General features: G+C 52.5%; 4 protein-coding genes across 4 annotated transcripts in view; 3 read left to right on the forward strand and 1 right to left on the reverse strand.

The window, feature by feature from the left end:
* The first annotated feature begins 1,825 nt into the window (after window positions 1–1,825).
* On the forward strand, window positions 1,826–2,760 carry LOC108864251 (EH domain-binding protein 1-like). The gene is made up of 4 exons (XM_018639493.1): window positions 1,826–1,844; window positions 2,083–2,290; window positions 2,459–2,596; window positions 2,736–2,760. The coding sequence occupies exons 1-4, from the start codon at window positions 1,826–1,828 to the stop codon at window positions 2,758–2,760; spliced, it is 390 nt and encodes a 129-aa protein (XP_018495009.1).
* A 1-nt stretch (window position 2,761) lies between these two features.
* Window positions 2,762–34,053, forward strand: LOC100906766 (EH domain-binding protein 1). Its single transcript, XM_003737563.2, has 14 exons — window positions 2,762–2,890; window positions 2,984–3,216; window positions 12,157–12,196; window positions 29,243–29,346; window positions 29,449–29,591; window positions 30,159–30,349; window positions 30,465–30,663; window positions 30,800–31,024; window positions 31,170–31,292; window positions 31,984–32,152; window positions 32,543–32,616; window positions 32,750–32,967; window positions 33,112–33,300; window positions 33,415–34,053. Exons 2-14 carry the CDS (start codon window positions 2,994–2,996, stop codon window positions 33,491–33,493), a joined length of 1,977 nt encoding a protein of 658 aa, XP_003737611.2. The 5' UTR covers window positions 2,762–2,890; window positions 2,984–2,993; the 3' UTR covers window positions 33,494–34,053.
* Window positions 34,054–39,801: 5,748 nt separating this feature from the next.
* LOC100898237 (uncharacterized) lies at window positions 39,802–44,355 on the reverse strand. Its single transcript, XM_029111428.1, is given in 11 exon segments — window positions 39,802–39,871; window positions 40,320–40,677; window positions 40,797–40,960; window positions 41,191–41,303; window positions 41,306–41,344; window positions 41,347–41,473; window positions 41,905–42,188; window positions 42,304–42,470; window positions 42,960–43,282; window positions 43,666–43,728; window positions 44,104–44,355. Coding segments are annotated over 10 exon segments (1,857 nt in total). The 3' UTR covers window positions 39,802–39,871; window positions 40,320–40,352.
* Window positions 44,356–61,804: 17,449 nt separating this feature from the next.
* Window positions 61,805–70,278, forward strand: part of LOC100898386 (sodium/potassium-transporting ATPase subunit beta-2) — a 14,544-nt gene continuing 6,070 nt past the window's right edge. Inside the window, exon 1 of the mRNA XM_029111507.1 lies at window positions 61,805–61,898. Within this exon, the coding sequence (XP_028967340.1) occupies window positions 61,805–61,898 (94 nt within the window). The remainder of the gene's footprint in view (window positions 61,899–70,278) is intronic.

The following is a 70,278-nucleotide window of genomic DNA, read 5'->3' on the forward strand; positions in this document are numbered from 1 at the left end:
ATCGACGAAGAATTCGATCGGAGAGACATTCATAAGAATCAGCTACTTTTTTCGCCGGAGACCGCGAGGCGAGAGTGTTTTCGCGGCGGTGAAGCGGCATCTCGGTGTCATGTTACCGGTAATCGTATATTCGAACAACCGCATTCGATGCATTTTTCCACGTTGAGGACCAGTAGCCACGTTTCGGAGCGTCAGCCGGCAGAGAAAAATGTCCCTAAATGCGAATCGATATCATTCGGAGGAAGTCTGTTGCTTGTGTCTGTAAGCACCGTTCGCTGAAGCTTTCGGAAGCCTAACCTTGGACACGCAGTCTCTATGTGGCGCGCCTCTCAGAACGAGGTGGGAACACCCCGATACTCTGACTGCTCTCGGGAAAAATTCGGCTGTGTATAGGCGCGTCAGAGCAAGAATGCCGACATCGAAGACCCCTAATCTGTGAACTCGCGAAGTTCGACCGAGAGCTGCAAAGCGGGAAAAGAAAAAATAGGGAACGAAACCGTACCGTATTGGTATGAGCAAGTGTCGCGCAGTTTCCCTCCGATGTCGTATGCTACCAGCGATAGCGCAGACGTACGAGCCCACGCGGCTGTCACCAAGGCTTAGGTGCTCTCGAGTCTTATTTTTCTCGCGACGATCGCAGGCTGTGGAAGACAAGCTTCAGTTGTCGTCTTAGCAGTTGTCGTTGCCACTGCCGTCAACGCCGTTGATTTTGTCCTATTAGCTGGTGCCACAAGTTCCGTTGAAGTTGGCCAATTAGTGAGTCGCAAGCAATGGAGTTGCCCACTCGTAGAGAAGTTGTTTGGAGAACCAAACAGATGAGTACGTCGTGCTAAGAATGCTCTCTCAAAGGAGGGTGATATTCGTGTTTTTTTAGTATCGGAATTTCCTTCTCAGTTTTCACATCTTTGGAATTGGAATTATTGGTTCTCGGTGAGATCTCGGGGAATCCCCGCCTCGAATCACCCCGCTTCTCCATTCTAAGTTGGCTCGCTGGGTATTGGAACGCCAGAGGCGACTGAGCTACCCGAGAGTCACTACGCTGAGCAACGGTCTCAAATCGAATTTTATTTCGGCCAATCAGAATGCATCAGCGTATCCAAGTGTCGGTCTTTCACTTCTTCAGCAGATACGCAGAGTAATAAGGGTATCCGCCATAGTATCCGTACGAGTATGGATGGCCGTAAGCATACGCATAGGCCGGATGGGCGCCGTAAGCGATGTATTGAGAGCTCACCACTGATATGAGAGCGACGAGGACGAGAAGAAGAGCGAATAGCTAGAAAAATATTCGCCATGACTTTCTGTTATGGTCTGCGTCGGGTTCGCACCTACTAAGGGTCCTGTCAATTCATCCGAATCACCCACCTGGGACGCGGAAGCTTTCATGGCAGACATGATGATTCCGTTCTCGGTCGCACTTCGGAAGCGATGATCGGAAAATATTTCTCGTTGCAATTTATACGGCACTTCTGAGGGAAGCAGATGGATCGGTTTGATTCAGGGCGCGGCGGTTCAGCGCCGAACTTCAGGATGGTTTTTCTGGCCGCTGAGAAAGAATCCGGTATACGGGATCCCAGATCGACGGATACGAATCCGGTATACGGATCCCAGTAGAGTCGAGCAGGGAGAGCTCGAAGGACTCCTCGATAGTCATGTGATTATCAGAAGGTTCAAACATGATCCTGTTCAGGTCAAGTCTGTCTGGAACTCGGACTCTGCGATCCCTACCGGTGAGAGACGGCCTTCGCTCCACGCCTCCGATGCGCTGTCGCTGCGTGGCTTCTTCAGCAGAATGCCACTAGGTGCATGCGAGATTGACTGCATAATGAACTTGCAAATTTTCGGTACTTCATCGGTGGTTTCCTTTTCTGATCAAAGACTCCCGAGAAAAATTTCCAGAAAAATCTCATGGTGGTCGCTGAGCATTCAACTGTTTAGAATTTGGTGACGAGGGCTAACCTGTCCTCTGCTTGGAGGCATCAGAGGAGCCCATCCTTTGACCTAAGGGTACTCGGAGCTCTCGGAGAAGTCTGTCCCCCGGTTTCTCAGGAAGTTTCTGAATGCCTAACTCTGAAATTTCAGGCGGGAATATGAGCTCCGTTTGGAAACGACTGCAGCGCGTCAACAAACGCGCTGCCAAATTCCAATTCATCTGCGTCTATCGAGAAATGGAAGTTGTGGCGACGAAGAAATGGAATCCTACGAAACTAAGCGTCGTCTTCACTCGACGCAACCGACGATACGCATCTACCCCGCTGCAATGGGTCAACTCCATAAGAGAGCCCTATCGGTGAGAACCTACGTGTGCGCCCAGTAGCGAGAAGATCTTCAGCGCCGACATCGTGATCCGAAGGCTCGATCGACTGGGAATGCTTGATTTCCCTCTGTTTGCTGACTCTCTCCGATCTCCCCGATTGGGTACCGTCGACTCTTAACATTCGACGGTGGATCCTTACAGGGGCTCAGTGCTTTGGGACGTCCCGGAAAACATCGAGACGAGAGTGACGTTGTTCAAGGATTCACGGAACAACGAGTATGAAGACAAAGAATGGCACTTCGTCATAGAAGACGTCAGCGAAAAGAGCGGGAAACGAAAGCAGGTACATACTAACCGAGAAGAGCAAGGATCTCTTATAATTCAAGCTTCGCAAGTAGCTCCAGGGAACACGGAGCCCTGTGTGGGGACTACAACAGTGGGAGCTTCGGAATCTCTGACATCTGTTCAATGTTCTCAGGTTGCAACTTGCGCCATCAATATGAAGGAGTACGCTAGAGCACAGCCATCTCAGTTCGACCTCCGGTTGAAGTTCAAGCCTCTGTCGGTCAAGTGCGGCGGGGCGGAACTGGTTCTCACAATTCACTCTAACTTTCTCTGCGAAGGAAAAGCCACGTGAGTTGGATATCCTATCGGATGACTCCTTCAAATAAGCTCGACCGGTCTCGATGATTCACCTAGTCATAATATCTAGACGATTATCTCCAGGGATGAAGACATGCAATCGGTGGCATCATTGATGTCCTTGCCTGGCCCGGTCGACGTAGCGAATTTGGACGACTTCGATGAAGTTCCTTCCCCCAACAACTCGCGAGTATCGTCACAGGGCTTGCAAGAAGTACAAATGAAGATCTCAGAATTGACCGGGAAGCTTAGCGAGTTGGCGGAAAAAGTCAATGATCCTCAATGCTCCCGTGACGTTACCGAGCCTCTCCGAGAAGGTAAGTGCAGTCAAGCATTCCCCAGCAATTTTCGGCCAGTAGTGAACTTAGACTTGCGGACTTGGCCGCTTCTGAACCAAGAGAGCGCGTCGTGCAGTCCCTCTCGCTCAAGCTGTTCCATCGCCGAATCAAAATCGCAGCGAGTTTCTGAGTCAAGCAAGATATCAGCTCGACAGAGCAGTCCCTGTGAGCACGAAAGAGATCTACTCGATTCCCAAAGCAACTTTCGGCGCAGCATGTATATTGTCTGCTGTCGGCTTACCCTAATACTCCGTGAAGCTCTGGGAGAGGGACTTCTTCGTCAAAGGGCTTGGATTGCTCGCAACATGAGGAATTGAGATTAGTTCTCTCTGGGGGAGTTGTTTTGGTAGCCTTTCAAAAAAGCTTTTGCCTAATACAATTCGACGTCAGAGTTCGAATATTAGGCTCGCTCCGCAACCCCTCCCAGCTCAGCTTCGTTCTCGAAGCCCGAGCTCCAAACTGATGCTGCGCCGCTCAGCTCACAGCCCGACTCGAATCAGAGTCGCCGTATCATGTAAAAACAGAGATCCGAGCCCCTTACGGAGTGGAAAGCCGTTGGTCAAGATATGACAGAAGTCGCTTGAGGATCCGGAATAAAGTTGAGCGCTATTAATGACCGGCCGAGGAATGCTTGCAAATGGCTGCTCGACTAGACAGTCGGGGAAACCGGGTTTCTGTTCGCTGCAGTGTGAGCTGGTCGAGGGCTATTTAACACGCGGGGCATCGGTCCCCCATACGAGGGAGGGGGGGAGGAGTGGTAACCTGTTGTTCGTCTCCGTGGGATTGAGGATTCGTATCTGTTCGTCTGTCGAGCCAATGCCTTCCCCACGAGTCTATCCTCAGTGCTCGCTGGAAATGAATAAACAGCTTGGCGGAGCACCGAGAGTGAGAGGCAGAGATGATATCCCGGGCGAGTAATCATTATTCAATTAGGAGCTCGATGTAAGCAGGTGAGGCTTGCTTCGATGCGTGGGGAACTTCCCACGGAGCCGCTGTTCGGGAATACAATCCTCGGGCCTGCGGAGGGAATCGTTGGGCATTGCCTGATAACAATCCTGCGTGTATCTACGTTATCCTTAGTAATTGCTCTCTGAACTCCTGAGAGGCTTCTATCCAATGCCGAGATTTCCTCGGGGACGCGTCCATCTTAGCCCGATACGGACGAACGAACGACTCTGATCCGCTGCTCCGACGGCTGTATCATATCGATACGAGTAGAAAGAAGTCTATTTATACTGTGCGCGTAAACCCGTGCTGAAACTCGCTGCTGTCGTTTTTACTCACATCGAAAGTTGTGGCGGTGAGTTAATAAACTGGAGACCGTGTTCACCCGATAGGCTGAACGGGTCGGGCTCGCGGTGTGTTGACTGATTAGCAGGACGCCTCGCGTTATATAAGCATAGGTTCCGCTGGGCTGGTGAGAGATTGCTCCTTTGCAGCCTGCGGAGCGCTTCGAAGTTTGAGCATATTCCGTTCCCTCGAGCATTCTCGCGGATGATGCGCGGGCTAATAATTGACGGAAACGAATGGATGACTTGCTCGGTGTGAATACATGACGGCCTCGCTTCGGGATCAAGTTCCGTCTCCTGGCACGACGATCGTCGTGGATGTTTCGATGCTCGCTCTCCTCACCGAGATTTCTAGGAGGCTTGAATACATTTGTAAGTACTCGGAGCGGCAGCGAATGACATCCCAAAAGCCCTATCTTCTTTGAATTGAGAGGACTTGATTTTCCTCGGAAAAAAAGCTCTCGAAATTCGATTATAAGCGCCTAAATGTGAGCTTTCCCCCGGGAAGGAGCGATCCCGATCAAGCACGGAGGAGGGGCGGGGAGAGAATCCGCCGAATTGAGCTGGTCGGATGATAGTCCGCGTGTCTGACTGAAGTTCGCAAAACTATTATCTTGCTACGTGAGGCATACAGGGCTCGGTAGCTTCCGCGGCTCCGTGTTCGTTGAGGGCGGCCCTCGCCTGAGCCACCCTCTCCTTTGAGGATCGTGGGGGTTGCCCACCAAAACATTCAGAGCACTTCGTGCGGCTACAGAGTAAGGGCGCACGACGTGCTTCTATGTGCGCGTTTTGTGGTGTGCTCCCCGATCCGACGCAGGAAACCTAGAGATAACACTTGTGTCCAGGGAAATCATTCCCCTTTGCATTAGAAGAGTTCAGCGCAGATTGTCGGGCCCTGACAGTGAGTTTAAACTTGGATCCCTAATTAGACAAAATCATCTGTTGCGTTTATCCATCATTTTGGCTTGGGTCGCTCGATTGGCTCATGTGGATCACGGAGCTGTATCGAATATCGATCGATGCCGTCGATATTTGGCCTAAAAAATCTAATAGATCGATTTCCAAGATAGCCGTAAACTCCCATTACCGACTTCTCCGTCGTCCGGTTGTGCTCGGCATAAATCCCCGCGGATCATAATCGTCGTTCGTGGAATTTTTCGTAATTCCTACCGACTCGAACTCTTTGTGTCGCTGGTCCGTCGCTTCGGGCGATCGCTCGATGAAGATTCGCCGACCCAAATCGGTCAGCAGAGGAGCATCACGCGCAATACGCACGGAAATCCATTTGTCAGACGATCCGTGGAATCGATCGAGTCAAAGTTACCCGGAGCGACATATTGACAGGCTAACAGGCTATTCTCGTGCGCAGCGTCATCCTCAGGCGCACTGCGTATTTTTGTTGGAAGAAGTTCGGAGCTACCATTAGGGTCAGTCCATTATTCTTGACAGTCACTTGCTTCACATCAACTGCCAAACAGTATCCACGCTCATTGATGGAAGAGCTCCTTTGGAGATCTCCGTATAGTGGGATGCCCCAGGTCAGAGTCTCCTCGACTCGCTAGTTTTCAATCCATGGGCTTTCTATCGCTCCGATAGCGAAGATTACTCGCAGGGCGCTTTCGAAGGCCCGAGATACTGACACGAGTGCGCCGCGCCGACGACTTCATCCGACAATTCTGATCGGGGATTAATATTCTGGGCGGTTCGAATTATAGATTCAGCAGTTTCTCGATCGGGCAGTTAAGAAAATGATTTCGGGCAGAAATTTCACAAATTCGGCAGTTTTATTACTTAGGACTAGCAGTCTTTTTTTCAATTCGTACAAGTTTATTTTACAAAGCTGGCAGTTATTCACGAGGAGTCGGGCAGTCTTCGACAACGAGACTGGCAGTTAGATTTGCAAGGAGAGAAGCTCATACTTCTTCTACCCTAGTCGACGAGGAGAGCGCGAGTTGCCCTCCTCGGTCTACCTGGCTTCCGTTTCTGACCCAGAGGAATCTGCTTAGCTTCGGGTGGCGGCGTGGCGGGCGGACTAGCTGCCGACGAATAGCCATACCGAGAGCGTGCTTGCATTTGTATTCCTTGAGAAAGCATGGACAGGAGCAGCGCGCCTCCTTCCACTCCTCACCTGTCATTCTAACGACCCAGGCCGAGGAAGCATGCCTCTGGAAGTTGTCGAAACTCCCCCATTCGCTCTCTCTGGCGGGGAATTCAAAGTCGAAACCCCTCCCCTAACGCAAAAATTACCGCTGATCCAATAAGGAAGACTGCCACTCGAATAAAGCTGCCTGCTCCCTCCATGGAGAAGCAGCACAAAGCGAGTTGAAGTCTGCCCCTGCTTAAAGAGAACTGCCCTTCTTCTAATCATCGCCGCCGATTCTATACTGCCGCTTGGAAAGCTGCTAAGTCTATAAATTAGTTGGCAAGTCGGTAAAATAACTGCTGATCGATATCAGAAGATCAGCCGAAATATTTAAAAAAATCTGCCGGTTAAAATACAAGCCATTCTGATCCGCTCCATCAGACTCGTAGTTTTCTTTTTGAATGATAATGACGTGTGTGATTGTATCTTCCGTCGGCCTCGAGCTGTATCTGGTGATCTCGAGCTCCGTTGTAATCGGGACATCTGCAGACTGCAGTAATCCGCCTGGAAAATTTATCGTTCCAATTACTGAGGGGGGAGGAAGGGCTCTCTTCCAGAATCGCATACTCGGCGCTAACTCGATTCTCCCAAGTGAGTTTCTCGACGCGAGTGAGCCCCGGGTCTGGACGATGTCGGCCGCTGAGCGAGATTATTCCAACAATGGTTCTGAATGGGCGATAAGAGTTTAGAAACTAATCGAGTGATGGGCTCTGAAGAGCCTCTCACATGCAAATGCTCCCCATCGTCTCTGCGCAGAACCCTGATTGAAGTGTGTCCCTCTCTGGACGTTTCCGCTCGACTGCAAACCTCGGTTGGAGATTACTAGTGCTGGACTTCTTTTCGGATCATACATCGCTCTTTCACTACGAGTCCGTCAAGTGGCAGTTCCATCACCAAGACCCAATTCACAGGGACTAGAGACTAGAGAGACGATTGATCGACAAGGATGCGTATCCGCACGATTGAGAGGAGGATTCTCTGAGAGCAGAGGACTCGATCCTTTCGTCTCCGAGCGAATTCACGGTTTTCCGTAAAATTGCTTCGGGTCGCAGCGGTTCAAGCGGAAGATATAATTCTCAGAGGAGAGGGAAATGCGTTTTGCCTCTGGAGTGCGAAACCTAGATGATGAAGCGAATCGGAGAAGATGAAGGCGAGCATAAGCTACTGAACTCCGCGTGGAAGTTTAAACGAGTCTCCCGAGGAGTTGCTTCGTCTAAAAAAGTCTCATTGGCATTCACAGTCGACCACTGCGTCTGGGAGGTTGGGCCGACCGGGGCGAAGGTGGTCTCCGCGCGGAGAACTGGGGCCTCGGTGCTCTTATTTCTCCTTGCTGTACTCGTTCCGCGGGCCGCGTTGCTGACCGTGCACAGTGGACGCCCACCCGCGTACCTGCTCCCGCCGTCTATGCAACACTTGCCCGCGGCTTATTTATGCTAACTCGATTCGAGTACCAGTCAGTCACTCAGTCCGCTAGCCAGGTTGGTTTCCCGCTCCTGTTCTCTCTCTGGAAAGCTTGCGCTTCTCACCTTCCTGACTTTCTCTCATCATGTCCGTTGGAAAAGAGGAAACCGCGAGGAAGTCGTCTGCGCATCTATCGTCTCTCCGAACGGGGGTCCGGTTGACAATGAATTGAGTGACGCAACTCTCTTTTCGAAACTAGAGGCTCCAGCGCATTCCAGCGTGTGGCATCCTCAAAGAGGAATGCAATGCTGGTCAGCTCACTCGTTCTTCTGCTGTCTTGCCCGGGAGAAGGAAAAAACCGACGACGACGTCAACAACGGAAACAACAGTGCTGCCTGTAGAGGGGCCGACGCTTAAGCTGAAATGTGATGACTCCCAGCCTTTTTCAATAAGTCAGACAGGAACAAATGGCTTGCAGACAAGTAGGGGAGGAGCGTGAGAGCAACATAAATAGTGATAACGAGGGACGAAGGCCGGCTGGAGAAATTTCGCATTTTGCGAGGACGGTGTAAGTTTTTTTCCGACCGCGTTTGGGGAAATTTACTCTTCGACACGCGCTATTTGAAGCTGCCTCAAAGGCTGCCCGTGAATTTATAGTCCGTGGAAGGAGACGGAATGCGGAATGGCCAGTGATAAATCAGAACGCGTTGTCTTGGGGCAGCTCGTTCGCGTGAGTGCGGAAAGAAATTCCCACTACTGACTACCATCCACCCACTCACCCCACCCACCCATCCATCCGAGCTCATCCCCAACTCGAGCGAAACCCCAGCGCTCAGCCGCTATCGTCCCGCAACGCCCCCGTCTCGCATCCACGGTAGAAGTGGATGACCAAGATAGGGAAGCAGTAGATAGGGGGAATGAGCAGAGGAATAAGGAATAAAAAAAAGACGAATCGCCCCGAGATTTCCTCCGCTGAAAGGCGCAATTTGCTCGTTCGCGTCGAAACAGCGAATGGCTATCTTCAAGGAACGTCTCTTCTTATCATAAGCTCACGGCGCCGCGCCATGCGCGAGATGTTTTTTTTTCATGGCGTGTCGTTGTTTTCTCTCTATTCTGGCGGATGAGGAGCGCGCAGAGGGAAAGAATGGATACACAGTGTGTGTTTGAATGTCGTACTGACTAGAGTCGAGATGAGGTCATGAAGATCCTCTGGGCTCTAGTCGGGAGTCTTGACCGACATCGCACAGCGACCTCCGGGAGGGAAGAGTCGCGGCAATGCAAAGTCGACTCCGTGAATGGTTTCTCGCTCAGCTGGTCCTCAGTCATGGTAGCTACCGTTGTTATTGTCGACGTTTCCCACGTCTCTTCGTATATCCTGCTCGCTCCCGTCCTTTCTTCGTGTTCCTCCATGGAGGGAACATGCAGCCGTCTCCAGGTTCTGAGACGAAACACATGTCTCGAAGGGAGACCGGCATGCATCTACCTCATGCAAAGAGCGGCGAAACTCGCCACGGATGTCGGTTCCAATCCTGTCGAGCTGCTCGACCGGGCGGCGTCATCATGGGAAGCGAAATCTGCGATTTAGGCGAAAGTCGGCATCTTACCCCTCGTACGAGCGATCATAATCATCTTCCGCGAACTGCGATCGGAGCCTTTAGTTCCTCCAGACTTGTTTGTAGAGCGATAAGTGGGCATAAGGAAGTCTGACGAGGCTTTCCGGAAATCCTCCCGGGAAACGTTACAAACTGCAAGATCTTCCCTCGACAAGAGATTGATTTTCGGTAGGTCAGCTTCCCCGGCCCGGGAGGGCTCCTCGAGCGATGTGATTAGGAATGGGAAGCCGTATCGACTCGTTCCAGACTTGGACGTATTGAAGAATTCCGTCATCTTCCCTGGAGGCCACGAGAGCGGGAGCTTTTCAATAGCCATACCGACTCTATGCCGCCTTCCCCCTCGCAGCGAAATTATCTGCAGTCAGCGATAGTCATTGTCATAAGTGGAGGAGTCGAGCTGCAGCAGCAGCAGCAGCGAGTTTTTGTACGGGCGGATTCCCTTCTCCGAGGTATTCTTAATTCTTAATTCAAAGTCGAGAGGTTTCATTGTCACAGCACACCGCGCCCAGAGGATTCTGCTGGATATCGGCAAAAAAGCTTCGCTCGCGATGCTTGAGCCTTGAGCTCCATTGGGTGATATTATTGGTACTACCGTGTACCGTCGGGTCCTTCTGCTGAATTCAGACAAATAGCGGGGGATTCCCGGGATCTCCAACGGAAATACCGTTCCTCGCTCCAAGGATTCTTTCCGTGGAGGAGTTCTCCTCAGTCAAGTTCAGGAATTGCGCAGCTCGCTTGAGTCGCAAGGGCAGCGGCCATGAGACAATCCTATGAATTGAAAGGGAATCTAGGTGTTTCCAGACCTGGTGACAGGAAGACAGACGGCTCCGAATTGCGGAACAGATGCCGCTGCTGACTCGGATCCCCAACTGGCGCGAGCCACTACCTCCACCACTAACACCAGCAATATCCGCAAAGGCTCTTGGTGTGAACTTGTAAGAGGTCGGCTTTCCTTGCTATTGCTCTTGTCTCCTGTATCGCCGTCGTTGTCGTCATCGCGGTCCCCCACACGTTGCTTGTCGAGGCCTCTGTTCGCCACCCACGGGCCGTCGATGTTGCAGCTGTTGGCTGCTGCAGCTCCTGTCGTCATTTACTCGGCGGCGATCGGCGTTGCAGGTAGCTGCGGGGCCGCCGCCGCCGACAAACAAACCGAACCGGGCTCGCTGGCGGGAGAACGGGCGAGCAGGGTGGCCGCTGCTGGAATTCCTCGACCCAAAAGGGTCCAAGTGTGTGGCAGGCAGTTCTTCAATCTCTTTGATTTCACGCCCCAATGGCGATTATTTGTTTTGGCTGACTGGCGGGCCCAACTTGTTTCTGCCCTAATGGAGCCGACGTGCTTCAAGCGGAGATTTTCTCTTGGCGCGCTGTAATGGTTTCCAGAGGTTACGCTTTAGTCAATCTCTCGGCCTATGTTTCCGCTCAGAGCTCAGCTCGAGCTCCTACCCATATTCAGATATTTTCCTGTCGAATGAAGGATCAGAAACAGCACGCGAACACTTTTGGCGAATTAGGGAATAAAATCAAGAAAAACTCGAGATACAGACAAGCGGAAAGAGAGCTCGCTATTTCATCAAGCCGGACACGGAGTCCGGGACATCTGGGAGAGCGGGGACGTATCTAGCGAGTTGCAGACAAGGAACGTCCTGGGACCGGCCGACGTACCTGCCGAGAGACCGGCTGGCTGGCTGGCTGGCTGGCTTGCTGCGAGTCTCATTGTTCCCGGTCGCGGCACTGCATACCCTCAGGAGTTTCCGGGCGTTGCGTCTGAATGCACAGCTGCTTATGAAAGTGCATTGGGGGGATGCAGAAACGGTGGATGGTTGAGTGGGTGGATAGGTAGGTAGGTGGGGTGGGCAAGCTCAGAGGAAGGAATGCTGAGCTCTCTACATACATAGGCTCCGCTCATGCAATGCGCGGGAAGCACCTGAAGCAAAAGGAACCGGGTAACGAGCGATGCACAGCGCGACGGAAGTGAGCGGCAGAGGAACCCGAGGAAAGGAGCATCTGACGAAAAGGGATTTACCGGTAATTTATGAACTCGGTCGTGCCAACATGACAATGGAGGGGACTGTTGACAAGCACATTGCTCCAATGCTGTGTTGCAAACGTCGGCGCCGCGACGGTCGGGGGAGTTTCTCCGCCCCGAACTTCTATGAGAAGCGCAAACGGCAAGGCTTTCATGAAGACCGCCGCGCCGCCGCACAAAAAAGGGGTCATCATCATGGAAGTCTGAATTCGACGAAGAACGTCGAGCGAGGAGAAACGGAGAGACGCGGAAAACCGGAAAACACCACATTTTAAGCGAGAAATTCGATGTATTTCCCCGCGATGCCCACCCCGGGGGCGTCGCTCTCACTGAGATTCGGAATCGTCCGTCTTATGTTTCCGATTTCATCCCTCACGGAACTTTATTCAAAATCTTCCGCAAAATTAATGTTGTCCATGGACTCACCGCAGCTATGCTTGGTTCCAGATACGCAAGAGACTGAGGTAGCTGCATCGTCTTCAGAAAGGCAAGTGGAGTGGGGCATAGTGGGAAATGCAGTTGCATGGGTTTCAGATCGAGAATCCGACGGAAAAAAACACGTGTACTCTCACCACCCTCGTTGGGCAGGTTCGGAATATTTTTGCATGATTTTAAGCTTAACTCATTCGAGGGCGCCAAGTATGCAAACTAGGCCGAAAGCTCCTGAATAAATGAATCCACTCAGGCCTTCGGGTCGAGGGGCGAAACCCCTCGGGCTAGCTGACTGGCTGGCTCAATTGACGAACCCCTTCGTGAAACTAATTATTTTAGATGCTGTCAGCTTTTTGATTGCCGAAAAACTCATACATGTAATCAAGCTCCCGCCGTAGTGGAGTTTTGGCGAGCTTGTTGAAGGTTCTTTTTGCAGAGAGTTTCATCTCCGTGTTCCATGAACTTGACTGAGAATTCAATCACGAGCCTCCTCGGACAGGTGGTAAAGCTCCGAACTCCGCTGTTGAGATCCGTACTTCGTGTTGAGATCAGCTGCGCGAGGCGTTAGAACTTCCTGAACCATTCGGCTGATTGCGTCGGATGTTCCTTCATCTCGAAAGGAATCATCCGGATCTAAGCGAGAAATTCGAACTCCGAGTGAGATATGCTCTTCGCCCTGGAAATGAGAGCCCCGAATGAGGGGGAAGCTCGGAATGGGAAGAATGGAATGAAGGGACCCGGGTTCGAGAAGCGCAAGATGCTGGGCAGGTTGAGAATCCGGAGCCGGTTCTGTCGATCAAACGCTCGTTCGTATGCCTGGCTGTGTTATTAAATAAGACGGAGCGAACATTGGATTTTTATGCGGAAAAATTTTCTCGTACGGCGCGGTATCTGTGTTCGTTTCCATTCCCTGTCAGGACGGGCACTCGACTGGCTTTAGGAATATTCTCTCAAATCCTCCACACACGATATTTTCATCGGTCCCTAGCACATACTATTCCTGCCGCTGCTGTCTCCGGACGCCCGTCCGCCCTCGCTTGGCTCGGACTTTTCTCGTCAAGCAACCCCTGCGAAATTAGAATCCTGAGCTCGACCATTCCGCTGACTTACAGGCCTCTGCCATGCTCTTTATCATTGTGAAGGAGAAAACCGTCGAAGAGTCTCGACGAGAAGTTGAGTGTTGTAGAGGCGGAAATTTTCGCTACACGGGTATCCGTAGCCACCGAGTTCGGAGCAAGCATTTCGAACCTACCTCATCTTAAAATCAGTCTGCGGATGACATCTGCTTTCGTTGTCGGGCTCGTGCCGTGGAGGAAGGAGTTCACGTGTATAGGTCGGGTTCATGCAAATCTTACTTAGCCACTCGCAAGTCGCAATATTGAAGCTGTCAACGATGTTGTTGGGACGCTCTCATTGGCAGCTTGCATCCTTGCCACATATTGGAAGTCGGTCGCGTGTTCGCTCGATAGCGACTCTGTTGTTATCGTATCGAGGAGATCGTTGAAGTTGTTCTGCGGCTGGAGATTCTCTGAAAGCCCCGCCTCGTTCTCCCGCATATTCTTCCATCCATCTTCATCTTCGCTCCCTCCGGGCTCCGTGCTCATCGCATGCTTAGATGGAAACGACCAGAAAAATATGAGTTCGAAGCGTTTATCCATTCCTCTCGTCCCAACTCCTCCTATTTTCTGCATCGCCTGCAGACGAGGTGACCATGAGCTTCCGAGGGAAAGATCTCACCTTACGCGGGGATCTTCTTCATTTCTTGTCGGACACTTATAAGTTCGTAGACCCTTCTCAACTTTGCGGTCGACTGCCAGCCCGACCGCCCGTCCGTCCGGCAAGCGAGCCCGCTGCGGGTCGGGTTCGTTCCCCGTACCGGGTGTTCCCCTATGCAGAGCAAACTTTTGCTCCAAGAGTTGTTTCCATTGTAATGGCCGACAGCTTCTCAGGGGCGCTTTCCTGCGTGTTACACGCATCATTTCATTGCTGCTTCCACTGCTGTTACCGTCGTCTACGAGGGAAATAGGTCGAGTCGTAATCGCCGTCGCTGCCATTCATGTCGCGGCTAGCCGAAGGTTTCAGGAAAAGAGTCACTTGTACTCATGGCGTGTCCTGCCTCACGGGACTGCCGACTGCGGTAAGCCAAGCAGCTACCGTAGTCATCGGGCCGTTGTACTCACCGGAGAGTCGGTTCACCAACACGAGGAGGGACCCACACAAAAGGAGTTAATTAATTAATCCCTGCGAATTGGTCCAATGGAAACCCGAGGTAATCCTGGGAGACAATCGAAGCCGACGTCTTGAGCGACGAATGTCCCGAGATCGGCCTCCTAGCTGTCTCATCTTATTGAACAACAACAATAAGAGAGTCGACTCCTTAGATAGCTCAACTGGGTTGCCCTCTCGACGAGACTTCGGAGTTCACCAAACGAGGCTCCATCCTAAGGCTTTAGTATCGTCGTAGACAAAGAGTTACTCTGTAACAGACACTCGCATAGAAACCACGAGTAACTCGTAAAATTCGTTAACAAAACGGAAAGCTTTCTCAGGGACAATTATTCTTACGTAGGTCCTAAATAGAGAACACCTGCTCGCAGCGTACAGAGCTTGAGCTCGCCTCCCAACAGCGAGTAGCTGTGTTACGAAACTTGATGCAAAAGAGTGAACTCCACCGATCTCGCGTTATCAGCACGGCAATAGCCCGTCATACTACGCGGCTGAAATCGACCGTTGGAAAAAAGCACATATATGATCGATTCGAGTAGGAAGCCCGACAATCGTTCCTTCGGCTAAGCAGACTCCGGATCGTACCGACCGAGGGAAGGACTTTTAAGCATTGAATATGTAGTGAATAAGACGACAGGAGGATTCTACCTGCAGCGACGCTTCCGCCAATCGAGAATGATGACGCGTTTCCTCACTTCTCGATTGAAATTGATTGCCCGGAGCTTTCGGGATTCGGAAAAATATTCGGAGCGGAAAGAAGTTCGAAGAAGATTTCCCTCACCGAGAATCTTCCGCACTGATCGCTTGACATTAGCCATGCATGCGGGCGTCCACTCAATCACCGCCACTTGTCCGTCATAGTCATGAGGTCTCTTCAGCCTCAGTCACGCATACGTCATACACTTTCTCGCCCTACCCTTTCTTGGATGACAACCTCGAGCGGTCCGGGGTGTGGGTGCCCGTCGGCGGTGCCGGGCGTGTTCGGTATTGTTTCCGATGGAAGCTGGTACGAGCCCGTCCGTAAGTGCATGCTCGCGTGGAAGAACACTCTGTGCAGCTCTGAAGCAACTCGTGACGTTGACCTGTGCCGGTGCCCGAAGCTGCCATCGTCCCTTTTTCAAAACGCGATGCGACGCCTCCCGGAGCTTGAGGGACGACATTCTCTGCACTTGAAGATGACTGTGGAGGGGAGCCTTCGAAGGTGGAAATCTCGCGATGTTCACTCGTTTTCCGGTGTGGGCCGAAAGTTCTCGCGGGGGCCTGCGTTTTCCATCTGAAAAGTGTCCCACGTGTGTGACGACGTATAATCTGCCGATCGGGATAGATTGCGTGACCGGCGCTCATCCTGCTTTAGAGGGGAGAGGGTTCGTGAGAGGAAATTCTGCGGAAAGCGCGTGAGCAGCACTCTGCGATAAGCGGTCGACGAGCTAATCGGAACCTTACCATCCGTGTTACGGCTGAAAATCGCTGAAACTATGACGCTGCGAGAGGACGGTCGGACTGCTGGAAAATGGTCGCTTCGACAAAAGCTGCGCTCCGCAGCAGCTTTCTCCTTTCTTGACTTTGACTGACGGTCGTCTGACGGCCTGAATGCTGATATTCCGATCGCTGTGGATTCGCGACTTGTTGTCGGTCCTGGGGTGTGAGGGATGAGAATAATGCGACAGCAATGGAGCCGTTCGAGCGGAAACGAAAGATTGCGCACCATTTCAAGTGGAAGACGTTTTTAATTTGTTGCGTTTTTATCTCTTATCCCTCACTGGCACTGCGATCTTTCTCGAGAACGCGCTCCGCGTCGCTCTGTTAATGGACGCAACGGAAGCAAAGTCGGAGTTGGGGGGCATCGAGACAGGAAACGCGTCTAGTCGCGACCAAGTCAATCATCGTCTGTTCGCCGATCCATTACGGAAGAGACTTTTTTACTAATTAAGCTCAAGCCGAATAATAAGTGACGAGAAGATAGCCCTAGTCAGCAAGTCAGGAAACAGCACAAATGGAAGACGTGACATAGCGCTTCACACTCGCCCGATGGAGACGAAGAAAGAAACGTGGACAAGCAGCGCTCAAGCGCCCGTAGACTCAAGCGGGGGGTACTTTTTCATTAGCTCCTCGCTTCTCTCTTGGAGCATTGTCTCACTCCTTCGCCTGTAGGAGAACCGTAAGAACTCGTATGTCGCGTTCTCGGCCAGGCTCGAGAATCAATACTCAGTCGCCTGTTGGCCGACACGGCGCCGGCGGCTGCATACTCCAGCTAGCCTCGAAGTGACAGGGAAGAGAAAAACCGCGCGGTCCAGGCCGAGAGAAGGAAAGACGTCGAAGTACCGAGTGGAAGAAATCCCTAGATTACACTTCTCCGAGCCGGTCGAAATCAGAGTTTTACGGCACTTGGTCACGCACATACTCGGGGCGGGTCCTAGGGTAAGAAGGAACGACCGAATCACCGAAACCACTTGAGGATTTCGTTCCCTGACGCTGTCGTGGGAATACGAAACTTGTAGCGAGTTCAAACAAACCCGCAATCACCATCGGATCGGACGTGCAGCGAACAATTCAAGGATCCATCCGGAAGAACGAATGGACCTCGACCTCTCGACGTCATACGGAGTGGACATACAGAGTGGTCGTCGCGGATAGCTCATCGATGCCCGGACTCACGGAGATCTTTTATGAGGCACGAGGTCAGTCAATTGAGGGGAACGTTACTGTCGTCTGCCTTCTGCCGGAAGACCCTTGCGCGAAGTGGGTTCTCTTGTATGGGATGCTTCAAACCCGATCTGGGTCGACCTGGAGCTTCGGAACCAATCAAGTCCCATCCGCTTCGCTGGATTCCTGCCAGGTCGGTGCGAGTTTCGAGCATTGCTCCGACCCCTCTCGCAAACAATACTCGCCCTGGCGGAAGTCGTCTCCTGGTGGATGATGAGCTTCCGCCTGGCGAAACGAAACGATGTTGCGCTTGCGTGGAGTCAAAAAGTCCGCCGGTGTCGACGATTCGATCAGAGGGAAAAGTTCGCACATTACTCTGGAATGGGCGGACCTTTGTCGGAGCGGTACGGGAATCTCTCAAAGGTTTCGATTGGCTTTCGCAAAACGGTATCACTATACACTTCTCCCGAAGTGGTGCAGTTGCAGCAGCCTCGAGTCGCTGGGGCTGTAGCGGCTGAAGCTGGCTTGAAATAGTTTTTCGATAACATTTTTTATTACATCGAAAAGCCATCTAGATCCGACCGATGCCTTGCAAACACTCCGGTCCGTTCAGCCGCTAAAAAACTCAAGTTCGGCCGCCCCCGCCATTGATTCTGCGTGTTGTTGTACCGGACGCTGTGCTCCCCGTCGCGAGAGAGGATATCCGACTCGAAAAAATCTCCATTAGGTTCAGGGAGAAGTGAAAATAAGACACGTAGTACACCAGTGGGGAAGTAAAGGACGAGTGTAGAAGATCTGACCGGGGTTCGAAGAAGTTGGTCCCCTCTCACTCCTATGTTCGATTTTCATCAAAATAATTGATCGCGTGCCCACAAAACCATTTATTTTCACGTTTTCGGCGTGAGCTTTTGTCGCGGTAGCCGGGGATGGCAGATCAGAAAGACATATAAGCGAAGCCAGTGATTACGGGCGATTTTCCCGATACGGTCAAGCTCACGTGTATGCTCCGGCGATCGAAAAATCATCCCGAAGAACGACACTAGATCACCGGAAGCGCTCGGCGGGTCGTCGCGATTTGCCTCCACGAGAAATCGGCTGCCTTATTAGAGGGTAATTTGCGAAAATACATAGAAAATACGCGCTCGGTCTGAAAGATATGTATTTCGTATCGTTCCTGCTTCTTTATCATGTTTATTATCAAGCAGTCTGCGAGCGGTGTTCTCTAGGGACTACGTACCGTGGCCGATGTCGCCGGAGAATGAGCCGCTGTCGAGAGAAAGATGTTCACACGAAAACGAAGCGGGCGGACGAGCGAACCACCCCGGGGCCGAGCAGCAGTCGACGACCCGCGAACCCGGCGGCCCCCTCGGCATATAAAGTCTCTCGGGTGTCGTAGACATGGGCTACCTTTGGCTGAGCGAATGAATTTATATTAGTTACTCACAGATATACCCGAGCCAAACAAAAGTAGGAGGCACACGCGAAACGTCAACTCGACACTGGAGCACTGGCGTATATTTCCGAGAAGAACATTCCTCGCCGAATGAGTTGGCATCCCCCGGTATAAAAGCCGATGTCTGGCCAGAGAGATGGTACAACCTTCGGTCTTCAGGATTCTAGATGCTCGCTTGAAGAACTCTACTGTAAATCAGACCATCGTGATGACGTTGTAGAAAAAAGTTCAAGGTTTCGATTGGGAAACCTTTTTCTTTCTCTCAATCTGAGTTCCCTGTGTCAGCAACTGGGACTCTCCACCGACACTTTCGAATTTAGATTCCCCCCTCGAAGTGAACGAATCGCTCGGTCGCGGCTCAAGACTCGAGAATCTCTCTCACCCACTCAGCTAAGCAGCCGAATTCAGCGTCTGAAAGACTCATACGTATCTAGAGCTCGACATTGTTGATCACAGCCGGGCCCCTGCTTTTCTCGCATCTGCGAGCTGCGGGTCAGATTGCCTCGGTGGGGAGTGTTGTTAATTATGTAAGTGCTGCGGTTCTGCACTCTCAGGTTGCAGTAGCCAGCGCAGCTGCAACCGCCGCGTTAGTACTCCGCGTCGACGTCACGCTCGCTGCTGACTGCGGGCTCTGAGAGCGAGAGGAAGACACCGAGGAAAAGATGCCGAATCTCCCTCTCTCGTGACGTGTCCCTTCCAATATGAGAAGAAAACGCGCTCTCGAGTCTGGTGCTCGAGAGAGCTCAAATCATTATTTGTTCCCTCCGCGGCCGCCCAGACACGCTATGGGATGCAAGCAGATGTAGGCAGTTAATTTCTCCGTTACTGAGCGAGCGAGTCTGTTCCCATCGACGACAACGTAACAGGGGCGAACCGCTATTGCGGAAGCCTGTGGGAGTGTGCATTGGGCACTATCAAAAGTTTATATTGTTATTTTCGTGTTTATGGGCTTCACTGGTTCGCTCGCTCATGATGTGAGCAGACTCGGAAGCTCTTCCATTCATCTATTCCTATAGCTTCGCATCGATGCCATGTAGGAACAGTTGAATGTATTTTGACCACCTTCGCAGACTCGATCGATTTCTCTTGGGGAATGGGGAATCACCCTCACGACGATCGCCATCTCTCTAAATGATTGAGTCGTATATCGCGATTGGGATGATCCCTCCTATCGATATGATTGTCGGAGTCCATTCTCTCGTTCAGAATGCGGAATTATTGACCGCGCTGTAATGTGTAACGATGCGGCTCCGATGTTATGCTGGTAACAGCGTGCCATGACTCGGAGCTATCATGCCGAGCAGGCACGTAATCCACGCTAATGTTAGTGGGAGTAGGTTAGCAAGCCGTTTTTCCCTCGCACTTATCTAGGAGAAGCGCTGTTACGAAACAACCAGCGACTGAACAAACAAACAAACCCACCAATCCACTGTGTAAGTGAAGCCCAAAGGTACCAGGGGACGAGGATCACCACAATACGAACACGAAAGGAACATCATGGCTTCCTCCGAATGTGGGCTCTCACCCCGACGCTTAGTTCTCGTGGTCGGGAGATGAACTGACGCTTAGGGGATTATTTCGTGATATTTTCCCCAGTCCTCTCCCCAAACCTTTTTCCTGAGCGAGGATATCCGATCTGCGAGATTCAAACCGCAACATTTATTCTTCCTTCCTCCTGCAGCGTTCGACTGTCGATTAGAGAATTTATGAGTCTGCAAGATGAATGAGATTTCTATTCCGGGAGACGGAAATTCGGAACGTATCGGAATGAATCGGAACACTTGGGAGAGGGCAGGAGGTTAACGATGGGAGCGCGCCACTAACCATGCAGAATGAGGAACAAATGTCGAGAGGGGAAGGAACTAAGTCCCGACCGGAGCGATGTGAACGGCAAGACAATTTGCTAATTGTAATCCATGTCCTGCTCACATTCATTTGTCTACGGGCTCGATCCAGGAGCAGAACATTTGCTTCTGGGAGATTCCATTGTGATACTCGACCCGCTGCGAAGTCTCTCCTCGACCTTACGGGAGCAGCTATCAATCGGCGACGCAGCACCATCGAGAGGGGAAGACACCCATCCCGAGCAGCTTCTGGGTAGCCAAACGGGCTCGCCCGCGGGATGGGCCGTCGTCGCTGGTGGTTTTGTCTCTCCTGATGGAAGAAGTGATCCTTGGAATAGGAAGGGAGAATGAGAACTTGGGGGTGAGGTTATCCCGCTCGACGGCCCGCTACTGTCAAAGGACAAAATAGCCGGCAAACGGCGAGGAAGCGCAGGCTAATTCCAAGATACCATCCCGATCACGTTCTCCGTCGAGACGACGTCTCAGAGATTCGCCGTCGCCACCGCTTCCTCTTCCGCCGGAGATTCCCGCTGTACGCGGAGACGAGATGGAAGTTACGTCATAACATTGTCGAAAGATGAAGACCCATGGTTGAATGGGGAAGAGTGGTGGGGGGGGGCAGCCGGAGAAGTGAAGGCTCTGGAAACAAACGGTGGTGGCTACGCGAGCGCCGAGTGGAGCAGGGAGCCGACGAGGGGCTAAGATAAATGGCGTCAAGATTTGAACGTGGGAACAAAACGGCGAAATGGAGGGTCGCTCCTCGACTGCCTCCCTCCCCGCTCGACGACCGAGAAGGGTGCGAGGGCCAGCCGACCCACGGCGGCCGAGTGGCGGAGTAACGAGGGAGGAATCTCGAAAAAGAGAAGCAGAAGTCATCGTTGAGAATGTCGGGAGAGCCTCCGGCGTCCGACGAAATAGACGTGGGATCTGTATTCATTCGGCTCCACTCAAGCCTAAAGGTCGTTTCCGCCGCTCCGTCTTCGAATTCCCCTCGTTCAGCTCCTTGGTGCAGCCATGATGGCGATCTCCTCTTGCCGCTAGTTGTCGAGCCGAGACAATTCCTTCCTCCGTGGAGAACTTTCTCCGTAATAGCGATATCGTTGGAACGTCGTGGAAAAAGAAGATCGCGCGCAGGATGAAGCTTGTGCGTACCTCCCCGATTTCGGAGTCAGGCGTAACTACCGTCTGTGGAGCATGGGAAACGATCGGAAGATCAGTATGGGGACCAAGTTTCGACTGTCGACGAACAGATTTGCCGACTCATCCTCAAGATGCCCTGGGAACGCTTCGACTGCTGGAAATAATAGGGACGATCCTTTGTCGTGGCGTCCTCTATCTCGAGCCGTGGCTTCACGATAGGAATTCTCCGGGTACGGAACGAAACAAGCAATAAAATTAAGGTTCGATCGGTTCCAGTCCTATCAGTCGGTCTCCCTGCAGCTGCTCCTTTGGTCTATTTTCATTCCTTCGGGGGCTCCACGGTAGGAGAAGAAGGACCGAGGAGGAGGAGAACATACACTACAAGTAAGCGGCCAGAGAGACGGGAGCTGATGAGTGAAACGTAAAGAGCTCTAAAGCGATCGGGGGAATACAAACAAACAAGCTATGGCCTCGAGGGAGAGAAGCGAGCACTCCTTCGGTAGGAGTCCGCAGGAAAGGAAGGCTACGCTGGAAAACGAAGGCCAGATGTCGGATGCTAGGATGACGGACGTAGTCCTTGGGCGGGGCAACTCGTTGGACGCTTTGCGGACTATTGGACGGACATGCCCCTTCTCGTCACTCAGCGGTACACCGACAGAATGCTTTTGATCAGGTGACATATGGGGAGGCGCGTGGGCAGACAGACAGGCAGGCCGACTGACGAACCGACTCACCGATTGCTCCGGAGGTTGACGCGCGTCTGTTGACCCGCGCGCTCGACAGCGCGAGTTCCGTTCGACCCGAAGCGTGAGAAGCGAGTCTGCGGAGCTGCAGAAAGGCTTAGAAGCGACTAGGGTGAAGGGCGTTGTGTTGAGGCGCTTGGAATTATTGACAGTCAGACCTCGCGCCGGGTGCTTGTCTTCAGCGAGGTGGACGTGACTCGTTTTCCGAGCAGTCGTGCTGAGACAAACAACTCGAAATCTTATAAACGAACCCCTCGGCGCACCTACACCGTGACATATGATCATATCCTCGAACAAACAAGCCCCGGACAAGTAAAGCAGCTGTGAGTGAAAAGTCGACGAGTGTTTGATCTCCCCAAGTTTGCAGATATTGTAACCGGCGCCAATGCGGGCGCGTGCCTCTCATCGACCTCCCCGCTTCGTTCCGATGACGGTCCCGCTGCGTGAGATTCCGACAGATGTTTTTCCCGTCGCCTCGCTGAAAGATCCGTGGCCTCCGGACACGGTTAGGAGGTCGCGGGATGAATTTTTCGACGACTTTCCTCTACACTCGTGCACCGGTACCACCGTGTCAGTCGCGTGATTCCAATACAAACCGAAGTTGGTCGGACAGTTGAGGAGTCGCGCGGTTCGGAATGGGTTGGCGGAAGTGGGCTGGAATGTTCGTTCCCGACACGTCCTGCTCGTCGAATGTTTTTCAGAGCCTTAGCTCGATTCTTGGTGAAACATTGACGATCCTGCCCGTCTACCCAGGGTCTGATCGAGTCCGGCTTGGCTATTCCCTGACCGGATTGAGGTCGAGCCGAAATGAATGAAGAGGCTTCTCATGAGGGAAGAAATCTTCCCGTTGTGTTGGAGGAATTCACTGAGGACCCTTAGAAGCTAATCTTCTCCATCAGTCGTCGGGAGAAGGCAGTTTCCGCGGCGCTTCACGAGCGATCGAGAGGAGTTTAAAAATCGCTCTCGGATCCTGACGGGGCTTTTAATCGTCATTTGTTTCACGGAGCCTAGAAGTGAGCCGTAGCGAACGGGGTTGTCAGAGGGCGAGGGCAGATTGCACGATGACTCATTGGGTGGTGTCTCTGATAAGCGTGAAATTGCCCCACTTCCATTCCTTCCCTTATGCCGCGGTCCACGCCTCTGCGGGCGATCTCTTTCATTCGCTTTGACACCTCCCGGCCTGCTTGCCATGCAGCCACCCGACCGGCCGTTCTGTCTTTCCTGCCTGCTTGACTGCTCGGGCTCGTTCCCTCGGAGGCTGCTCCTCTCCTGACAAGGCATTAGGCGCTTAAGCCAAAGGCTGAGCCGAACCGGCAAGCGGTGAAGTCACATTAAACGCTGTGTCCAGATTGGGATTAGGAGCAACTTTTGTGAATATGTAGCTAGTTTCGATCGGGATGATCTGATCCTGTCAAGAATTCACAGGGTTCTTTCTTCACAATGCCGGTAGGCTCATGCGGCTAAGGACCGAGAACAAGGAGGAAATGGAAGGACTCGGGCTACCGCTTCAGGAGCTTCCAGGCGCACGCTGGATACCTCTGAACCTTGTGCGACAGGTTCCCTTGCCTTATGACGCGGAACTCGATGCGGAGCCATTGTAGAGGCCTCCCTTTGTTCCCACGGTGGAATTCGTGAATAGGCCCCTTAGTGCCTTCCTCGCTCTTCGACGCCTCCCGCGAGTCCCGCCTCTGCTGAAAAACGAAGCTCTTTGTGTCTCGCTTTTCGATATTGGCAAAAGCATCAATGAATTCGCTATTACGATGGCCAGCAGCGGGCGCGCCGTCGAATGCGGAGGGAGGCACCACTCTCGGAGGAGTCTTCAAGTTCTCGGATCGGCTGAAAACTCGGTTTTCCGTTTGCACACCACACTTCTCGCCGAGTCGGCTGGAGGAACCCCGCAGACCGGCCTCCGTACGCTCGAGGACTTTGTTGGTGTCACACAAAAACAAACAAAAAACATCGAGTTCAGCGGGCGCAGCGTCTTCATGCTATTCTTGAGCGGCATAAGACCCTCTTTCGAAGTTGAAATCCGTCACGAGCGGATAGACAATTTTTTTCCTTGTTTTTCCCTCTCCGTGCTCCGGAGAAATCAACTCCTCGGTGGTTGGCCACGAGCCTTCGACTTTTGGCTCGCCTGCTCTTGACGTGCAAACACTCGAGATAAAAGAGAACTTTCAGAACTTCTCTAAGAGATCCATCTCGCTCCTTTTGGGCAGTTGTTCCGTGGATGCGCGGAAGTGAAGTGTTCGAGTACTGTTATAATAGCAAGCTTCCTCTTCCGCTGCGAGATGATGACGTGAAATTGAGTTTTGGAGTCGACTTATTCTCGAATTGCCGGAGCTGTCTGGTTTGGTCGGTGAGTTTTACTTCACGAAGCCGATCCGGTCGGTCGCGGCGCCAGTGAGTCGCTGCCCTGTCGGTGGAACTTATTGTTAGTCATCGCTCGATACGATATGGGAGAGCTAGACATGGATGGACGACAGAGGCTCACTGACTGACAGAGCAATGTTATTAAATGAGCGTTCGTTGTTCACTTGGCCTCCTCCGCCTCGGCGGGAATTTAACATCGCCCACCACATTCCATATATCTCGAAAATAATCAAATGACATGGTGGGTTCGTTGTATTCTCGATCCTTGAGATTAGAAGTCAATTGGTCGATAGCTAAATCGAAGGATTTCTTTTCTTCGAACGAGAAAATAATTCATTCGTCCTAGTTCGAGCTCCAATGTCAGCAAACGGTATGCCGACGCGACGGAGGAACGACGGCTTTGCAGATGGTTCGCACCCGGAGCCGCTCATGCGTACGGAGTATCCGGAATTTTTCGAGCGCTATCGCTCTCAGGCCGAATCCATAGATCCTCGACAAAGGCCGGAACATTTGTCACTGGAGCGAGTTTCCTTCGTTCCTCGTCTCTTATCGCCGCTTCCCTCTCTCGTCGCGAGACAACAAGGTCTAGTCGGTGACACCTCTGCACAGTGAGGGAAATAAGCCAGCTGCAGTCTAGGAGTGACCCGAAGGGTAGATACGGAAGTCAGGAAACAGCTAATATGATGTGATCGGTGTCCCGTGAAAGGATTATTCCACCCGCTCTCACGATACGTACCCCAGCTCATATACCCATCGGGGTACGGGTGCTTTGCCAATAGATAGATAGACGGATACACAGACGAAGACCTGCTTAGTCCAATCCTCCCCCTTGAATTGACTTCCGATAGCCACCGAAGGGGGTCTTCCCACCCCTTGGAGGGGACTTGCCGATAATTCCGAAACTCGAATCCCCAGAGGCGTCTCCAGAAGGCAGAGCCCTTGTCCCTGCTCCAAGGTTAGAACCCCTGCCGGTACGCTTCCAGATCGGTATCGGTCGGTGTCTAGACACTCCTTGCAGTGTATGACGCTCAGGAACGTAATCTTCCATGATAGGGTTTCCGTTCATACATACATATAGTAGTTGGCCGGAGACGGATCCGCCGACTGGCTAGTTCGTCGGAGGTTCCGGATGCCCTCCCGAATGACGTTTTTACCGCGTATTCAATGGACCGGGACGTCTACTTGTGCGGCTACGACATCTCAGGAGACTTCGCTCCCGTGTGGTCAGTCTATGATACATAAGAAGAGGTAGAGGTGGTCTCCTCGCCTAGCTGCGACAGGTCGTTAGAGTCTGCCGAAGGTATTATCGAGCTCGGGTTCGCTGGCCCTCTTCGACAGTTTGAGAGAAGCACCCCGTCGGTGACGAGAGGCTCCGTTGGGCACCAGCTTCTTAATTGGGGACGAGTCGAAAGCACCGTCCCAAGCTGGATGGCAGGCGGAGGTCTTGGAGAGAAGTTTCACGGCATGCTCATGGATTTTTGATGACACTATCCTTCAAAGACAGCCGGGCGGTTATCGATATCCTTACTCTCGCCATATCGCCCAAGTTTTTGTAAAGATCCTCCCATTCTAATGAGAGGATAATTATCGTTCCCTGAGATTTCGATCCTCCGTTGGGAGCTTTGAGATCGCGTGTTCTGTTCCAACATATCTCGGCTGATTTTTCGATCGCTCGCCAACCGCAGTCCCAACAAGAATCCGATAAGAGGTTCATGCGGGAAAGATGAGCGTACAAGAGACCTCGATAATGCTTTTCCGTGCACGGAGCCGCTCATACGTTTCATCTAGTCTGATGTGTATGTTTGCGTGAGTGTGCACACGAGTCGATTGGCGCGTGCTTCGGAAATTGCAGCATTCGCCCGCACGTTCGAGCTATAACTTCTTGAACGAAAAACGCATAAACGGGTGGCCATGCACCAGCGTAATCACCCGCATTAATGTGCCGGTCTGAAAACAATACCGAAGTATCCGAACACTATTCATGGAGCTGGGAAATTACGATAGCAGAGAAAGACGCTGGAAGAATTCCTCCCGTGTCGAGAGAGACCCATGCATACCCCGACTCTCAGAGGTCTGAAACCCTGGAAGAACCCATTTTCGGAGCATCTTCGAATCCGTTCTGCATCCGCGCGGAGCGGCGCGAAGCTCCAGAGAGGCCTGCCATTCAAGCTGTCGAGCGCATTCGACTGATGGACTCCGACCGTGGACGTTTAATCTAATCGAGGTCCTCACGAGAGCCTAAGAACCGATCGGATCGGGTTTGCGGTCAGCAGCTTTGCAGCGATCTCGATTACGAATGAGTTTTTGCGAGTAAGATCTATCGTCGAGAGCCTCTCGTCCCTGAAATTCGAACCAGAGGAGTGAGGGGCCAGCCCCGTGTTTTAAACGGCTTTGGGATATTGATAGAGCCTAGGATCCGATTGGGAAAGTCTCGCAGCAGCCGTTTCACTAATTTTTTTTGCTCGGGAGTTTAGTGGAGGGATTTTTCTTTTCCCTCTCAGGCTTTCCTTCCTCAGCCAGTTGTCGTGGAGCGTTGCTGACGTGAGGAGCAACCGAGTCCCGTTTCGTTTTCTTTTCCGCTTGAGACGTTTTTTATTGCTGCCTTAATTCTTCGCTCCCAAACGCCATCACCGCCGAATGGAGCGCAGGAGCCATGTTCGAACCCGATCGACCCGTCGCTAGTGATTCGTTCATCATCTTCGGTACCCACGTTCGTTCGCCCGCTCGTTCACTTCCCGACTTTTCTTTTCCTGTCTGAGCTGCTGCGACGGCGACTGCTCGACCGACTCCTAACTCAGCGGTCCCTGCCCAACATCTCCGCCGCGCCGGCTGCACAAGTCGCAAATTTTCATATTTTTCGCTCGGTTTAAAGCGCGCTTTCGCTAGTCGTTCTTCTCGAAAACGACTCAGTCTCGTTGCCGTCACCGCCATCGTCATCTGATAAGTGGAGCATGTTGTCGACTAACGACATTTCGACCGGAGTGCCATTTTGTATGCTTGAGGAGAGCCTCTCTGCTGCCCGAGTGACTCCTCCGGGATCTAAGTCATGAGTACGTCGGCGTCGTAGGTCAGATTCCGCGAGTGCGCTAGGAAGACGAGAGGGTCTCGCTTACTTACTGGAAAAGTTCGCCTAGCAGGCGATGAGTCGTGGGTGCTGTCGCATGACGGTAGTTCGACAATGTGTCTAGAGCTCGAGTGAAAGCATGCCCTAAGGATGCGAAATCCGGCTGCGATGGTTCGGCAAATGTGAGCTTGATTTTCGTCGGAGAACGCGATTCCGGAATTGGCTGTTTTGAAACTTCGGAGGAAGAGGAGGTGCGCGGTGGAGGAAGAGGAAATAACTATCCTACGCGGAGCTCGTACGGCGTATGGCTTGGTCGTTATCTCGCACCTTCGCCTCTTTGAAGTGAAGCGGACCCGCTCGTTTGCCGAGAGCCCGCCTAATTATGAGTTAACTTGGCTCCCCGCTCCTTTGCTCAGTGAGTCAGTTAGTCGATCTCCCAAACGAGTTTGAGTTTAAATGCTGGGCTCCGTAATCTCGACCCTAAGCTAATCCAGAGCGAGCCGACGCCTCTCGCCCGTTTTTCTCCGCAGCGAGGGGAATCGATCATGAGGTTGTAGCGTGTTCCCCGATGCATCCACAATAACGTACCTACCTCCAACGGCGCTCTCTGGTCGTGCTCCGCTTCTCGACTTGGGAGACCCATTTACCGGTCTCCCGGTTTTGAAGTATGTGCGCAAGCCTCCCGAGTTCAGCCGTGCTGATAACGAGTGTGTGATCATTTCACATCACGTGTCTTATCTCGGGAATTCTTATACTCCTTTTGACGTTGATTAAAAGCCGCAATTTATGCGCGGGAAGGGAGGGGTTGCGTTTATCGACCAAGGGCGAGTTTCAAAACTTTCAGATCTGGGTGTGCTCCACCTGTGGCCTACTCGGCTCCGGGAGTGCTCCTGGTTTCGCCAGGCTGTCCCCGTACAGCGGGTCTGATTCAGATACATTGATCCGAGGAATGGGTTCGGACAACCGGACCCATGCGACGCATTCGGTACTCTCGGTCGGCGATACTCTCCCCCAATCCTCTCATTATCGGAACGCAGGTGCTCGCTCATTCTCGGGGAGCTCCCCGTTCGCGATTCAGCGTGGGAGTTCCTCAATATGTTCGCACTCCGTCCTCTAGCATCGACGCGAGCAATCCGAATCAGTGTTCGATCTTTGCCGAGGGTTTCGAGGCATCTGGGTGACTCCCAATCGCGATTGCGGATGGGAACCGAGGTCGGCCTGCTTCTGACGGGGTGAACATCTCCATTGTTTCGAGCGTTCTTGTCACCTGCGGGGAGACGCTCCGGGAGAGCTCACTGCAGATGACGTCGAGTGCGACAACTTTATCCAATCCTTCTATTTAAGCAGCTTTCTCGTCTGAACTGAGCTCTGGCGAGATTTCGCAGTCCCGACGAGTGCGGACGCTTCGCTCGCGGCGACGGGGAGTCCACATTCGATCGCATGCAGAGGGATTTCCTCCGGGGACGTGACGATCTAGTAGAGCGCGGACGAAGTGCATCCGAATACTGTTTCCAATCGCGCGAAATTGTAGGTCCCCCGCCCACGGGAGCGGAAATAATCACCCCTGAGAGACATAACCTGAAACTAAGAATGAAAGCTATGACTTTTTCTCTTGCAGCTCAGCGAAACCGGGAGAAAAAGTTTCCGAAGAAGAGCCGGGCCCGAGTCAAGACGACATGACGGGCGACGAACTTCTTCTGTGGTGTCAAGAAGTCACCCAAGGTGAGAATCACTCCTGGGGAGATCCCAACCCCGTGATGTCAGATTTCGATGGAATCAGTGCATGGAACCTCAATTCTTGATCCATCCTCTGTTCTTCTCCAGGCTACCGAAATGTCACCTTGATCAACATGACCACCTCTTGGCGGAATGGCTTGGCTTTCTGTGCAATCATCCACAGCTTCCGACCCGATCTCATCGATTACGATAGCTTGTCGGCTTACGATATCAAAGGGAACTGTAAAAAGGTAAGCCGGATTTCCAGAATATACACGCTTCTCCGCTCTCCTAGGTCCGGCTTGCTGTTGAGTAGCTGGCACCGGTAGTGCCTACCCGCGAGCTCCGAGATGGCAGAGAAGAAGAAACTGCAGTGTACACGCCGACTCGAGTTTTGTACTCCTCTCTTCTATCATTTGGGTGTTGTTTGATTTTTACGTCTCGTTCATATATCGTCCCATCACGGCTTGGTGCGCGGCGAGGAAGTAGCGGACGGCTCCATCGAGCTCACCGATGATAAGAACTTCTGCTTTTTTTGTACTTTGGTTGACACGTGTGACATCAGGGCTGCAGCCTTGTTGATATTCTCGCCGTTCCTGAGTCTCGTTTGCGAGGTTTCGCACCGGCGTTGTAATACAGAGGTTCTCATGGAGTCACCGGAGACGCTCTCAATCTCCAGAGACTCACGCTATCGCATTTTCAACGGAGTCTTCTCTTGGCCGGGATCCATTCGATGAGAGCGCTCCCGTGTCGCACGTCGCCAGCCCAAGCCAAACAAAACTAGACTACGGATTCTCGAACACCGATTATAATTGCAGGCATTCGACGCAGCGGCGGAACTCGGAATCCCCAGACTGATCGATCCAACCGATATGGTTGTTCTGAATGTTCCGGATAAATTGGTCGTTATGACTTATTTATATCAGCTGAAGGCACATTTTACCGGAGAAGAGGTCCAGATCAAGAGAATCGGAAACACTGCGGCCGATTCCATGTACACGTTAGTCAGGTTCGTCAGATAACTGCCGTGCCGGGAACCTCATTACCTGCCGATATTGGATGGCCGACGGCGACAATAGCCGATACGGGGAATCTCCCTAATCTATTCATAATTTCATAATCAGGCAACCGTCGTTGATCGAAGAGGAAGACGAGGCCGAATACGAGAGCGGGGAGGATTCAGAGCGAGAAGTTCTCAGCCCACAGTCGCGGCAGGAGCTTTTCATCCCCAAATTCGTGAGAGCAGCCGATAAAATCGCTGACTTCAAGTTCAAACTCAATTCTCCGCCGAAGCCCCCACAGCGATCTTGTACCGATCAGATGGTGAGACATATACATTTCGGCTCCCGGACATGGAGTGATTCCCACCGATATTTGGTACTTCGTTTCAGGCAAGATTTTTCGTTTAATCCCCGGGAAGCTACTCATGATCAATTAACTCCACCCTGAACCCTCATAGATCGCTCGCAAGGAACCTGTGAAAGGAGAACCAACCGAAGATTATCGGAGGTCTCCGGAGACTAACACGCGACGTCTCGTCGAGCCGAATAAGACCTTCGACTCCGATACGGAGTCTGAGAAATCGCCGTCACCCGCTCAGGGCAGTCCGATCGACCTTCCGCTACCCACCGCGGCGCCCCCGCGGTCTTTATCGTTGCCGAGCGGCTGCTCCGACATCGCAAAGGTGGGTGTCAGTGGCTATGGTCGACTTCCGACTTTTCCATAACCAAGAGCATCAGGAAGAGGTATTTGATGAAGTCGTCGTCCTCGAATTCTCTTTGCTCGTGTAGTAATTATTGTTCGCCTTGTTTGTTCACTAACGCAAACAGCAGAAACCCGAGAACCGTCAGGAGGAACTAAGAAAGCGTGCTCAGCAGCTCCTCGAAGAAGCCAAGAAGCAATCACGCAATCAGCACATGACTACCAGTATTTCCGAACAACAGCTAACCGAGGTTCGTGCCGCGCATTCGTAGGCTCTGCTTCAATTTTTGTCGGTCGTCGTTGATTGTTAGCATCCTTAGCAGAGGAAGAACGATATGTCTATCCTCCCAAGCATGCAGATCACGGACCGACCTGGAAGTCGCGATGTCTGACGTTTGCATTCGTTCATAGCCTGTAACTGAGAGCGGCATAGTCCAGTATGGCGAATGATAATCTTCCATCCCTCATGAGTCAGTGTCCACGAGCTATTGCGGAGCGGTTGCCCTCGAGCGACTGCCGAGCATTGCGTATACCTTCATGCATTCACCGTCCGCATGCATATCACAAAAGTGTCATTCAATGTGTGCCGCAAAAGCGAGAGGTAGAAGCAGCTGTTCCCCCTCAGTGAGTCTGGATATTAGCAATGGTCGGTCCCTATTCGGGCGGCAGAGCTATGCACCGTTCGCATCCGAGCGACCCTCGAAGCCGCTGAAAATCGACGGTTCAGCTGCTCGCTCTCATGGAAATCGGTACCGGGCTGATGAACATGAACTTACCCCGAGTGAAAAGGAGCGACGTCAATCTGATCAGGGCGAACATGAATAGAATCTGCGGAGCTCATTCGAACACTTTCGGATGGACTCCGGTAACGGGTGAATGGAATCAGGAGTCGCCAGTGGGGCTTGCCGACAAGAGTCTGAGCGTCAGGGCTTCGATTTTCAGGCTGAGATCAAACGGCGAGAACATCTTCGCGAACGAGCTCGCCGACTCATCGCAGAAGTGAAGCAAGGCTTAACTCCGGCGCTTGATCCGCCCGGAGAGCCAGCAGTTCCACTGTTTAATTCGGCGTTCCCGACTCTCGCAAGCGGCGAGCGACGCGCATCGTTCTCCTGTAAGTGTAGTTGGCTGGCTGGTTGCTTTCTTTCCTCCTTTCTATGTACTTTTGATCCGAGTGCCCTCGCGAGAAAGCACTGCGGGCCGTCTGGGCGCACTTCCTGGGGGATGTCTAAGTACTTCCTCTAATGGATGCGTTATGGTGCTTCGAAGCAGCCGGGGTTAGGGTTCAGCGCTAGACGACAGCCCCCGCGCTCAGAGACCCCGTGACGGGCATGCGTCGGGGGTCCTGTCGTCGCGTCCTGTTTGATGAGCTGTAAGGGTCTTGTTCGGGCTCTCTGAGCACCGCAAGACCTCTATAGCACCGTGGGGAGTCTACATGTAATGAATTAAGTCGGCTCTTTGGGGCGAACGAGGGCACACTTTTAATCGAAAGGGTAACTTTCAGCTCCAAGCGAAATTAATGGCAACCCCAGCCGGAGCCCGAGCAAGGAACGAAGCGTCAGTCGAACCTCGAGCAAGGTCAGTACTGCCGTAGCCAGCGTTCAGTTTCTCCAAAGCAGTGAACGGTCCTGCCGGAATATTCACGTACGAATTCTTCGGGGATCGTAGATCCTCGACCCAAGTCTCTGAGCTTCGCTCAATCTCGTTACAGGACTCCTGCCGCAAAGCCACCTATATTGAGTTGCAACTCGAAGCGCTAGAACGCGAAAGACGACAGATCGATGAAGAAGCTGAACGTTTCGAACCATATCTGCGTCGAGTTATGAAAGTTGGCAACAAGACTGAGGAGAATCGGTGCATGCAGAAGTGGTTCACTCTGGTGAATAAGAAGAACGCGCTCATTCGACGTCAAATGCAACTCAATCTGCTGTGAGTTCCTGGTCTGGCGGAACTGTGTATCGGGAACATTGTATCAACACACGTATCTGTACTAGATAGTACCGGATATTGCTCAATGTATGTGATAGAAAAGTTGTCCCGGAGGAAAATTTGAGAGGGGATGGTCTGTTGCAGGGAACATGAAGGGGATCTAGAACGGAAGTTCAATCTGCTACAAAAAGAGTTGAGGATCATGATGGAGATCGAGGACAACTCAAAAACAGATGCACAACGGGAGCAGGAGCAAGCACTCATTGAGGAACTCCTAGAGATTGTCAATGAACGAGACCGACTGGTCCAAGACTTGGATGAGCAAGAGAAATGGTGGGGAAGAGGATCGTTTTCACGTTACGGAGAAGACGGAGCTTATCGATCGCCTGAGTCCTCGCTCCTGAAATTTCGTATTCTGTCCACTGAATTTCCTTTTTTTTTCACCAGCATCGAGGACGACGAATACATCGATTTGGCGACTGCGCAACGCCTACAGGACGAACAACAGAAATGCCTCCTGCAGTGATATGCTCCACCTGCATTAGCTTATCCGCTCCGTGCAGTGAACTCAGCCTCGATGGGATTCTGTTGGAATCTGGCGTAACATTAGGGGATATGATCCTTTTCCTGGAAGAGAACCCTCTCCGGAGCGAGATCTCCCGCTCCGCGATGGCCGTCGAATACTCCGTCGCAGTACCAGTCTGTAGAAAAGAGAAAGAGAGTGGAAGTGTATGTGCGGAAATACGTAGGATCCGAGGTAGTGCTGGAAGTCCTCGAGAGCCATGGTTCGACTGAAGGCCGTATTGTCGTCTCCCTAGTCACGAGGAGAGCTTCAACACTCCGCGATCAGAGCTCACAGAGTAGTACTGTGAACTCCGCTCGATGTAAAAACAATGTGAACACACCCCACTGATACCGCCGCGGATAGAAAATACTCTCTTGTGCCGGTGTTCGCCGTCCCGATAGCACTCAGAATGCCGGACAAGACGCTTGAAAATATGCTTTACCGACACGCGCGATTATTTTCGAGAGAATTGTGATACCTTAAAGCGATTGATAAGCGAGGCAATAAATAAACGCCGTGTAGTCATAATCGAATCTCAAATCATTCTGGTTATTCATGATATCAGATCCTGCGGAATGGTGAATAGAGCTTCAGTCCTCAGGTCGTGAGCTCGCGGTGAGCTCTCTCTGATCCAGGAGCCGGCTCCGATCCCAGAAGTCGACTCGACTCTTCAGGCTGCGGACCGATGCCGAGCGTGTAAGCCGACTTCTCTTCCACTCGAGTGGCCCCGAGCTCTTAATAACTATGGCGAGACTTCCGAAAATATCAGAGTCGCCTCTCAGCTTCTAGCGGCACAGGGTGGGATCTGAGAAGCACCAGCGCGACAGACCCATCGTCTGAGTTCAACTGTTCTCAGACCCAACAATCAAACGCATCTACACTAGTGCTACCGTGAGAGCTGCCGCTGGCGTTACTCCGAGATCTGCTTCGATTTGTTGTGCTTCTGACGAATCGGTGTTTTCTATAAGACCTCCGAAGTAAGTTTCTGAAGGGGAATTTCCCAATCAAGTCGAGTGAGTAGTGTGCTCAAGTTGATTCGCGTCATTATCCGTGCTTCGCTTTTCTGTCATGCTGACCGAGAACCTCCGAGCTTCTCAGATCGGATTCCCCGACTGGAGACTTTCCCCTCGAGACCAAGAAAAGGATAAGAGGCCAAGGGTTTCCCAATAGTCCATAGAGTCTATGAGTTCCGATTCCGTAGAAACAGACCTCAGACAAAGGGAGGACGCATTTTCTTGAGGTTGTTCGTACCGTAGCTGACAACGTGTTCGGATCCTTGACAGTAGAAGTGACTCACAGCGGCCGAATGACTCATGGTCGCAGGTGCTTATGTCACCCGAGGTTGTCTGTGTCTTGTGAAAACGGTTCCCGTCTCTATAGTGAGGGGGCACACGGTCCTTCATTCAGACCCAAGAAATCCATATGCCCGAGATTCCCATTCGTAGCCTGACAGTCTTGCCCGGGAACCATCGAAGTGGCCTCACTCCCCCCGGAGCATTTTCTGGGAAACACCGTCGAGTCTATCGCCAGGGCCCAGTTGTCGCTGGGGCCCGATCGTCGCTGGGGCCCAGTTTACGTGTACCGAGATGATCGGCATACCCAGCAGTCTGAACTCTCCTCTGAGAGCGGCGCAACCAATGGGTCCTGTGCATGATAGCTCCGAGGAAAATCTCGTCGTTCTGGCAGCGAAATTATCCCCCGGCATAATAAGGGAGACCTCATGCGTATGCTGTTCAGAGTCCCGACAATGGGAGACTCAGTCAGCTACTCCAGTATTCATCGAATCTGGTGTCAGAGACCGCGAATCAGGTCGCGGTCCGATGCGATCTCGGCTCGCCGTTCGCGAACCATCGATGATCGTCGAGCTGGCCAGAAAACTCCTCTGCGAGATGCGCAGAGGCAATCGAGGTTCTCCGCAGGATCCGGCAAAACGCCCTGCATGTACAGGGCTCGTGACAGGTGCTTCACGGTGGAACGATTGTTGAGAGCGCATTCTCTACTTTCTCCGACGCAGACTCCGGTACTGGGAGAGAGGATATTTGAGACCTGCGACTCTTTATCTGATGCAGAGCCTGTGGTGTATGGGAGAGAAGCCCTTTCGTCCTCCCTTACTCCCGACAGACAGACTGAGTCAAGTTTACACCAGAGCCTGCGCCCGGAAGACTGGTCGCGTTAAGCTCATTGTCTTCTCATTCGAGTGCGACTTAATCACGGAGCTCCCATTTAGGGCAAGAACGATGTACACCGGTGACAAGCAGCTGGATGCGAATGAGGCGCAAGAGGGAATCGAAGAAGAAGTAGTGGTCGATTCGCGACGAGATTCTGTTCCCCTTGAATTCGATCATTCGTATACTGAGCGACAAAGCATGCTGGACCGTGAAACCAAGTGGCTTGGAGACAAAGGTACGTGGAACAAGGCTTCTTCCGATGTCGATTCGATGCTCCATCCAAGAGTAAATTCCTTCTCGTCCTCGGATCTGGCTCATCAGCGGAAACTCCCTAACCCCATTTTCTGTCCGTAGCTCGGGAGCTGCATAAGAAGCTGGCAGTGCTCAAAAGATATCAGGAAGATATCGAGGAAAGAACAAAGATCCTGCGTAAGAAGAACCTCGAGCTCATGGAACGGAACCACCAGCTGGCAATGGGTAACAGAGAGCTCCAAGATTTGGTAGTCGAAGCGAATTCGGTGCGACGCGAAAGACAAGGAGATCTCAGACGAGCACTTGAGGTCCGAGACGAGGTCCGTGTTGTTGGTTTTATCCGACCGTTAAGTCTGAACTGCGTGCGGTAGTCGTACGGTAACATCAATTCTGTTGCTCACAAGCTCTCATCACTGGGATTTTTGAGCAAATAGGCTGTCCGTGGCATGTTCGTTTCCAACAGCTAACGTGGACAGCCGAGCGATGAGCTACCAGTCCACGCTACCACGCTATGGCATGGGCGACGGCTTGAGTTTTGCTATCGGAATGCAAACTCCACAATCTTTTGCTTTTCGCGCCTCGTTTCATTGATGCGGAGCCTAAGGAATTCGAGTTGCACTGCTCAATGACATTCGAGGGAAGGGAGCTTTTTGGGTATTCTTCGTCAGACCTGAATAGAGTGCTCTGAATAGGTCGGTCACATTTCGTTGGTCGCATCGCGGAACTTTTTGCTCTGATATCATCGAGCGAAAACTTGCCAATCCTCTCGAATGTTCATATTCTCCTCCGTCCTTTGGGTGGTCTTACATATATGTATCTCGGAACGGGGTTGAAGTCGCGACTAATAATTGCTCTTCCTTGATTTTCACAGTCCAACTGGAGAGATAAACTTGATGATAGACAAGACCGTGAGCAACACGAGCCCTGAGATGTCCCGACGTTCACAGACATTCAGTCACAACGAGACAACTTACCTATCTCGACTGTTCACGAGCAAGCAGAGAAATATGCATAGTATTCATTTGGATCCTTCCTGCTCACTGCTCCTCTGAGAAGTCTGTCCATAAATTTCGTATATGAATTGTATTTTGTAACACCATGAGCTTTTGTATACATGAATGCATTTTTCAAACTGATGAAGATGTGTCTTCTCTTTCTCTTCATCCCGTCTGTTCTGGGAGAGGGTGCCCGGACTGATATTACGAAACATTCGTTCCGAAAGCTCGTGAGAGAAGCTCGAAATCGATTCTGGAGAAGGGAAGAGGAGCGATCACAGCCGCACGGGGGAGTCGAAACGGGAAGATTGAGGGACGCTTCCCTGGATCATCGAGTGTCACGAACCAATGATTAAGCCGGCTCCCAAGTGGCTGAAGTATCACTGCCCGACTAGACCAGTATGATCAAGATTCTTGTTTTCGAATCTTCTTCTCAAATCGTGTTTTCGAATAGCGTACACGATCGATCACCGCTGTCCCACTCGAACCACGCACTTCTGAAAGCGTTCCAATCCGGCAAGTGCGTGTGTAAAGCTTTCGAGGGGAAACAAGCTCAACAAGTTTCTGCGGGAAAAACGAGAATCCATCCTGGATTGTCTTCTTTAGACAAGACCGTTGGCGGATTAGCAATCGATACACCTACCAATGCTATTTTCCACATAGGTCCGGTTGTGTCAGGAGAAACCTCAGCACTCAGGAACGCACGGAGCGGGCATTCAATCCTGAAGCTCGGCCAGCTGAGGTTTGGAGAGTCTATTCCGGTTTATTCCCAAGGGGAAGCAGGCACGGTAGGCACCCCCAGCGCCCATTGGGAGGAGCCGGCCTCACGGCTTTGAACCAGCGTTCTCCACGAATCACTCCCGAAGCTCGCCAAATCTGACGGTGTTGATCAGAGAGCTCAGAAGTCGTCGTCCGTCTCGTCAATCAACCTACCAATGCTCAGGAGAAATCGAAAATTCTGAGAAAAGAGCCAGGTTTTTTCTTGACTGAAATTCCCCCAATTTATTCGGTATTCTTGTAGATGTAAATGGGCGATGTGACGTCTAAAGTCAATAACAAGAAATTCAACTAGACCTCCTATCGGAATGCTCACGACTATCTGGCTACGTATCTCTCCCTACAAAATGTGGTCGACCCGACTTCATTCAGTAACGTCAGCTCAATGGAGATGATCACGGTAACCCGTCTCAGTAATAATATGCGTGACGTCAATTATAACACTAATAGTATCAATATTATTCCATCGGGGTAACTCCATGGTTTTCCTGGTGAGTTGAGATTATTGGGAGCACTTTTGTGGCATTAAGTCTTCTATCTTTCAACTTAAAATCACAACACGGTTAGTTCTCCCCCAACTGCATCAACTCCGACCGGCACGCTGAACTTTCAAGAGGCCAGATCAAAGGAAGTTCCAATTCAACACCGGGGATCACTAAGATCCGGCAGAGAACAAGATCAAATCGGACAAACTGTCAGATGAAGGAATGAACTAGTGGGAGTGGCTTACCCTCCCGGAGACTCCAATCGACGACGGAATTCCGTAGGGTACGTCACGATTGGTTGAGGGAGAACACGGCTTCCGAAGATTTGTAGGGTGCTGAACTACCGAAGATAACTTGTGCTGCTCAAAATGGATTTGTAGACTTCCTCTTCTGCGAACCATGAGGAATTGGCTGCGATTTCTAGTGATTAAGTCCAAGAAAGGGCGAGCTGGGCTCTGTTTGTATGAAACTGAGCTTGTGTAATGATCGTCTGAGGGACCGATAAATGGAGGCGAAATATCAAATCCCCAGAGAATGAATAGAGGGAAATCATACGTCACTAAACGGTAGCTCGTGCAAGCTTGAACTCTGCCGATCCTCATGAGTGATGAGGATCGACGATCGACCTCTCGAATCGTAGAAATAGTTTTCGGATCAGTGTTCCGCGGAGGTCTGAGAGGTAGAAATTCTCCAACTCACGGTCAAAAATTCGAAGACGGCAGCGTACTCAGAAATCAGAGGAATCGCTACACATATCGTCGGGGTCACACTCTGGGCTAAGTGTATGTACAAAATTCATTGTCCGGATGGGGTATCGCTGCAAACTGGAGTGATTGGCGTACCGTCCTTTTCGGCCATTTCCGGATTCTATATCGGATGAAATTCTTCTGAACTCCCAGCAATAATCGCTCAATGGTTCAGTGTGATTGTAGAATGAGGAGCCGTCGCTGGAATACGAAAGCCCGATAGACATTGCTCGCTGTCTGGCCCGTGAATTCATGCGTAGAATGTTGTCGATCTCTGATAAAGCTCTGCATGATTATATTGCTACTTGAATTTTCCGCTCTTTTTCTTCTCTTCCCCCCACGGGGAGTGTATCCCCGTTCTCGGTGCGGGCGAGTATTGCCTTCGTTCGGAGCCTTCTTTGGGAAGAAATATCGAGTACCCCTCAATAAGATCGATGGGTTTCGAGTTCATGAAGTATCACCATTCAAGTTGTTAGAATCCGCGGGAGCTTTGCGTTTCAGCCAGTCAATATGTACGTGATCCGCGTAGTATTCCTTCACTAGCAATAATTCGAATGAGATCGCGGAATGAGATCTGGAGCGAATCCAGAGCCTAGAAAAGATGGCTCTACATCAATAACAGTGGCGTAGTGTCCACGCCGTAAACTTTGTAAGCGATAACAGAAGGCGCCCGTAGTGAGCCGTCGCGTAAAACGGTGGATGGCTTGCTTGGAGACGGTTATCCTACACGAATCGTAAGGAACTTTGTAGCAAGAGAACGCTGCACTACGATGATCGGTGACCCACATTCTGCTTTCGAGGATTCCGAGGCGAAGACCTGCAGGAGCTCTAAGACTCGAATATTTCGTTGTTGACGGATGAATCGGAAGCTTCTCGAAATCTTCCGTACTCGCTCTACACCAGCGCGTTGTACATTCTGAAAAGTCGAATATACTCTGAGAACTATACGGATATCTTAGCGGGGTCCGGGAAGCTAAGGCAAGGGATGACGTTCACTCCTTGGATCTCCCGGGCTTTTGCGTTTCGCAATATTCTTCCGGAAGCTCAGGATCAGACGTTAAGATTGCACTGGCGTGGCAGCCCTCGACCCCCTCTCGAACGCGGCGCCCTCTTCCCGGGGCTCTTTTCTTTTAGAGATCTCGGGAGCCAGGCTTCTTCAAGAAGGTCCTAGTATCTGCTTCAAGTTCAAAAGCCGTTGCTTCACAACGGAAAAGTACTCGGGTCCCCATCCTGAGCGAAGATCAAGAACCTCGTGGCAACATCGGGGCGTCCTGTCCAGGGTACCGTTCAAGAATCGCTGATCCCTAAGACATTTCGAGCAGCCCCGCTCGGAGTTTCTCCTCATACACGGGGAATATATCTACCTGATTTCTGAATTCGCTCGGCAGCAGATCGATTCACATGTTGAAAGTCGCCTCAGCGATGTCAAGCAGAGGTGCCACGGTTTTCCGGGAGCGAACTCCGAAGGCTTTCAAAGGTGACTTGGAGCGGAATTGCTTGAAACTGCTTATAAGCGCCATTTTCGTGCGGGTCGCAGAATTCAGGAACGAGCCCCCGACTGAGACCATGTTGTCAGCCGAGATGAGAGGAATGCTCTGCGAGGCGGCCAGTTTATCGTCGACTTTGTAGAAGGCTTGGATACCCCGTAGTTCGATGCTTTCTTGCGCTTCCTCTTTTTCCGGAATGGGGAATAGAGGGAGAGGCTGGCGAACATGATATTGTCTGCAAAAAGCAAGGGAGTTCCGCGTTGGAGGTATTCGCAGACCGCAAAGTTTCACGAGTGACGTTTGTTCCGGGAGTACGGTATCTCGGTGGCTCCGCTCCGAGGGCAGGTGACTCACTTGAACTTTTCGAATCGTGTGGTTGGCTTCTGAAGACGAGGCTCGGGAGATACTCGGTGCGACCTCCGGCGGAAATTCGGCGGAGGTGCGATTCGGACTTCCGGAGTAGGAACAGAGACTTGAAGATAAGAGAAAGGAGTGAGACTTCCCTGAACTTTCATCTCCTTGGCTCGAGGAGCTTCCTTATTAAATAGGACCGTGGTCCTGATTGCACGAATGATAGAGAGCAAGACGGAGGATCCAGAGGAAAAGAAAGAGTCCGAGGAGGGACGAGACGACGATCGGAAGGGAACGTCAACGTCAGGAGTCGACTGACGGGAGGTGCCGGAATTCGAAGGCGAAAAAAATAAATGAGCTCACCAGTGGCGGTTTCCGTCCCATCGGGAAGAGTGACGGCGTTCTCGACCGACAGTAGGAGTTCGTCTTCTTCATCGATGGCGTTATCGAGAATGCTGAGCTGACAATCTCCCTTTCGCGGATCAATCAACGTCAACTTCGGAGGGGGATGGTCGGCAGAGAGAAGCGCTCCGTGTGGAACTCGAGTTTTTGATCGGCTGCGTTGTGATTATCAGATGTGTCTCTCCTTCGCTTTCGCTCTCGTCGTCCGGGGGCGTGATGCATATTTCCGGCGAGGAAGCCGTACTCGGCGTGCTCGTCCTCGATCCGCGACGCTTAATCTGTGAAGCCTCAACAAGCTGAGCGCTAGGAACATTCAAGGTCGTCCGGCTGGCTGCCCACCAACCAGCTGTTAAGCGGCGGTTTAGCCAGGCGTCAGTAGTCGCTGATCCACGCCCCGTCGGGCGATGGAAGAAATAAGGCGAACGTGACCTTCATCGGAATGAATGGTTGGCGCGGTGGGTATCTAATGCACTTGCAGGAGGATAGACTTGGAAAAAGGCTCTCGAGGGCTGACCGAAACCGCTACTTCCGCTGCTGCCCGTGGGATGACCAGACGGTCTCGAAATTCATGTATCGTCATCGTCTTCGGTCTTTTCATCACAATCGCTCTCAAGGCCATGTCTCAGGCAAGCCGCGTAACCGATCCGCAATGAAATTATGATCTGCTGTTATGGGTTCCTGAATTGGACTCTGATTCCGAGAAACTTACAGGGGACGGTGGCTTGTCCAGACGAACGAGAGGAATCATTTCGAGCTCTCGCTCGGCGATGGCATTGATTTTCCGACGATCTTTGGCGACCCCCTCGAGTTTGGCTGATCGTTTGTCCTTGAGCGGTTGTTGCTGTTGTTGAGTGACGGAATTGGTATTTTTGAGGGGATTCCTAGAGTTTTCAACTATTATCGTTGGCGAGAGCGGTTGGTTCGGCGAGACGGGTGTCCGTCTTACATCTTTTTTCCGCGGTGGGTTCGGTAAATGTGGGGGATTTTCACCGACTGTAACAAAATACGACGGATCATTTTTCAATCTATTTGCAGGATGGTCGTTCGATGAACGGAGTCCGGTCTCACAATAGATCGATACATCCGAGCGACGTGGAACACTGCGAGCCATCACCTTTGAGACTGGGCCTTTTGCGTCGATCGTCTCTCACGGGCGAGATTCGCGCTTTGTCCGCACCCGGTACGATGAGTATGTCGTTTACGTCATGTGGAAGAGGAGCAGCTGCCACCTTATTCTTCCAGTGCTTATGAAAACGACAATCCTGCCTGCTGTATCTGAAATTGCGGTTAAAATGCGTTGAACGAGACGCGATTCCAATTTGGCCTAACCAGCCAGCCAGACCGCCCGCGAAGCGCCAGGCGGACACTTAGGCCAGTCCGTCGGCGGGGTGGCTGACTGGGTGGGTGGAGACCTTCTCTGAGGCAGTGCACCCTAATTTTAGCCGGAGGGCGGGAGAGGAACTAGGAACTCCTCCTTTAGAACGACAACGTCATCGACAAATACGTCACGCAACGTCTGTGAGTTATCGTGTGGAGGAGCATCAATTTCGAAACGAATGTGCGAAGCTAGATTTCCTTCATCCTTCGAGGGTCTGTCTTTGATTGGAGACCGACCGATTGCAATAATTAGAAGGGTCTTCGAGTGCTCTAATGGGGGAAGGAGCCATAGAGGGCGACCGCCGTGAAATGATTCACATCTACAGGGATATCGATATTATGGGGGAGGGGGGATAATTTCGAAGAAGGATGAGTCCAATAGCTTACTGCTTCATAGGCGGAGGTTTCTCGAATTCCTCCGGGGTAAGGAAGGGCGATCTGCTGAAGCCTTCGGCATCGATCGCTCCTGGCTGACGAAGAAGGCAAGCCCTCGTGTTCGCTAGATGCGGCGTGTGGGTCGCGGGGGTGGCGAAACCCCCCGTTGTCTGTTTGAGTCTTATTATCTTGGTCCTGCATATGACGCAACGCAATGGCAACATTCTCTGAGAGACTGCCATTTGAATGGTTTTGACGAAACACTTGCGACACACGACTCGATGTCCGCAAGGAAATGTCTGCATTGTAGCTTTGGCCCCTACGCAGATGACACACTGGAATATCAATCATCGTCCGTCAGGGAGCTTTCGAGGAGCAAAAAATAACACAAATGGATGCATGCTTCTATACGAGCACTTTGGGCTCCTCTAGTCTACTTTCGGTGAGAGACATCGTGTTCGAGCCTCAATGAATTGTCCCGACAGCTCTCAGAGTCGGTCAGAAGAACGTCGGTCGCCGTTGCAGAAGCCAACGAGTATTTTAGGTCGAGAGCTTTGATCAATTATTCATCGCAGCCCTCCGAGGACTGCGGCGCGGTACATTCATTTCGGCTAGTTCCAGTATCGGAAGAGACTTGCGTAGTTCACTCGAGTTTTTTTCTCATGGAGAAAAAAAATTCGTGACGCAGACGAAGGAAATCGTCGAGCTCTAGACTCACCTCTTCATCCTGGGAGCCTGCGAGCTCTGGCTCGTGCTCATCCAATTTATTAAGCAGTTTGTCCTGCAAAAAAAGCGGAGGAGAATGAGTCACTCATCCAGTAGATCAATGAGTATCCAAACGTGGAATCATCGCGTGAAGACGGCGTTGAAGAAGCGTGATACGTATATCCGTTCGGGGTAGCTCCTTCGAGATAGCGATTAGAGCCCATCGATGAGCATAGACGACCGTTGCCACAATACTGTGACCTCACGAAGGTTCAAAGAGACAGCATGTTCAGTGCAATGATCGAAAGCTTTGTGAAAGATCGAATGGCGCGGTGTTGTTGTCGGATGTCTTTGCATTGCAGATACGTGGAGAGCCAGGAATGAACTGCACAGGAAAGCAGGACTGTGCATGAAGCTTTTCGCCCGTCTCCCGTTCCCGAGGCGAGCCTACCGCTTTATCAAGGATAAGTTTGATGTTGTTGTCGAGCTCCTTGTCTTCGGAGAATCCTCCATCCTTGGTTCTGGTCAGGGAACACAGACGTTTGAAGAAATTCCATTTAGTGGTCAGCGGATCCTTTTTCTTGCCCTTCTTCTCGGGAGTTTCTGGTTTGATAATTTTCGGTGAGTCACTGTCGAGCTGTCGGTAATCTCGTGGTGCGCGTTGACAGCACGAAGAGAGGATCGCCGAGTTAAAGGAAGGCATCGCGTCGCGATGTTTGAAGAGCTTTCTCTATCAGGCACTGAAATTCTTCACAGCGAAAGCTCTCGTCTAGTCTACAGTAGCTCCACGTAGGCACATGGATCGCATCGATTCACTTGGGAGAAAAAGTTTCGCTCGTTGGATCCACCCTGGGCGCTCGCCAGATAGCTCTCGGAGCTTTGGATGACTCCGATTCGACGAACAGCGAGTCCTCTGAGCTTTCCTTGCGATCCGCGGAACCGACCAACGTCCGACCGATCGAATAGCCAGTCAGCAGCTGGCCTCGCTCAGCCTCGTACGGTGAGACTCAGCCGAGGTCAACATCGAGCGAGAGCAGACGTCAAGCTAGCGTGGACCGCCAGCGAATACAGGGGGTCCTGTTGTCGTGGTAACGCAACAGATTCCGAAACTGTCAATTAGGGAAGCGGGCTAACCCAGCGTGTTCTTCGAATATGCATGTATCCACGCGAATTCGGATACATAAACATTGCGCACAGGTTTCTGGGCTGAACCGGCATACTACATGGATCCAATCGCAAAGTATGCGCTAAAGCTCTACAGCTGTGGTAAGCAAACAGCCGAGGCCTCGGAATCCCCGACAGTCGGTAAATATTTCCCGGAGAGCGCCCATCCGAGCTCTTTCCCCCGATCTGGATTGAAGCGGAGGCTCCGTTTACGAATTCCCGCACGATTGGAAACACAAGCACGAGAGACGAAAAAGTATTCCTCCTTCGGCCTCGTAAGCAGGGCTGTGGGCACGAGGTTTGTAAGAGCATCCCTGAGCGTTTGAACGTGATGCATAATATGTGCGTCTGCGTCCTCCGGAGGGTCCATTCCACGTTAGGCGGACTCCATCTCGGAACGCGCGGGATATCGGATGGGACGTCTCGCAAGGAACCCCGATGCGGGATCATCGATAACACTCGATTATACCTACGAGGAGGAAAGTACGGACACACGGTCTTGCGTATACTCGAAGAGGAGAGGAAACTTGCTATTGATCGTCTGACTGACTGAGAGCTTCGTTGGGTATTCACTAGCGGAACGCCACGGCACTCGTTCGTCGGATGCGAATAGAAACGGAAATTCGTTCTGCACTCCCCCTATTTCTCTTCCGGTGGACCTACCGGTCCGGTATCGGCCGATCTGCATAGCTACTCCACTCGCGATGCACATCGCGCGGGTTCGGCAGAAAGTCACCGCGACCCATACACAGCAATAAGGACACGGTGATAATGCGTCTTGATAGCTAGCTACAATCGATATCTCGACGACGAAGGTGATCAACTCGGAAGCTATTCTACGGTATTACGAGGAGAACTCACGATCTTGCTATTGAGGTTGGCGAGTTCGCGCTCGGTGACTTTTCTCCGATTGACTTCTTGTTGGTGCCGTTTGAACTCGTTGATCTTGTAGACGAGATACATCCCCGGCAGCGCCAACACCACCAACGGCTTCATAAGCGCAGATGACACAGATTTTCCAGGCATGCTTGCGATAAGCTTTTACGCGGACTTTCTCGTTCGCTTCCACTCCTTTCTGATTCGTTCTGACTGTCCGATACCGTTCCGTCCGATTCTCGAACCGATTCTCATCGAGGAAACTGGTTCTCCGATTTCTCGTTGCGACTACGTCGGTTTAGGCGATCCTCCGATTTCTGCGCGGGCGCAGCGAAATTCCGTCAACTTCGTCGCTCAGATTCCGCCCTTTTCCACCCCTCCTTCGAAATTCCTTGTTATTCGAAGTTTTTCCTCTATTCCTTTCGAAAAAATCGGATACTTTGTTCGCGTGCCACGAGCTCTCTCGACATTCACGTCTCCTTCTCCTTCCGAGTCACTCGTATTTCGCAGCGATATCGCTGACGACAAGCTGACTCCCCGATAAGTGTTTGCTCCGCAAACTCGACCGACCCGGAAGTCACCTAATTGAGGACTGCTGGCGCACTTGGTACGGAGGTAGATGGTTGTGTAGAGAGATCCACTGATTGACGAAATGAACTTTGCGATCGTGGACACGCCACGAAACTGACTTTGATGATTGATCTCACGTGCGCACGCTCCCCATCGGGGAACGCGCAGCGAACTGCACTAAAGAAAATCACAACCTGACTCGATAGAGGAGAAACAACTTCCCGTCATTGTCGGTCTTTCCAAGGAGGAGGTGGCGGCTGCTGCCCGGTCGGGCACCGTAGCGTAACCGTCTGGACTCTAGACTGTGACTGCGGTCGACACTTTTCTTCTCTTGTTGCATTGCATCGATTTTCGTCAGTCTTTCTGTCCTTGTCGGAAAAGTCCTTCGGTCGAGGTATTCCTGGGGTATGAGTTAGCAGGGGATGGCGTCGATCTCACATCTTCAATCTCACCCAGCCTTTTCTCCGATGCCGAGGGTCCGGTGGCTCACTCGCAACGATCGTCTCCATCAGTCCACAGAGACATGAGTCGAAGGACGAGTTTGGAGCCGATTGGATGTCTAGAGCAGAAGCTAGATGCGACGACTTGTACCTCTCGGACTCGCTCGCCTATCGAGGCAGCTCACGGGCGACACGGTAGTGATGCAATTGTTGCAGCGGCGGCCGGAACGGAAGCAGCACCAGCAGCAGGGGCGGTAGTTGTCGCCGTGTCCCAGGTCGGGGTTGTTGTGGCGGCTCACTTGCCCGCTCGCGAGCTCGGCCGACTTCTCTCGGGGTCGGCGTGTTTTGCCAGGTGAGGAGCACGGAGCACAGATTAGTTCCAGACGCGTTGGAGCTGATTTTGTCGTGATCGCGTCGATGACAACATTTGATCGAGCTCGCACTCGTTGCAACCGCTTGCACGCGGCCTGGGGCAGCGTTCGGAGGAGGCGCAGGAGCGATGATGATGCTATGCTGCTGCTGTTTCTAAGTGAGAGAAGCCAACAACCGACGTCACGGTCACTCAGCAGCCGACCGTCGGCTTCGAAGCGGGGCGCGAGAGCGGATCGGCGGTAAATGTCAATCCCCGTTCGGCTGGCTGTGGGGGCCCCGGTCGGGGCCTCGGGAGAGGCGCGTTCCCTAAAGAGAGCCCGCCGGAGAAACACTGGCTGACGAGGAAAGAAAAGAAGAAATCCCCGCCGCCGCCGCTGCGAACGTGGTCGGCGCGCCAGGGTTTGAATGCTCCCAGGGTCAGCGGCTCGGAGCCGAAGGATCTCGGAATCGTCGCCGACGTCCGGAATTCCTTCCTGTTCCTCGCTCAGCACCGGGATGTCCCCGGTGGAGTTTCCCTCGCTGCGGAGCCTTGTTCCCGTCGGCTGCGACCACCGCGACCGGCGGAGCGTCTGCTAGAATTTCCCCCATTCGGAGTAAGCCGTCCGGCCGGTCGACAGTGTTCGACGAAGGCAAAACTCGTGAAGGCAACTCAGGCTTGAGTCGAGGGTTGCCGAATCTAGGAATTGATCTGCATGCACGCAACCTTATATTTCGCTGAATCTACGAAGTGCAGTCGGGGACTCGAATTGGCGTCGGGCGGTCGAGCCCTCAATCTCCGTCCGTCGAGGTTCGTCCGTCGAGGTCCGTCTGTCGATGTCTGAGAGAGGAATTAGGTTTTTTCCTCCCAAACTCTGTTTTGCACCATCGGCGTTCCGTCAGATGATCTTCGAGTATTCTCTGCATCTGCTGAGTGTCCTCGAGTATTTCTGTCTGCCTGGGAGAGCTCACTTAGAGCCGAGCACGATCCCAGACACGACCTTTCAGAGACGACAGGAAAACAGGGAAAAATATAACCGTCTGTTTTTCGACTCCTCTCCCCGACGAAAAGCAGCGAATGGCATTTGAAGGACGATCTGAATGTCCTCTTGACTCTTTCGTTCGTTCCTTCGTCCGTCCGTTCGTTCTACCCTTGGTTCCCATCTCTGTTCGCCGGTTCCCTTTCTCTAACAACGTTTTTCCCCCTCAAATCGTCGTCGGACTCCCTTCGGGCTCCAAGGTGTCCCGGAACGCGAGGGAGGTCGCTACCATCCAAAGCGCCAGCCAGCCAAGCCGCCAGCCAGCCAGACCGCCCGCTCGCTCGCGTGCCCGCCAAAGTGCAGCCTCTCCCGGCACAACCAATAAATATCTATTATGCTTTACACAGAGTCACTCTTCCCCGGTCGGCGACGTCCGTTCGGTCCGTTGCAATGCAAAGCGTCGCCATTGCATCGAAGTTCGAAGCATTTACTGCATCGGCGATCATATAAAGCGCATCGGTCGAAAAAAGAGGAATCGGGTTTCGGGTCGAGGCAAAACCGATACCGGATCCTAATCTTGACGAAGCGTGGCGCCGTTAGGTGGGGTCACCTTCATGCAGAGACAGACAATTCGACACTGCTCTCATCCCGTCCATCCGTAATTCCTCTGGCGACGTGTGGGAAAGCTACCGCGTCATAACTACACCGCTCAGAGTGACCTCCGGTCCGAGTGAAGGTCAGCAAGTCCAGGGTCATTCGCGGTTGACATTCGATCTCTTTCTAAGACTCGACGTTGAAGGTCAGAAAGCTGCCTGCTCGCCCAGCTCGGAGTTTGCACTTGTCGGGCCACGATAATTTGCCAACTAACTTTTGGATCATTGCAAGCCGGCGAGAGAAACGTTGCCGACGTAACAACGCAACCTCCTGTAATTTAGAGGCCTTAGTCTCCTCGAAGAATCTCAGAAGATCTCTGGGCCAGAACATTCGGGAAAGAAATGTTTCACATTCCTTTAACGCGGTATTCCGCATCGAATACCTCCAGTCGGGGTTGCGACTAACGACCCCCGTGGGGACTTCTGACTCAAAGTTCCGAGTACGCTCCGCTCGTACCGTAAAGTTCAATTCTGTGAAAAAGCGGATCAGATGGAATTCTCCACGGATCGGTGCAGCCGGGATGGCTGGTTTCAGTCGAATTCAAATGAGTCGAGCTCTCTCAAACCGTACCCAGTGCATCGCGGCGCCGCCGACTCCTCTGACCATCCGTTAATTCCACGTGATGAGCCATTATCGCGCGCTGGTCGTAAAACCATTGACGTCGATTTTCATTGTCAATCATCCGCTTACTTAGACAGACGACTGACTCGTTTGCATTCCGGCTCCCACAAGAGTACCAAGCCGGGCTCAAATTCCCATAGCAGGAGCATTCGGTCGTATCGCGAGAGTTCTCCCGACGGACGGTAACACCTACTTCCCGGGGACAATCGAACCGTCTGTCGTCGGTTCGCGGTTGTTTCTCTCATCAGATTTGTTTCTCTATCGCGAGCATGCTAATCGAGAACTCATATCGAATGATGCGCGGGAACAAGTGACGTATCATCAACCGATAATTGCGAGCGCTCTATCGGAGTACTCGGCTCCAGTGCATGTGCTAGAAACCCATGGCGGCCGTCGGAGGTGGGAGCTGGGGCACGACCGGCGACGATGATGCTCCATAGCGATGGCTCACCCGGGAGCATTAGTGTATCCGAGCGTTACGGCACAAAACGCCATGGATAAATCCGCGAGCGGCCATGCCGGCTCTGCATTTCCACGGGAGGGACCTGAAACCAGTCGGTGCCATTGCGCGGACCGATTTCCAGTAATGAACGTCATCGTACTGATGACGAAAAATCGACAAAGAGAGTCGCGAGAGCCGCACGGCTTCAGACTTCACGGCGGCTTCGTTTGCTCTCGGAATGGTTTCTACAATCCACGACGCAGAGCCTACGCCCGGCGATGTGGACTCTGTTTCGGAATCGATCGGGGCACTCGACCTGGATTTCGAGTCGAACCGAATAATTTGAGACTGTGGTAATGGTAGCGGCCGATCCACGTAGTACCTGCGCGAGGGTACGAGGAAAAACAGGCGCAATCGCCCACCGTCCGAGACGAACCCCAAACGATATGGAAAACGATTTCGAGTATAAACCGCACAAGGAACAGATGCAGCAAGCTTTTCCGCCGGCTTGCCGGTGACCCGGCCCGAACTCTCGACCTGCCTAACCCCTAGGTGAATGATATTCTGAGGCTGAGCTTCCTGGGCTGGCAATATACTTGCCGGGAATGACCGTTCTCGGGGGGAAAAATAGCTTCAAAACTCTCATCACTATCAAGCGGCTCTTGGGTCACAGAACTGACACGCTCGCCTCGTTCCAATGTATCTCTTTTCGCCGAGTATCGCATGTCTGCGTGTATGAGTGAGTGTCTGTGGTTATTCCTGGTAAGCATCCAGAGGAGGAGGAGCGTTTTTTTCTGTGTCGTAGATTAAAGTCCACCTTGTCTCCTCCGGTGCAACTCACTTCGAGATAGCAATAAAACGCTCACGATGAGCAGGCTCTGATTTCCGATGAGGATTTTTTGCCGTCGGCGGTGTCGCAGAAGAGCCCTGCAACATTTGATCGAAATTCGAATATGACCGTCCGCGGAAGTTTGCAGCAAATCATCCGCGTGCGAACAGATGAATTCTGTGTACAGGAATATCTGGGTGCGGAAGCAAAATCGTCGATGAGATTCGGACGAAAACTCGGCGCCGCGAAAATAAGCTCGGGAAGAAAATCCACGAGCATCCACGACCAGCGGAGGATCCTGTTTTCCGTAGTCCGCCCGTGATCGCGAGGCGTAGAGAAATTCTTACCGATAGAGCTGCCACGGAAGACATAGCTGGCTGAGTCTCTCCTCGTCCTTCTTTGCTCGTCCTCGTACTTTTTCCCCTGAGTTCGGACCCTCTCGACCTCTCCCGCAATGCTCATCTCGACGATTGAGCGTCGGGGGCCGTTTGAAATTACATCACCTCGTCTGCCCCCAGTCCGTCATCCGACTCTTTCGGTAGTCCTATGCGATATACTGCGGATCCGATGAGTCGAAACAGCGAGCGTGGAGGTCGCCGGGCACGTGCGTCGACGAATACATACGTTGTTGAAGTTTTGTAGAATCGGAAGTATTTTGGCTCCATCGTTGATACCACCGGCTCGAGCTGAATACGATGACGACGCCAGCAATGCTCTCTAGTTAGCACCGAGGACACCACGATGCTTCACGCAGTCTCGAGCGACGGAAAAGTTCGCCCTGCAGGATGTTAATTATTATTCCTGCGGAATTGCAATCTTCCTCCGTGACATTTGCGAATGAGACGAGTAGATGATGGTGACGACGGAAACGATGATGATATTGCCCCTACGGTGTTTCGGACGACATTAATAAACACAAGAATGGGGTCGACCAGCGGAGGAACGGAGTATCTTTCGCTCTCGGGCTCCTCAGCAAATGCCCTAGCAAAAAAACGAAATACGATCTCCTCTGTCCATGTATCCACCCGTACGGTTGACGGCTGTTGCGACAGCCATTGTTTTCGAGGAGTCTATCAAAGACCGGTCTGGAGTGACAACAACGGAACAGTGAACATCAGGAGAGACAATAGATGAAACCGTAGATCTAGCCGGTCTGCGAATTGAATCATCCGAAATGCTCTTAGACGAATGGAGAATCACCGGTTTAGGAAAGATTTGTCGTTATTCCTTATCCGGAAGGGCTTCCCGCCCCTCCAATAAAACGTCATTGTACACGGAGAGATAGGCGGAACTCCGAAGTCAACATCGAACCCTGAAGAGAAATAAGAGTTCTCGTCCGTCGAGATTTCCACAGGGAAGCCCTACTCGATGATCGGGCGCGAGTTATTCAGCGCCGAAGAGTTGACCTCGAGCTCTGCTCGCATGCGGAGCGAACACCATGACCACGAATGGAATCATGCCTCAAAGAGGTAACAGAGCTTTATAGAGACATCCGCTGTCTCGGCGATTCGTGTCAGTCAGCCAGTCACTCCATTCTGACGACGGCGCGCTTATCAAGCTCATTGAGCGAAATGTCTTGCCTATTATGAAAGCTGAGTCTATACATCTTACTGCAGGAGAACGTGAGGATACAAGCCCCGCTCGTCCTTGCCACCGAAAGACGATGTCCATTCATTGTACGAACTGATGGAAGAGGTCTCGACTCGACTTTCCGATGCCGATTGCACGTCGGGTGTTCTTCCTCGGAAGCCACGCATGATTCTCGCCCGATTCATGCTCTTCGGATCGTTCAAGGCCACGAGCAGCTCTGGCTTCCCGTTGAGATCGTTCGCATCTGAGGATAGTAGGCAACTCGGAGCCCCGAAACGGGCGATCGTATTCATTCCGTTTCGATTATAATCTTCAATTGATGGGAAACGTGGACGTCAAGGATTGGAGAGCGTTTGGTGATTGTTCCGTAGTCTTCTGATTACTCAATTAAAGGAGAATGACAGAAAGCCAGACGCTTCCAAATGAATCCATACGTTTCGGAAAGACCGATGTCGAGGTGGCCGCCGTCGGATGTGCGTGGAAGAGTTCATCTTGAATGAAATATAATTATTATTGTATTGAAGCAGGTGAGCGATTATGTCAACCTGTCCCTGAGCTCAGTGTTACAAGTGTTCGAAGAGATGTCATAAAGTTTGACGACGAGCCACGTGTTTTCGAAACTGAAAGACGTTTGGACGTCCCACCGCAAAGCGCGAATGAGTGAAATCTCAATGGCGACGTATCGCGAGCACAATCCGGAGCAGGTCGCACGGCATCGATATAGAAATAACGACCGCGCTCGCGGAGTGCGATTTCTAAGCTCCGACCGCTCTTATTCCACAGGGCGGCGATTTTCAGGATTGAATTTTGACAAACCAAGAAAAATCCTGTCCCACCGACGTTCAGCGTGTCAGCGTCGGTCGCGAGTCGCAAGTCCTCTGGAGAAGCTGCCCAACCTGGCGTGGGCTCCGTTGACATGATGTGTTCGAGATCTTGCTGCTGTGTCCATCACGTCACAGAAGTCGTAAAGCAGATAAGGTACGAGGTCATTCGGTCGGGACAGCAGCATTAGAGTTAAGCACCACGTTTACAAGCGTACGGAATTCATCGACGGCGAAAGTCAACTCGGTAGTACCAGTTCCCACAACTCGGAAGGGTTTGAGTAAATTCGCCTTCTTTGTTGTCGTTGTCTTAGTCGAGTTTATTGTTGGTGACGTCGCGGTCGCCACCGTCGCTACCGTTCACGTTTGTGTCCTCGTTTTAGCTTTTGGCTGGACCGAGAGCGCGAAGTCCCCCCCAAACGGGACGGGATTCTACCGTGCTGTTCATGAAGTCGCTTCTGGGGCGGTGGCGTCGAGAGCGGATAGGGAACAGCTTATAGGCACGACACGAGCGTCGTCGCCGGCCTGAATGAACTGTAGATGAATGAACCGATGAACGAGATCTTCGAGGGACGTTGGCGTCGCTGTCGACGACAAGCGCCGCGGATGGAGGAAATCATTATGGAGAAGTGCGACATCCGCTGATAGGAGAACATTTCACTCGACGGTCCACCGCTTTCCAGAATGAGATTGCAATCCACTCGATACCGCGCTCCCACGCAGGAGCGCCTCCGTCCGATCGCGTGACGTCGGGATAGAAGGGTTCACGGAGAACGTCGACTCAGACAGAATCCCGGTGTTCTCGGAGAGAATTCGATCGGATCGATGTCGTATCGGCGAGCGAGCCATTCGTTTCCTGTTCGCTTTCGAACAGCCCCTATCGATCCAGTCACAGGTTTCTCGATGGGACTCGACAGGTGTCACCATCATAAGAGGTGTCCAAAGGCTCATCGGACAGAGGAAATTACTCCACGACGCGGCCTTTACCTCGATGATGTTATTCTGAGAGGCAATCGCAAGACGCCCGCAAAAACACTCGTTCTTTATCTACCAACTTCCGATGGTTAGGTCACAGGATCCAACGGCATTTCCGGTGACTGTTTTCGGGTCCTAGAGTGTGAGTGTCTACCGAGAAAGAAATCTCGCAAAAGCTGCAGCCGGCATAACGAGTGCTGTCCCAAACAGGAACGAAGATGAAGCGAAATGTGTAGCGGGCGTGCGGCCGCGACGAGATGCGATAGCAGATACCTCAGGTCGCCTGTAGTCTCTTCGAAATTTTTTTTTTCTTGATGTTACTCGTCACAGCCTCCACTGATATCAATCTACTGGAACGTCTATTATGGCAGAGCAGGAAGATTGATGGAAACTCGACGAAACTCGATTCCCGAATGCTAAGGGTCAAAAACTAAAGGCTTAATATACGCACATTGGGAAAATAGACTATCCATGATAACATTTCCAATAACACATATGTTGACATCCCGTTGAAGGAACGGCAATTATTTTTGACATTTTCGCGACCTTTATAGCTTGCGAGTCTCCCATCGCCGCGCGTCCGATCTCCATGGAGGTCCGTGATTATCGAGAGTTCTTGGAGGTCCGGCCCGATACGAAGGGGTTCCGCAGGCTTCTCGAGTAGAGAATTCCGCGACATCCGGGTCGAAACGTCATTCCTGACATTCGGGCTGGGTAGCGCCGGCCGCAAACTCCGATTGGGAGCAGTGCGCACTTTAGCCCGGACGCCGTCGAGGTCAGGCTAGGATTGCACCACGATCACCTTGTTCCATCGATTTTAGACCGTCACATTGACCCCTCCGCAACGGGAGAACTGGAAAAGCTCGTAGAAGGATTGTGTTTTTCCCGGAAAAAGGTTGAACCGTAGACGCTAGGTATGCGAGTGGCTCTCGAAGCTCTTAGAAAAAGTCGTTCTTGTATCGACTACGGATGTCGCCATTCAGCACTGCATCGACCAAGCAGCGTCGATATCAATGAATCGAGTGTTCACTCGAATCTTTCCGTCTTCATCCTTACCGCAAACATCCTCTGTTGCAGCTTCTCGCTTGATCTACGGACGCAAGCCTCAAATACGCAACGTGAACGTCTCTCGGCGCTCAATAGTTGCATCCGGTGAGGAGTGTTTCGCCTGAGAACAACCTCATCACCGGTCGGATCTGAAGTTTATTCGCTGCTAGCGCTCACGTCTCGCGTATCCGATCTCTGATTGCTGTATCGAATAATAAGTTCATGGATGGGCATTCCTCCGCATCGAATCGGAGTCCGGTATCCGAGGACTCTCATTCTTTCAGCAAGCAATGTTTTCACTGTATGTACCATTCACGGAACAGTTCACGAATGAAAAGAGCCCTTCGCCTCCCAATCGTGTCGAGACTGCCGGACACGCACGGGAGATCCATCGATGGATTCTTCACGGCAACATTGACGGTAGTCCTGCTCGATATGGTGACGAGATCCCAGCCGCCAAGGAAGCTCCGCGTCTTCGGATTCAAGCCCCTCTGACACTCGCTTGCAGGTCCAGGCTCAGAATCCCCAAGTACAGAGAGGGCGTCACTGATTCAATCGATCGGCTCAGATACCGACTCCGGATTCCCGCATCCATCATGGTCTCTCTAACGTTCTGGTTCTTGGTCGAGTTCCAGACTCCCGTCAGAGGCTTCCGTCAGGAATTTCCTCCTTCAACATTGGCTCGCGTCGCTGCCAAATGCCACCACAAACAAGGGTGGGCCGGAGTCCCAACAAATGGAATCCGAAGCAGCAAACCCGGTATTGATTCCGAGCTGCTATCGCAGTTTTCGGGGACCGAATAACCACGCTTGTTCCTCCGATGTTGAAGCCTCTCCTTCACGAGAGGCATTCCCCCATGACTAAACGTGGGACTCGAACAGGAATCGCGAAAAATCCTTCCCTCACCCTTAGGTGCTCAGGGGAAATACTGGCCTCGCACCTTGAAGACTGATTCTTCCTTCTTCCGGAAGGCTGACGAACGCCCACTGTTGGAACAGCCATCTCTATCTGACGGATATATCGGGATGGGCTCTGACCTGTCTAAGAAGAGGGACCTGGCAAGCTCATTGAGAAAATACGCGATCCGAGGGTTTTATCTGCGAAAACCTTTGCCCCTCACAGTATAGGATTCGGATGGATCGCATGAGAGCGGGGTACATTCTTTAACAATGCCGCGATCCCTTATTTACTTGTCCGAGTATGCGGATCCAAAAGTGACGCAGGTCACGACAGCTGAGTTGTCAGCTCTGCAGCGAACTTCGAGAGATCTCCTGACGTCCCTAACTCACGGAGCAAGGCTTCCATGCTGCTTCCTCATCGGGAACCTCATGGAAATTAAATATCTTCCGCAACCTTCTGAACGGAACCCCGTTTTCCCCCTTCCCTCCAGTGCCCGACCTAGGCTCTCCTGGAGAGGAACGTCTCATGGGAGGGGGGGGGGGGCGAACGACAGACGCTGCCACAGGGCCGAGATAAGGGCTGCTCCCGCAAGCATTCCAGACTCGACTCCATCGATGGAAGATGCCGAGCGTGCTCGGGGGAATTTCTTTTGTTCTCGATCAGTTTTATGAAATCATCCCGCAGATCCATTCCTGAATGAGACCATCGGGTCTTACCGAACATAATGGAGAGTTTCCTAATCGCTCTGCTGCGCTAGCCGTCTCCGTATTACATCACACAGCGTCAGCGTTTCCATCGGGTTTCTATCAATCGGAACGGAAACAGGTGACGGTCTCATTTTCCACGTCTGCCTTATAGGTGAACTACTTTCAATACGTAATTTTGATTCGGACATGAGTCTTTTAATAGTACATCCTGCCCAGATTCATCAGACCCATGAATGATTGGTCAATCCATTGTTTTCCTCCTCCAAACCCCAAATCCTCCGATTCCTATCGAGTCTCTCCCTTTCGCGCGGCGACGGCGACTTCGAAGCGAAGAGCTCCAGTGCCGTTCTCGACGCCCCTACGCTCAGATATCTCGAGTCCATGACAATCCCCGAAGAGAACAAACTGTTAGCATACGCACTTCCTTCCGTAACGGGGAATCGATCGCCGGAATAACGTTGTTTGGACCCTTCTGTCCAACTTCGCAAGCTTGTTTGAGGATATTCCACAGGTTTTCGCCGAAACACCCCGATTGGTCTAGCGCCGACCTTGCTTAATGTTTCGTTGTCCCGAATCGGAAGAGGAGACGTTGATTGCGTCTTCCTTCGTTTACGAGCCTTTTATGGGCAGGTACGTGAGATCCGTGGTCCCTGCGATCTCGATACCCCAACGGTCCGCGACCACCGGGGTCTAACAATAATAATTAATCCCCGCGTGGATGTCCTCGCGATCATCTCTACTCTTCGACGTGGATCTCGCAGCTCGAATGATTCAAAGCGATACGAAGCGACGACATCAATTTCCGAGGAAAAAGTCCCGACTCAGACGTACGGAGACTATCTCTGGTGCAACCCCCGCGATTTCTACGGCGAAAACTCTGGCTCACGGCAGTTCGGAAGGGGAAGAAGGAGATTTCGGTTGAGATTCTGGCCGGCAGGCGGCAATGATTTCCGACCAGAAGTTGGCCGTCCGTTGTGTCAGCCGCATGCGATTGAGCTCAGTGGTTCCGTACCCTCTCGGGAACGATAATTGCGACCGAAGGCTCCGGAACGAACCGAGAGCGGCAGAAGCGTATTTTTGCCAGAATTTCGGCGGCTTCGAAGAATTCGTAGCTGATTCGAAGGCGTTGAGTGAATCGCACAGACTGCCTACGATTAGGTTTGAGCGATCAGCAAGGGAAGCTCTATTGGATTTTCCAACTCGGCTCGATGAGAGAAACGATGCGAGCACAGAAAGATGACGGCTGACGAAACGCATCGGAAGCGTTTGTCTAAGGCTGGTGCGTTGTCTGCGAGACTGTGCTCCGATCAGCCGCCCGAACCAGCTGCTGCGGCTACTTTGTTGAAATTCCGCGTTACGAGAGTTCTTAGCGACGGCTGATCGTGTGCGCTCGGCTTGAGAAACTTAATGCAGAGATCACCTTCCCAGCAACGACGGCTTGGATTTCAGCAGACGCGAAAGCTCCTCCGCCTCTTCTTCTTCACGTCTCCTTCCGACGGGACGTGCGTCCGTCCATTTCGTGTCTAGTGCAGGCCGACGGGAGGTTATAACAATTATTTTGAGAAGGATTACGCTTCGGACGATGGCTGGAGTTCGGTGTAATCACCTGCATGATTTCTACGCTCCCCGGCGTATTCTGTGCGCAATTTCGGCCGTCAATGTGTTTCGCGAGCCCATCTAATTAACGAATTCTCTCTGCTCGCTTCCCTTGGCTCTCCGGGCGTCGACCGAGAAACCACATGATTCCGCTCGTGTTGCTCGCCGTCGTACCGGGGCAGGCGTCGTGGACGCTCTGAGCCACGTTGTACGTAAAGCCCGCTGGATAAGAGTCGGAGAATAGCTAGATACATATTCTCTTGTCCTGGCGCTGTTGCAGTGACGCGGGCTGCTTTGATTGGATTGGGCGTGTCATCGGCGCAGAGGAAGACGAGCAAACGATGAGAGCGACTTCGACCTTGCTCCGGGTTAAACGAGGGTCTCGTTCAAGGCCATGCTGCAAAACTTGCTCCGATTCCAATCGCGCTTTCAGCTCCATTTGTCGCCGCCGTTTCGGATCCAGAATGGGGTAGGGACGAGGGAATCGGGGGTACGAACTCAAGTGCTTTGGAATGTATCATAGCCCAACGTTTGCGTCCGCTCGCCAAATTACGAAACGCTGCATGATCTCTCGAAAAGCTCATTATCGATTTCCTCGGTGAGGAACGAGCGCGTTCCGCTAATCAGAACAGCGTTCTTATATCATATGGAGCCGAATTCCAGCGATTAGTTCCTTTTCGGGGAGGACACTTCTGTGTCATCGCTATCGTCTAAACGGTTTTGAGAAAATCGTCGTTTGTTTCAAAACTACGGCCCGTGGGCGAAAACGGGTCCGGCAGCGATCGCGCCGCTCCTCTGGCTTCCAACCCAGTCCGAACTCGCGAGATACGGCATTCGCCCACAGAATTTCTTCGTGAATGCAAGAGATTCGAATCTTATCCGGCCCTGGGCTACTCGAAAGAGCTCCGAGCGATCCGTCCGCGGTACAGATGGAGCTTCGATATCTTCCGAAATCGCTAATTCGTTCGAACTGAGACCGGATATCGAGCGCAAAACAAACTTCGAATCTTCCAAGCTTCCTTCCTAGAGATCTTGAGGCTTGCGTCGCTGATTTGATTCCTTACTTCTGGGCTCATTTCAAGCGTTTTCTCTGATCTCGACTCTATCTTCAATACCAGCACCGCGTTACGGCTTTCTAATCTCCCTGGTGAGCGTTCCGTGTCCCGTAGAAAGCTTTCAGAAGGGCCGAGAGGAACGTGTGTTTTCATCATCAGCACTACCGTAAGCAAGGGTCTATGTCAGTGAGCGGCGAGTGGCTGATTGCGGCGTCGGCAGCCCTTCTGCACTTCTGGTCGCCGCTCCCTTCGAGAGGAACCACGAAAAAATTCGTCTCCTCGGCTGACGCTTGATGACGTCATGGAAAAGAAAGCAGGGCAAGCGAATGTTGTTGTTGTGCCTTTCGACGTTGCTGCTAAGGGTGGTGGTAGCGCCGCCGCTGATGGTGCGCGTGGTGCGGTTGCTGGTGCTGCCACTGTTGCGGCTCATGCTCGTTCGACGCCGGCAGCGAGAACGTCCACGACGACGACAAGTTGAACGCGCGGCGTTCGTACCAGTTGTTGAGGTTGTTCACCATCGACGTAGCGATGGTTGCGTCAAGGGACGCGGCTACGCTGCAGATGTGATTGCTCGATGTGTCTATGTTGATACGAGCGCAGCACACTTTTCAACTCGATCTTCTGCGGCCGACGTCCGTCGGAAATCGAGTCGATTCATCTCAACTTTTCGAAGCGCCAGAATATGTTGCGCGCTCGCTTAAACAAACTCCATTTTCCGCCGATCGGCCAAGCGGAGCGTATCCCGATTCGACGTAGGGATCGGCAAAATAATGAAGCCGGCCCCGCTCGAGTTTCGATGCTCCGATCCTGTTCGATTAGCTAGCGATCCCCGTGCGACGCGTTTCGGCTTCGCGCATAACGGGAATAAATTGTCACTGCCTCGTAGGTACTATCCCACAGCGTGCGGTACGAAGCAATCGTTCGAGGGAATAAGCCCCTCCGGAACTCGCTAGTATGAGACGGAAGCGGAGCTCGAGGGATGGGCAGAAACAAGGCGGAAGAGAACGGTACGCGCGCGCGTTGTCCTCGTCGGGGTCGTATGGCTCCACACGGACGTTGGGAGCGAGATCCAGAGATCAGAGCAAGCTTCCGCAGGATTCGACGACCAGCGTCATGATCGGCCTATCCCATGGATCTCTCGCGGAACTTCACAGCGACGACGGCGTGGGTGGACCTCCACCGCTCAACCAGACGGGTAAAAAGAGCGAATCTCGTGCATCCGAATAAACTTTCCCGATGAAGACGTAATGGAACTCACTCATCGACAAGAGATCTGGAGGCGACTTCCCTAGGGAGCTGCCGACAGGAAATTTCCAAGACTGCGTATTCCCGAAAATAAATGCGGTTTTGGCGTAGAAGACCGCCAGAAGCTGGAATAGCGGTGACATGGTTTCGAGAGCGGCTCGGACCGGCGCAGGGCGCATTGTTTGAATCGTCTCCGATTCGATGATTACCCAAATCGGGTATCGACTGAACGAGGGGATATTCCGCGGACATCAGCCGGATCTCGGAACCGTCGTTACCACAGTTCCTCAGATCGCCTGGGTTCCCGTGCCCGGATCTCCCAAACACGCGGGGTGACCCCATTGAGCGCATGTGTTGGCGTTTCTCATGTGGAAGGCGGTGTCCTATCGGCTGTCGACTCAACACAACGTCAGTAACTCAAATCCGATGAAGACGTCGTCGCCGCTGTGTCTCCGTCCCCGTTGTCAATAATAAAATCGAGGCGGTGCTGCTAGTTTCGCTCTCCATCTATCCGCGCGATGATGATTGCAACAACAACAACAACATCGCCAAGTTCGCGCGCGCATACTCCAACGTGTAGACGACACGGTGCTACTACCGCTGGCCGAAGAGACGATTGAGCGCTATCGTCGCTAAGGTATCAGCTGTCTGTGCGGCTACTGAGCAGCACCCAGTCGTCAGCGTAGTCGCTGTCGTCGTTGTCGTTTCGCTCATCTGCCTGCTGGCGTTCATTTGCCCGCTGGTGGTTCAACGTGCTGTGGCACGTTTGTGGTGGCAAAGCAAAGGCGCTGCAGATCCGCCAAGTCGGCGGCGGCCTCCCTCCTTTCTCAATCGATCGGCCGGCTGCTGGTTGTGCCCAGAGGCAGCCACAAGAGCAGAGGAGTGCGAGCAGTGCGCGCTGGGTAGTTCATCCATCGGGCTAGCAAAGTGAGAGTAGCCGAGGTGAAGGCAGCAGCAGCAGCGGACCAAGGCAGGCGGAAGGAGCAGCAGCAGCAGCAGCAGCAGGAGACAGGTCGGTTCCAACAAGACGACGAGACGAAACCCGAACGGGGAGCCGAGAAATTAAGCGACCTGAGTGCGAAGAGTTTCGTGGCTCGTTGCTGAAAGGAGCTTGGCCTGCCGCGGTTGGCTGTGAGGCGGTTTTTGCTTGCTCGTCGTCAAACGTTTGTCTTTTCTGCTGGTTGGTGCAGTCGGTCGGTTGGGTTCTACGCTCGCTCAGCAAGCAGAGCAGCAACAACAACAGCAGAAGCACCAGAAGAACAAGTGGACTGACTGCTGAGCACACTCTAGCTATGGCCAGCAAGGACAACGAAAGCGGAGGACTTCTCCGATTCCTCTACAACCCGGATACTGGTGAAGTGTTCGGCAGAACCGGAACGTCGTGGTGTAAGTACAGTTCTCCGTACATACTAGAATACGGCGGGAGCTCCCGCGCTAGGACTATCTCATTTTCGCCGCTCCTAAGCGTTTCTCGCAATTATCCCCGCGCTCGTTCGAGCCGTGGCGAGTCGACGGCTCATCGAGTATGTTCGGTCGCTTCCGAAACCCGAACGGAACGCGCGTACCGAATGTTTTGCCTGGCGGGCGGTCGTGTCGGGGCGCTCCCTGTAGTCCACGGTCACTTTAAGGGCATTTTGTCACTTTGGAGTCTGGAGCCCAGCCCGTCTGTTCCGATGACCTCAATGACCTTTGTGCAAATGTCGGCAAGCTTTAGCAGCGGGAATTTCTCTTGAATTCCGCGGGAAAAGCCCGATATCTGCACTCGACCCCTCGGTCAGCATGGGGAGGGGGATCGCTGCTATAGTAACATTGAGGTCACCCGCATTGAAAGTCGCCGGAACTTGCGCCTGATCGAGCCCCAGTTGCTTCAATATACGCTGCATCGTGACGTTTGACTTTCGGGATGAATGCGTGGATTGGCATCACGAACATTTCGAGTTTTTTTCGAGCGATCGCTCGAGCGGTCCCCACCGTGTGTGTGACCGTTACAAGCTCCAGAGGCTTCCGCTAGCGTTTTGATGCTGAGACCTCCATTTCTCAGCGGTCATCGACGCGTGGAGGAAGAATCGCCGACTAAGCGAGATCCTGCCGGAGGAACGGGGAAAAGGATTCCGCGCGGCGCTCCGTAGAGGCAATACAAACGGTGGATTTATTGATTGAATATCACTTGTCCGTGGCTGTGAGTGCGCGCATAAATCAGTATGTAGGCTGAGTTTTCTGCTCATGATCCAGCGTTGGGCTCGAACTCGTTGCATGCAATGCATTGACAAGGAAAACCCGGCAAGGTCGATGGGGTGGCAAGCACTCTCGAAGTGCTGCCCATGTCAGCGGAGACGCGGTCCGAACCCGGGAAGTTGACAACCGATTCGGGGACCTAGTCTGGCATAGAAAAGATATTGTCGAGAGCGGGGACGCAGGTCCGGAGAAAATGCAAACGGAAGAAATTATGGAAGTGCAAGCTGCGGATAGACTCCGCGTGTCTCGTTTGCGAAGATCGCATGGTCTGCCCCCGCCTTCGATATGGACACTCGGATCCCGAAACACGCTTGACGCTCGTCGACGAGGGAATGAATCGTGTGGACCCCACGGTTGCCAAGGCTACGAAAACCTTCACGTTCCTAACTACGACGCCAACGACAACAAAAACAATCGCGCTGTCAAATCGCTGAGCGGTTTTAATTGCGTTTCCGGTCCGAGAAAGTTCCCGCATTCGAGGTACTGCGGAGAGATCCCGATCCGATCCCGTGATCTGATGACCAGAAGCGACCAGTGATATTTTAATTAGTGAGGTCAACATCAAGGTGGCTCAATGAGGTGCTGAACGCGCTTATTGCGGCGCTGTCTTATTCATACCAGGGAACGAGGAATGTCTAAATCACGAGTCCCGCTCATCGCCCCCGAAGAATACCAGTGCTGTCATTCCCATGCCCGGAGGGGTCACGTTTACCGGAGTCGTCACTAACTTCTGAGTCGAGTCTCGCGCGAGCTCCGAGAAAACTCGTAAATTTTGTCTGAGTTCGGAACTTTTTTCGCGAGCAAGGCAGCTTTGCTTTTCATACGAGCACCGAATAATCCAATTCTCGGAGCTTCTCGCATCGGAAGAAAAACAGGGGAGAAGCCCCTTCGCGAAGATCGCGACGGAAGGTTACCGTAGGGACATCTGGGTTCCCTTGGATCGATTCACTTGTGCACTCCGCCTTTATCGGAGGCTGTCAACAATTACGCCAAGCGCTCGGACCTCCTGTGGTCCCATACGGCAATCACATGTCTTCCTCGATCCACTACTCCAGATCCGATACCACACGTTTGTCTGTGATAGCCTATTTTGAAGATGAAGAGGCCGCGGCTCCAGCGAGAATGAAGGCGATTTTCACGCCGGCCCGACAGGTCGGGTAGTTCCGTGGAGAGGTTCCGCTTCGCAAGCTTCGTCTGACCGATAATAATCGAACAAGGTTCATGTAGTTGGATCAGACCGGAGGATCACCTGCAGCACCCGGCTCGCAAGATATTTGCGCTCTCGTTTCCAATCGTCATTGTACCGAACTTCATGTTGCCAACGGTTCCGCCGACGGTCACATCGGAGTTCTGATCCCCCCTCTGCGAGCCGTGATAAATTACTTCTCAGAGAACTAGACCCGAGTCCGATCCGGACCCATAGTCTGTCAGGACAGAAAATCGGAACCGCGACACGAAAATGATACGGTCGAGGGCCGGAGAGGAAGGAGTTAGAGGACGAGATGCCTGCGAGCCGCTGGCTCGTGCAAAAGGATTCTGTTGAACTCTTATAGGGCTTTGATGATTGCCTTGTACGGGAGACTAAGCATCTGATTGCATGCCCTCGCAAATTCTTTTCTCGATTTTCTGACCCGATGGATCTTCCGAATTGAAGCCCTCTAAGTTCGTCCGAGCGTAATTTCCGCGTTCTGGGCTCCACCAAAAAGAGAGCCTTTTCATGTACGAAGCCAGGGAGCGAAATAACCGCGAAGGATCAAGACCGAGCTCAACGAAATTCTCATGGGTTGAAATCCCGTACGGTTCGGGAGGATGAGCACGACAAGGACCCTTCGCGGGAAAACCCATAGCGGCGTTCATGCGGCGAAGTTCTCAGAAGGGAGCTAGAAAATTGGAGCTTGGGCAGTCGGAGGAACGTCGTGGGCGCAAAGCTCGAGACGCGTGGAACCTGAATCACGTTGACGGCTATCAAATTGACCCGAGGAGCACGGAGTGCTTTGGAATCATTCGACATTACAACCGTGGACGTTCTTTTCCCTCAAGCTCCTGTTCTTTCCCATCTGGTCGGAAACGTGCGATCCAGTCATAGATCGCCAACGCTCGATGTTTGGCATTACTCGTGATATCGGACTGGAATCACGCGGTCTATCGAGTGAAACAAAAACATTTCAGAAAAAAAATTGAATCCGGGAAAACAAACATTCAAGATTTCATTATGCCTTGACGAGACTACCGACTTTCTGATCGATTCGTGGTAATGAATCGGTTGGCCTCCGCTGATGTGTATTACGGTATCTCCGAATTGAATCGCCTCGGTCGAGGTCGCCGATGTGTTCGTCGGTCAGTTTTTCGTTGCTCGCTCCGGTCATTCGTCGTTGACGGTGAACCTAGGAATGTCTCGTGCGCTGGCGATAAGCTATCGCTGTCACTGCGACTGCTGCCGGTTCCATGCTCGCCGTCCTCCACGGATATCATCAACTCGATCCATCGAAACGAGTGAGCCGGCAGGCACCGAATGATGACGGTTAACATTTCGGCGTGTCATACTTGACAGTAAGATGTTGGGTCAGCTCAACGTCGGTCGTCGTCAACACCGGCATCCTGAATCTCGATGGGATTTTTTTCCTCACCCCGGCTCGGTGTGGCTCTCCTCTCTCCAGAAAGGGATTCGAAGCAGCCGTCAGTTTCGTTGGTTATTATGCAGATTGTATAATCTGTTTAATGAAAGTCCAAGACAACATAATTTATCCATCTGTCACCTCGGCGAATATATTCTGAACGCGTCTCACAGAAGCAGCTAAGAAGCTACTTTGCGAATACGAGAAGAGAACTCGAAAGAGTTTGGTGACTAGCCGTCCAGGGCTTTCCACCTCATGTCAGATCTCTACGTCAGCATACTTTTCGAGGCACTGAACACGGGAGGAGAAAAAAGCATTTCATCGCTCCCGCCGTCCTTGAAACTCTCATCAGGAGGTGGTGGAGGTGCCGCAGCTCCGTCGTCTGATTCACCGGGATCTATTTGAGGAGAGTCGCGAAATTCCCGAGCGGAAGGAAAATAAGATTCTGGTCTCGTATGCAGCTTCCCGTAGCTCGGGACGCTTCCTACATACAGCCGGATGATTTCTTTTGACTCTCAGACTAAGAAAATCTGAAGATGAACGCCTTGGAATGCGAGATGGCGGCTCGGCCGAAAGGTTGATTGCCGAGCCGACGACTGCAAGTGACCGAAGCACCGAGAGCCGACTTGGCGCTCTCGACGCGAGCATTGCCAACCTTTTCTGATGCAGGACGCCGCCGGCCGAGTCGCTTGCTTGTTTGGGTGTATAGTTGCTTGACTAGCGCGGCGGCGGCGATCTCAGTGGTGGTGGTGTCGGCTGCCTGCCTGCAAGCCTGCCCGCCCGCTAGCCCGCTCGGTCGCTCCGTTGGTCGTTGGGTATCGTCGGTAGCCACTATTGGTAGCCTGCTCGATTGGTCCAATCAAGACCAAGCCATCGAGCTCTTCCTGTCTTTGGCTTACAGTATGACGACTGGCTCCGACGTCAGTCAAACGTTGTTCGCCTTGATGTCTCCAATCTTTCAATCCGTTCATCGAGGAAGGTGGCAACCGTGGAACCTCGCATACAGTAGCTCACCGGCCGGCCGCCCTGCAGACGGGCGGGCTGGACATTCGCTCGCGCAGTCACTTACTCAGCCACTCACTCGGACGGTCCCCGAAACACCTTGCTGCTCCGAGTCCGTCGCTGGGCCGACAAACGCGAGCGAATCAGCCAGAACAAAGTGTTTCGTTCACATAAGAAGAATATTAATATCAATGGCAACGATCGACGATGTTCTCGACATAATGAGCGCCAGCGACGGTGGCATATCGTTGCTGCTCCCGCTACGATTTCGTCGGGGCGGAAGCTCGCGATGACTCCATATCCAATAAGTTTTCCATGCTTCATTCAGCGACGAATGTCTCTATGCACTGTCGGTAGATATCCGTCGACGGCATCCGGAGCTTGCTCAGCTGTCGGACAGTAGGCTCTTCGTGCCGAGAACGAGTCCAATGGAGTGCGCGATCAATTCTTCGACGGCTACAGTCGACTAGCCTGTCCGATCGTCCGTCCGTTCGTCGCAGTTTAGATACCGCTCCGATTCGGACCTTGAGCCCCGATCGCGGAATGCATATATTCTCTCGCAGGCTGGAAGTGAAAAGGGGAAGATGAAGGGTTTTAATTCTATTTTTGTCATGAGCGCATACCAACGCAAACCGGTGACCGAGCATGGTCCGGATGGAACTTGGAATCAAAGTCCGTAACGGAATGGAATAATCGTGTTCGGGGCTCTTTGCTGTGGCGGCCGATCAAGCGGGCCGGAGCACAAGGATATACTCGACGGTGATTGCGCGCGGTCATGCATCTTCCGATCGTGAGAGGCTGACCGGTCTCCCCAGTCCTCCTTTCGGTGCGCGCTTTCAGGAGGCGTTAGCGGTCTTCCGTCGAGGTATTGTCACTCGCTCGAAGTAAGTATCTCACCCATTCTGAACAACATAGCCAGTGAGTGAGTGAGCGATGAAGTGAGTAACCAAACAAACTCTCGACTGCTCGTACGGGCTGGTTATATGTACAGGCTCACTTGAGTCCTACAGATCGCCCTATCACAAACGCCGCCGCCAGCGTCGCGACCAATGCTTGCCGAGGTGTGATGACGGCAAGGAAAACAAACGCCCTCGCGCTCTCCTCAGACTCCGAGACCTTTGTGAGAACCCGCGTCAGACAGGAGAAAAACTCAATAAGGTCATCGAGATTTCACGAAAGTTTCGGAATCTGCTCGCGATTCCAAATGTCACGAGCTCCCGATCCTGAGAGCCTAGAATAGCGGTTCGATGACTCGAGCGGATTTTGAGTACATGTTTGTTCCTCTGACATTCCCTCTTGAGATTAGATGCCGCATCGTGGCTCGCTTCAGATATCCCCGGCTCGTGTGGCCGATGAACGGTCACACGCTCGGCGCTTCTCCTTGCCCAGAAGCTTGAAGTGCTCCAGCTTACTCGTGGCGGTCGTAGCTCTCAAGATGTATCGTGTTGACTTTTGCGCGCCGGCTACAATGTTTATATCCAACGGCACCGACAGCGGTGCCGTAGTTTGAATCCCGAGCGTTTGTGTTCTTGTTGTTGCTGCTGTTGATGCCACCGCGTCAAGCCAGTATTTTCCGAGAGCTCTCTGGCTGCAACAAGCCTCCGAATGCCGAGAACTTTGTGTGTTCAGGCCGCAGTCCGATGACGGTGCTCGGTTGGCTCATTCGTTTCGCGTACCTTTTACCGGAGACCACGAACTGCCTGTCTGCCGAGCGAACGAGCCGGCTGCCGGCAGGCATAGAGAGTGAAAGAGTGTGCGAGAGAGAGACAGATAGAGAGTGAGATATAGAAAGCTCATCGCGTGGCCTTCCAATGGCCGGCCCGGACACCGAGCTAGGCCGCGAGCTGAAAGTCGAGTAGTGGCCTACCGCCGCCGCACAGCAGCCAGCTAGAAGTAGCCACCCGGCTATTTGGAACGGCGTCACCGTCGTCGTCGATTGAGCCGAACTTTAGGCTTAGCTCTCTGCGAGCGGCGGCTTCCAATGCTTATGGAGGTAATAATAAAAATAGCTGTCGGGTGTCTATGATGCAACTGGCGTCCACTCGCAAAGCGACTAGGTGGCTGGCACACCGTCTGGCCAGCGAGCCGGCTGGCCGGCTGGAGGTTGATCGTCGTCGCTGCCATGCTTGAGAGTTTCGGTCAGGTCTCTCTGAGCCGATTTGCTCCTCTTCCTCTCGTTTTGATTCGAATCGACGTCGTTACTGTCGTCATCTAAGCTGGTGCGCGCTCAAATACGAGGCGATGAAGGAGTCGATACAAGTCTACAATCTGGAAGTCGGGCCGGAAATTCGAGGTGGAGCGGCCGCACCTGGGGAGGCAGACCCACGCACACAGCTCGCGAAGAATTCTGAGGGGATTTGCGCGCTCTGCGGCGGGAGGCTCGATACGGCGTGTAATGCCGATAATGACGTCGAGAATATTTCGGAAAACGGGGGCGTGCATGATTTGGCTTCCCGCAAAGGTTGATGATGTGCTGCGAGCAGGGGCGCGCCGGCCGTGCGAATGACTGGAGGCTCCGTAGCCTAGCCTGCCATAGCGGCGGCCACGGAGGTAAGCGGCCTACTGTCGAATGTACGACGCTGGCTGTGGCGACTCGGAGTCCATATCTGTGTGTATGTGGTTGGTGTGTCGTGGTGAGGGGTAAAAATGCTATGACAACCGAAACGGGCAGGGAGGCTCTCGGTCGATGAATGTATTTTCGAATGAGCCGACCACAGTCAACGTTCAGCGTCATCAGAGGAACTATGAGCGCTGCTATTACGGGCGCGAGGGCAGAGTCTTGAGCGAGAGTCAGACTCGCGCACCATCGGACTTGTTCGCATGGCGCATACGTATCTCGGCGTGACACAGCTAGTGCTTCATACAATATATTATTCGCCTTTTATCAGAACTCTATTTTGAGCGGGTCGTGAAGGTTGACGGCTGAACGCATGCGCAGAACTCGGCGATCTTGATCGAGCGCGAAGCACACGACTATAGCATCAATCCGTCGGGTCCGAATTTTCCGTTCGCTTCCGGAACTTTTCTTGTCCGAAAGCGTCTGAGAAGTCGGAGTCCAGGGATCTGTGTGTCATCGTGGCTTCGACGGTGACCGGATAAGATGCCAGAAGACGAGCGCTTGCTCTCCTCGAATGACGGTCAGCCAGTCAGTTGGGGATCGAGAGACAATGATGCGAATCAGCCCGGTCTTCTTCAGGTCAGGATTGACCTTGTGGCGGGCGCGCGCCACTATCGAGGAGATGAATATGTTGGACGCAAAACTAATTAACGGCGGAATCCATATCGGTCACGTGATTCCGTGAGGACGGGCCACACCCTGCAGGGCATTCATTGTCCAGGGGCCATCGAACGTCGACGACCGACTCGGACTGTCTGGCTCCATCGATATACTTAGAATTTATTTGTTTGCGCCTCGACGGACCCTTCGTACATTTTGACGAGAATCCTGAACTCGCTTGGCCGTTCTGCGAGGATGATCCGGAGTGCGTCTCATCGTCTCTGAGAGCAATGTGTACCGTCTTGAATCCGGAGGCATACTCTCCTTTGTCAGCATTGAACTCTGAACTGCAAAATATCGAATCTCAAATTAGAGGAGCCACTTCTGATCCAAGACCGAATCCAACGGGCCCTGCGAGGCAGGAGCTTCTAATAAGCCCGGGTTACTCTCTCATGTTTCGAGAACGTATCGGATGCAGGAGTAGAGATATCGATGAGGAAAACAATCGACGATTCTTGATGCTGATCGTTCATCCCGGAAAACTCGACCGCGTGATTATCTATCCCCTTTATGTTGTTCCTCGTTCTCGCGTCGTAATATCGGCATCGCTGTCGATCGAAAGAATTCGAAGGCGTCCGTTGTCGAATGCCGTGGACTTCTTCTGGAGCCGATTCTGGATTCTGCCGAGTTCAACTCG

This window comes from Galendromus occidentalis, unplaced genomic scaffold, assembly GCF_000255335.2.
Source record: "Galendromus occidentalis unplaced genomic scaffold, Mocc_1.1 scf7180000075579, whole genome shotgun sequence".
Lineage (NCBI taxonomy): Eukaryota > Metazoa > Arthropoda > Arachnida > Mesostigmata > Phytoseiidae > Galendromus > Galendromus occidentalis.

Excerpts from the sequence above, each read along its gene's own strand:
- LOC108864251 (XM_018639493.1), top strand. Across the intron at positions 2,291-2,458 it reads TCCATAAGAGAGCCCTATCG|GGGCTCAGTGCTTTGGGACG; the intron begins GTGAGAACCTAC and ends GGATCCTTACAG. Across the intron at positions 2,597-2,735 it reads GAAAAGAGCGGGAAACGAAA|GTTGCAACTTGCGCCATCAA; the intron begins GCAGGTACATAC and ends CAATGTTCTCAG.
- LOC100906766 (XM_003737563.2), top strand. The coding sequence starts at position 2,994 with ATGCAATCGGTGGCATCATTGATGTCCTTGCCTGGCCCGGTCGACGTA. Across the intron at positions 12,197-29,242 it reads GCTGCATCGTCTTCAGAAAG|CTCAGCGAAACCGGGAGAAA; the intron begins GCAAGTGGAGTG and ends TTTCTCTTGCAG. Across the intron at positions 29,347-29,448 it reads GTGTCAAGAAGTCACCCAAG|GCTACCGAAATGTCACCTTG; the intron begins GTGAGAATCACT and ends GTTCTTCTCCAG.